Here is a 72,089-nt window from a genome sequence, read left to right as displayed (position 1 = left end):
TCTGCATTAATTGCTCGTTAATTAAATAAATGCTTTTAAAATAAATTTGCATTAACACGTTATTTTGACAGCCCTGAAATATTATATTATATACATATTTATATTCTCTGTGTTTCTCCCAAAATTATGACACCATGAGGCGGATTAGCTACATTTAATTGCCGCTGTGCAAAAGTGTAGGAATGATCCCATTCCAGAGTTTTTTTGGAATAGCCTCCGGATCTTCCGCTTTAACAAAAGAAGAAAAAATAATGAATATTACAGTGACCTTATCATCAAGTTGAGTAAAACATGGACTATCGCTGTCCCTCAGTCTCTGACTTTCTGTGACAAATTCTGCTGCGAAAGCTCCAGTGGGTTCCTTTCCCAAGATAATCCTCAATTTCTCATCTTGCTTTAATTTAATTGCAGACATCTGATATTTCGTTATAGTATTAATGAAAAGTGCCTTAGAATAGTTCCGAATGACGTAAAAAAGTGTACGTCTATTTTAAAGTTGTCCTTGTCTTAAAGTTAAGTTCTGCAAAGCTGCTTTGATATAATTTCCATTGTGAAAAGAGCTATAAATATAAACTTAAACTTGAATCTCTTTTTTTGTAATGGTGAGACATTGGACACTGAGCATGTACTCGCCAAGGATCTGTCTTGTTGTCGCTTTGTGACTCTGTGCAGTGACACGTTGCCAATTCACAAATTCTGTTTAGGGCTTGATAACTCTGTAATCTGGTCTAGTATTGGCTTTTTGGGTCTCAGTGTTTTAGATAAGCTTTAATGGATCTGTGTAATTATTCAGGTTTTACTTTTTGGTTCGCTGTGAGAATATGCAGGTATCACAGTCAAGTGCCAAGATGGCCGTATGCCAGAGTAGAGAAATGAATTGTGGTTCAGATCACAAATGCATGTCAGCCTAAATATTTGATTTGTTTGTGTATGGCACTAGATGAATATGGATTGACATTTAATGTACTGAATAAATGTAAAAAAAAAAAAAAAAAAACCTGATTAACAACCCTATAGTTGAACGACTGCAGTTTCATGAACATTATATATCGTAGGATCTTGTGATAGAAGAGTATCTGTGAGAGTGAAGGGGAAAGTTTATAGGACTGTGGTGAGACCTGAGATGTTGTATGGTTTAGAAACAGTGGCATTGAGTAAAAGACAGGAGGTGGAGCTGGAGGTTGCAGAGCTGAAGATGTTCGTTGGGAGTGACGACGATGGACAGGATTAGAAATGAGTTTATTAGAGGGACAGCGCATGTAGGACGTTTTGGAGACACGGTGAGGGAGGTGAGATTGAGATGGTTTGAACATGTGCAGAGGAGGGACATGGGGTATATCAGTAGGAGAATGCTGAACATGGAGCCGCCAGGATGGAGGAAAAGAGGAAGTATAAAAAGGGAGGTTTATAGATGTGGTAAAGGAAGACATGCAGGTAGTTGGTTTGAAAGAGGCAGATGTACAGGACAGAGTAGTATGATCCACAGTGGCGACCCCCAATTGGAGCAGCAAGAAAAAGATATCTCGTAGGATCTGTAGCAGAGCCTCTGCCACGGCCTATAAGAGGTATTTATATAGCTGAAGGTAGCTCAATTGAAAAATGGAAGATTTTCGGCTTATATTAATTAATAATCTTTTAACAATACTATTTAATACTATTTAATCAGGAATGTAAATGACAACAAGCAGAAAATGATTTAAATACCTCTCCATGACAGTAAGCCACAGGGTTGAAAACGATCCTTAGAAATTCTTGCAGTTTCATTAACCCTGATTGGAATTTAAATGTAAAGCAGACCCCAAAAGGCTTAGGGTCACATGTGTGCAATGAAATTAAACCAGAAAATAATAAATTAATTACTGAACAGAACTTCAAACAGAATCAGAACTGTTCTAAAAGAGTTATTTAAATTATAATAATATATTTTCATTTATATTTATGTCTAGTTAACAGACTTTTTTTAAAATACATAACTCCTGTAAAATCCTTGTAATATTGAGTTGTATTAAAGTTTTGTTATGTTGAATAAACCAATAATAAGATAAAAGAAAAATAAATGCAAATATGTAAAAGAATAGACACATACTATAGTATACAGTATATAAACAACACAATGTATAAATACAAATAAGGGGAAAAAATTTAAAAAATGAATATTATTATAATAATACTTATTTTACGCTGATTAAGCTGTTTGTACTTTTCTCACTCATTAAAAAGTTTGCTAATTATGTTTCTTTTTCCTGAAAGAAAAAAACAATAGACTATTATAATCTAAAATTACAAATATTTAGAAACAATAACAATTTAGAAACCTAATTATGTTTCACTGCATCAAAAAAGATTTGATAATAAAATAATTGGATTTATTTTCTTATTAGTTCCTCAAGTGAGAAATAACTGTAATGTTTCGACTAAACCTGAGGAGTGAAAACTGAAGGTGTTACAGTGTATTATGGGATGACTTCTGATCATTCGTAAATTTTGATTGGCGTTGTCTCAAAGCTTGGAATACTGTTCAATTCATCTGCTATCACAGAGAAGAGCTTTTGTATCTGTAAAAGACGAAGAGCTTTGATAACTGAGCATTATTGAAGTCGAAGAAGGAGAGCTGACATTTTGTTAGAATGATGCCTGGATGTAATAGTGTGCGTGTGGGAAAAGACTGCGGGGTCTCTCCGATAACGGCATGCTGGAATTTAATTGTGCAGAACAAGCTTTTGGGCAAGCTGCCCAGGAGAGCCAGTAGACCCAGAGAGGAGGAAAAGCTACAGCATAATGGGGATCTGAGATCATTTTTTTTTTGTTTCTTAAAACCTACGATTTTTCTTGAGCTGTGTCTTTTTATAGTTTTTTTTTTTTAAATATCTATATGAATTGATTTCATGCATCATTAATGCTTGTTAATTATCATTGAGGCGATACGTGACTAATCTTTTTTTTTTTTTTTTTTTTTTATATACTGTATATTACTCACTTAAAAATTTTTTGAATTTTACAAAAAATCCAAATCATATCAAACACTTAAACAGAGATGTGATGAATTTACTTTTTATTTTTATCTAAAAACCTAAAATGAAGCTACAGGAATTGTACTATTTGTGTGACACAAGTAACACACAAGTGTGCAGCATACACAATCTACATCCTCTCCATTCATATGCCTTCCAGTCTCTGTGTTCAAGTCTAGAATAAAAAGTTTATTCAGTCAAACCTTTTGTGAACAGGTTTTTCTCAGATAAAGGAGGAGATCTAGAGGCATCATGATTTTGGTGAACTGGATGTTCTTATTCTCATTCTCACACAATCATACAGGTTTGTTGATGGTCTTGTAGCAGGATGTCTATTATCCCAGAACTCCCTCATGTCTGTCAAACGTTCTGCAGATGTACAAGTCATCCTGCTCCTTTCCCCTTTTTGACCTACCTGATTCATAATGATGTTCTACTGGATCTGGATAGAGCTCTCTCAAACTGGAGACCACTGAAAACAGCATAAAGATCCATGAAGTTACCATGAAGGGTTAAACTCCAGAACCATGAAGTTGGATTTGGACTGCAATTAATATAAACAGTTTGATTCAATGAATTGGGCTGTAATTGCAATGAACTAATTGACATTCAGGTGTTCATCAGTAATAACCTCAGCAATGATGGAACTGTAAAATGGTAGCTCCAGTGGTAGTTCCAGTGGTTAAGGCGCTGGATTACTGATTGGAATGTCGGGGGTTCAAGCTCCGGTATTGCCAAGCTGCCACTCTTGGGCCCTTGAGCAAGGCCCTTAACCCTTTGTGCTCCAGGGGCGCCGTATCATGACTGACCCTGTGCTCTGACCCCAGCTTCCAAGCAAGCTGGGATATGCGAAGAACAAAATTTCATTGTGCTGTAATGTATATGTGACAAATAAAGGCTATTCTATTCTATGCCACCTAGATGAGAATGGGTTCCTCTCAAGGTTTCGCATACCATCTCAGGGGGCTTTTCCTTGTCACAGTCACCATTGGTTCGCTTATCAGGTATAAACCCTATATATAGGGACTGATTTATAAATGTAAAATCAATATTTGTAATTGATTTATTTCCATTAACAAAAGCTGCTTTGGAAAATGTACATTGTTAAAAGCACTAAAAATAAACCTGAACTGAACTGATCATGGAACTGATTTATTCAGATAGTCACTCATCTTTCAATCAGAAGCATTCATAAAGGACACACACATTTATACAAACACTCAGAGAGTGAGACAGGGAGAAAAAAAAACAGCTCTGTGTGAAGACCAGGGCAGAGACTTGAGGAGAGTGAAACAGTGATCCCCCTTTGACAGATGATCGACAGCTGAGGCAAAATTTTGTCACATATATGACACACAATAAATTTTTTCCACTGATGTCAGGAAACATTTCTTGGAACTAACATTATTTCTCTGTGTAAAGTTCACGCTTCTTTAAAAGCACGCCTTATTCCCTTGAGAATGGAATGAACGATCATATGGAGCGTCGTGCTGAAAGTCTGGAACATCTGGAGCGTGTCCACCGTACGTTCTCTCAAAATAACCCTATTCAGTGTCTGCACTTTTTACCCTAAACATAAAATCAAAACCAGATTCATTCCTTAACCATTTGCCAAAGGTTTTTAGCCCACCTAACCATTGATCTCATGTTGAACATCCCATTCTAGATTCAATCCCCCTTTGCTCTTATAACAATCTCCACTCTTCCCTGGGAAGGATTTGCTCCAATTTTAGAGTGGGCTTGTGGAGATTAGTGCTCATTCAGCCACAAGCACATTAAAGAGGTCAGGCACTGGGATTTCTGGGTTCTGGTTTATCCCAAAGGTGTTCATTGGGGTTGAGGTCAGAGCTCTTTGTAAGGCCACACTTGTTCTTGCCAAACCATGTCTTCTTAGACCTTTTTTTTGTGGACAGGGGTATTGTCATTCTGAAACATGTTGGAGCATCTAAGTTCCAGTAAAGTAAATAAGGAATGGAATTAAGCCTAAATCATGGTTCCTAAAGTGGTTAAAAGTGCTACCACCTACTTGAACGAATTTCCGACAAGTACCGAGGTATTACTGTTCATGGAAACATTATATATGAAGGTGGGGATGAGTGATCAGTGAAATCGCTAGTTGTCCAGGATGTAAATGGGTTGTAGGATGAGAGACAGTAAATTGTACATACGAATTGTGAGTAAGGATTGGTAATTGTCTAGAGTCGAGGGGGATTGTGGAATGCTGTAATTCTTTTCTTAATATCCTATGTTACAACTGTAGCTGAAAAGAAGCTGTAGTGAAGACGTGCCATGTGAGTGATGATGCTTAGGTAGGAGCGTACTGTATTTTGTAGGGTCTAAATCCATGTTGATGAGGGAACTCAGTGGCCAGGCTGGTTTCAGCATACAGAAACATTATGGTGAAGAGAAAAGCATCTCAAAATGCACAACACATTGAACCTTGAAGGGCGCATGAGCTACAAACAGCAGAACAGCATCTTGGGTTTAATTGACACGGGTCCAATTGGGTTCAACTGGTTTGTCTGACTTTCAACTGTCCATCCTTTTATGCATTCAGCTGCTGCCACTTGATTTGCTGAATAAGTTGTAGGTATTCCTGTTAAAATGGCTGGAGAGTGTAATTTTAAAGATTGCATATATATATATATTAGGGATGTATACAGTATATTGCCCTATTCATTTAGCAATGCTTACCTGGAAGTTCTATTTTCTCCCCCAATTTTCCATTAGTGACTCCAGCAGAGCTTGAGTGCCATATTAATTCCGCTATGCCATGCTAATAAAATCGTAGCAGCTAATGCACTCTGAAATTGAAAACAACAGCAAGACTCTCAGGTTGCCATAACAATAATGACCTTTGGCTGAAAAAAATGTCTCTCCCATGTGGGGCCACCCCTTCTAATTGACATCTAAACTCCAGACGTGGAGGTGCTGTGGCTCAGCCTGAAATCTGAAAGTGTGGGAGCATTTGGTATCTGATTAATGTGACTGCGGATCCCAGCAGGCTGACATGCCTGAGTTGCTGCTCTGTGCAACACCGCTTCATTTTAATTGCTGACACTTCCATCCAATGCACTTTGGCATTGCTTTTTTCTTTTTTTTGTTTCAAACTTGTAGTAGATATTTCGACCATGTGCTGGTGTTAAACATAGTATGGGACTTATGTGACCGGAAAACCAAAAGGCATTAATTAAAATACACCTTTAATCGGATTTGACTGGATTTTACAGACAGTAACTTATCTTGAAACTTATCTTAATTCTTTCACAAGTCAGTCAAGTTAATCAGCCCGGTCCAAACATTATTAAATATCTCTGCCTCAGTCGCTTTCTCAAGGACATGTTCTACTGTAGCACTCTAAAACAAGTCAAATTACATTTTAGTGTGTTCAACGGGAAAAAATTAAACAAGAAGGATGCATGTCTATATATGGGCATTTCTATGCAAATCACTAATGGTGAGTTTTGTTCGAAGTGGGCTGCTCGAGTTGAGTGGCTGATATATGGGCCATGGAGAATGGAGGTCCTTAAGGAGGGCATTTGCAATCAGCAAAGTAGCAGAATAAAGAGATTGGCCTGTAGCATGAATCCCATGCTGCTGAAAGAAGGAAGCAAACAGAAAGAAGGAGTCTGAAAAGATTGATGCTGGCTTTTTGTTTCACCGTTGTGTCCTGCCTTGCCTGAAGATAGCCCAGCTGCTAGCGCTGATGCGTCAAGAAAACATTTAATTGTATTTTTTTTTTTTTTCCTCTGTATTGAAGTGTAAGGTGATGCTTCAGGGAAACTAGTGGAAACAACTTTGCTGTCTCTGGAACTGTTTTGGATTCTTATAGAGAGGTTTTTCTTGAACCTGGCTTTAGTTCTTCATGCACATGGATTTCTCTGGTATGAAGTCCACAGTTATCAGTCATGCATTCATAGCATGTTGCTATAAAGCTGAGGTATGCCTGTGCTACCACGTCATAACTCACACACTCTGTGGGTATTTTCAGGCCATGACAATAATCCATTCCGCTGTACATGGACACTTTTACAGTAACTCAGAGGCTTTTAAGCAAATTGCTTTTGCAAAGCTTGGAAAGGGTTGGAGATGTTAACCAGACATTTCCAGAGCATGTTCGTTAAATTGTTGCTGATTAATTAGATGATCAATTTCTCATAATGTAATAATTAGCATTATTAAACAGAAATACCAGAAAACACAAGTATGTGAAGGAGACAGGTTTTTTTTGGTTTTTGTGCCTCAAACAACAGAAGAACCAGCTGTAAGCTGCTGGTGTTGCTGCTGATTAATCCTCAGATTTGCCTCTTTTTTATAGATCAATGAATCCACAATCTTCTTGATTTTTGGTGCTCACTGAGATCAAGAGTCATAGATGAAAGTATACACCAAAAAAATCAGCAGTATTCACTTCATCCTCTTTTTTCATACCTGTTAATGCTTATAATGAAAATTCTGTTCAGAATAAATCTGTTAGCCCACAACAGATATCAGACATGGGTGGAGCTAGTTTACATTTATGACAGTTGGCAGACACCTTATAAAGAGCGACTTATAGTTATATCAGTTATACAGCTGATCAATTGAGGGTCAAGACCCTTGCTTAAGCCCCCAGCAGTGGCAGGTTGGTGGTGATGGGATTGAAACCCATGGCCTTCAGATAAGAAGTCCAACAGCATATCCACTGAGCTTCCACTTCCACCAAATTATGCTTGTTTTTCCATACGCAAATATGAGGTGGTGTCAAAAAGTTGAGAGACTCCCACTGTTTACAAGAAAGTACTTTATTTATCTATGTTACCACATTAACAACTTCAAAATAGTCCCCTTTTACAGCAGTACAGCGATCCCAGTGTTTCTGTGACTTCTGACCTTTTTGAAGCGTGTCATGCACCTTCTGTGATTCGCAATGTGTCAATACGCCGAGCTGTGAGCCGGATCTTCATCTTCAGGAAGAGGGCACAGTCTGCAGAAGCCAAATCTGCCGAGCAGGGTGGGTGTGGAAGTGAGATGGTGTGGATTGTTCTCCGGCGATGATCATGCACAAGTTGCTGAATGGTTTTGCCATTTCCGCGGGTTGAGCTCATCAAAAGGTCTTCCTGCTCTCTCATCATCTTCCAGTGATGTTTTTCCGCTCTTGAAGCTCGTGTACCACTCAAAACGCCTCGAACGGCTCGTTGCAGCATCGGGGTGTCAAATGTATGCCATGTCAAATGTCTACGTTTCACAGTTTTTCACGTTTTGCTCTTTGTTCTACTGTAACTTGGTGTCCATGATAAAATCGCAGACGTGGTAAAGCACGTGGTCAGAAAAGCATCGGTTACACCATTAGTCTCGAAACATTTTATATCGCCCTGTACTTGTACGTTGTACTTGTACATTATTATCCACATCGTCATTCAGGTTTATTGTATATTTCATAAATCATCTATCATATTAGAAATCCACCGGATTGTGGCAGAACGTCAATACACTCAACCCGGAGCAGAACGTGTGGCATTTTACGTTTAGTCACCTTTCAAATAAATCTCTTATGTTTTAAATGTATTTTTTTTTTCAAGGACACTGAAAGCCACCCATTAACCCCAGTCAGGACGTTGAATTATTTACAATCCGTAGTAAGCTGGTTTTCCTCGCTACCACGCACACCAGGTTCTGCTGAATGTTAAAGAAGCTTTTGTGCTAATATTTATGACCATCTATTCGATCTGATGGTGGAAGAGGTCCTATTGACAGAAGCTCAGCAGGGATAAATGTAGAAACCCCTCTGTAAATGAGTGCAATTATGCTTTATAGTATTTCAATTTGCTAAAGGAAAAGAACTGATTTCCCCACTGATTTAACATTTTCATGTGATCAGCAATACCTCAGGTAGAAAAGTGGAGAAATTAAAAATTCTACAGCCACAGAATTGCTGCATCATCTCATTTCCTAAGTATGTGGTTTGGGGATTGTTTCTTTTTCATTGTAATGAGATTTTATAATAAAGTAAATGCTATATTAAATATTCAGTTGTGTAAATTAAAGACTTATAAATTCAAGTGGGTGCCACTTCAAATGTCTACATATGAAGACTGTATTCATTCATTCATTCATTCATTCATTCATTCATTCATTCATTCATTCATTCATCTTTAGTATCTGCCTGGTCAGGGTCACAGTGGCTTAAATTAACCCTTCTGTTTTTTTATATTTCGGAATGTAGAACTAATCAAATTCATACGAAAAAATAATGGACAGGCACAAATAATTCCTCACACATCTGTAATTGAGAGCGATCATGAATTCAAGTGGTGTTGCTGTGATTAAAAAACCGTCAGTGCGAGAATGTTGCCAGTGCTGGCATTTCTACCTCCACTCCACTGCTTTCCATTGGCATATTGGAAGGATACATTTTTAAGATAAAATACAAAATATTCTGTTTTATGCCACACCCACTCTGAGTAACAGATACAACTAAAGATACCTACTATAAACACACACACACCTTTGCTCATTTTCACACTGTAATTGCTGAATAATTTCTAGTTTCACTGTGGTTTCAAATCCCACCCCAGACCCCAGGATTTAGGAAAGCGTAAACGATCTCTCCGTCCCTGCTGATGCTAAATGCTCTGATTACTAAAGCACTAATGAATTTTCCTGTTGCTACCAGTATTACACAAGGGAAATGAATATATGTTCTTCTACTTACTCATGCTCTTGGAGTATATTGATATTTTTTATAATCTACTTCTAGAAGTAGAGTATTAGTAGAGTAGAGTTTTTGACTTTATAAAATTAAAAAAAGATCATTATTTTATAGATATGATATAATTAGTAGTTTGTGTTTATTTTTTCTAGACAGCATCCAGTTCTGCATCTACTTTTATCTAGTGGATTCATCTACAGTATATACACGTTATAAAATGCTATTTCATGGCTTTTATTATCCCACATGGATGTACTAGTTCGTCGTGTCCTTCGGCAATGAAACCATCATTCAAGCCATAACACATTCGACAAATGTTTTTTTTCTATCCGGTTTAACATTTATGAATGATGAATGATGAGCTGTTGGAATGCGTTTGCACCGAGAGGATGTTCTTGAGATCGACAGACTCTTAGTCGGATTTTACCATTTATTTTTATATATATATATATATATATATATATATATATATATATATATATATATATATATATATATATATATATATATATATAAATATATTTATATTTATCTATAAATTATGGAACCAGTGCATGCAGCAAAGCTTCAGTTTACAAACAACTGCTGAAAAAATATCCTAAAGGTTTGTGTTTTTTTTTTTTTTTTTATATAATTTGCAAATGTAATCAATATATGAAAATTGTCTTTATTTCTAAATTTCTGTGGATGAAAATTAAGCAGCTTGTAATAATTTTCAAACTGGAAACTCAGATTTATGGCTACATTTCACCATCTGGAACTTTTGGTTTACTTATTTAATAGGCTGTAGAAGCTAAAGAAGCTCCTTAATAATTAAATAATAGGACTTTAGGTGATGTTGTTAAAGCTTCAGTGTGCCAAGGTTAAATGGAACTCCCACATAGGCAGATTAATGATACAGGAAGATCAGACTTAATCCCCAAGTGCAATATTTACATATATATAAGTGATCTACTCTACAGAGTGATCTATCATGAAAATGAAACAACAAACACAATATATATGTCCAGTGGCAGCGATCAGGGCCAGCAAGGCCTTCAGTGCTAGACTAAACTCTATTAGAACCACTGACTTACCTTTTTATACATTTTTTGTCCATTAATATGTATTAAATTATTCCCAATATTCTATTCTCCTTATTTCATAGCGTTTCTTTTGGTTGCGTTGCTCTAAGGAGTGAAAACAAACGTTACGTTTACGTTAGAGTTTTAATCCAATCAGATTTCAGCCATCACATCACATGTTGAGTATAAAATAAAGTGAACACTGCAGGAATCCTGTAGCATACAATCCATGTTGCACGAAGCTGTTGCTTTAACCAACCAGATTTTGAGTTGGCACATGGAATAAAAATATACAAACTGGCAACTCTACACCAAAGAATCTGGAATTTTGTTTTATGAATTGGTGAATTTTGAACTGTCATTTTTTCAATATATACACATCCATCCATCTCTCTCTCTCTCTCTCTCTCTCTCTCTCTCTCTCTCTCTCTCTCTGAACCACTCTTTCACAATTTGAGCCCAATGAATCCTGGTATTGTCATCTTGGAATATGGCGGTGCCATCAGGGAAGAAAAAATCCATTGATTAAATATTCTGGTCATTCAGTATATTCAGGAAGTCAGTTGACCTCATTCTTTGGGCACATAATGTTGCTGAACCGAGACCTGACCGACTGCAGCGACCCCAGATCATAGCACTGCCCCCACAGGCTTGTAGGCACTAGGCATCTGCCTCTCTTCTTATCCTGATGCACCCATCACTCTGGAACAGGATAAATATGAACTCATCAGACCCCATGACAGTCTCCCATTGCTCCAGAATCCAAACTTTATGCTTCCTAGCAAATTGAAGCCTTTTTTCAGATTAGCTTCACTGATAAGTGGCTTTCTTAATGCTACACAGCTGTTTAGTCCAAATCCCTCGAGTTCCCTTCGCAGTGTACGTGTGGAAATGCTCTTTATTTCATTATTAAACATAGTCGTGAATTTGACTGTTGTTTTTTTTTATTACGATTTGATTTCACCCAACGTTCAATGAATCGCGATCACGATCATTCAAGATTTATTTCCGAACCACATTTCTTTCTCGAAGATGATGGTTCCCCACAATCCTTCCAGTTTTTAATAATGCTTTGGACAGTTCTTAACCCAATTTTAGTAGTTTCAGCGAATGTTGCTTGATGCATGCATAATTTGACCCTTCTGAAAAAGATTAACATCTTTTCCATGACTACAGGATGCATCTTCTGACATGGTTGTTTAAGGAATGAGAAGCTACTCACTGCATCAGTCAGGGTTAAATAACTTGTTGCCAGCTGAAACATAATCACCCATGCAGTAATTATCCAATGGGAGGTTCAATACAGGTGATGATTAGTTCAATACAGGTGATGATCAATACAGGTGATGATTTCCTTTTTTTTTTTTTTTTTACTAAGATAGAGTAACATCCTAATCCACCTCAAATCCAAGAGCCACCACAAACCCACTCCATACATTATTTTATTCTACTGTGCCCAGTATTGCTTTGTTTACTTGATATTCATCCTATCACAAGTTTTTCATATCAGAGTACAACAATAGATATTTCATGAAGCATTACATTCATTGTGTCATCTTATTTTCACAGAGATGGGGACATTATTATTGCCGTGCATTATTAAAGCCTGTAGAGTGTTTTGAAGAAATGAACAGATGAAGACATTTACTGAGTAGCATGATTTTTTAAAAGGTGTGGGATAAAAAGCATAGGTATGACAGGTAATTTGAAGACAGCTATATTATCGTTTTAGTTTTTCTATGTAATATTCTACAAACCACATTTGTTTTATTTGTAAAAACTTTCCGATTGTTTTGGCTTCCTTTTAAATGAGTAAATGATGTAGAAAATTGGAAAAATTCTCTGATTCCTCTTTATGCAGAGAGTGCCATGTGTTCTCTGTAGCTCGACCCAGCAGGCAGTAAAAAGCAGGGGGTGCCAATACTTTTCCCAGCCCAAGATACATGTTCGTTTCTTTTTTCTTTTAAAGCCTGAAGATTCACTGTGTAATCTGTTTGATTGATCAGAAGAATATAAAACTTTCCTACATGTGCACATGCAACAAATTCGCACAGGTTTTCTCCCTGATGGATTCATGGTGGAACATCTACATTTGCTGGCTCAGTGCTGATTAGATAGGCCTTTATATTACTGCAGTGCAAAGGGGTAAAGTCTGGTGTAGATTTATTTCCCTCAGGGCAAAATAAAAAGCTAGGGTACTTATCGTGAAGGGTCGGGGGTTTCGTAATGCCTTAACACCATCACATCTACTGTGTATATGCAGAGGCTGTCAAAAGTGTGGAGACATCTAGTCTTTTATGGATTTTGATACACATGCTTGTTTTATTTTGTTTCTATTAGGGGTGTAAATGTACACAAAATCACAGTTCGGTTCGTACCTCAATTTTCAAGTCACGGTTTATTTCAATTTCGGTACGGTTAGAAAATTGCTTGTTGCATTTTATTAACGCAGTTTAATTATTAACATTTGTGATCAACATTTGAACAGTTTTTAAAACAATTTTAAATAATCCTGTTTGGATAATAATGTCTAAAATAATATTTAATAAAAATAAAATAGCATAAATCAAATAAAGGCAATACACTTTTTTTACTATATTGATTAAAATGCGTAATCGATTAAATTGGCACAAATTCATTGGAATAAATAAAATGAAATAAATGAAAAGATTGAATTAAATAATTTGTTAGACTAATACAGATGCTAATACAGATGTGTGTGTTTTACATGCAATATAAAATTTTCCAAAAGATTTGGTCTACTTACTGGTTCTACTTATTTCAGCATACTTTAACAAGTGTATTAATTGCTTTTATTCGATCAATCGAGGGAGTAATCTTCTTATAAGGGAAATTCTTGAAACTGGACATATAACACTAGAACCATATTCCACTTCCTGGTTAGCGGCTAATGCTAGTGCTATGGATTCTTTAGTGTTTTCATGCAGGTGCAAAACAAATCTTATTTTCAGTACAGAGTGTGTAGCCACAGTGACACTGCGCTAACTCTAGTTAATTTTTTTATATCCTGCCATTGTTGTGGTCCGGCACTTAATACGTTCCTAAGGGAACTCGGATTTGAATTATGTTCTGCACGTAAAAAGGATTGCATTTGCGCTAGCCTTGTGCCAAAGAATTTCGTTACGAATACGCGTACCTTTACACACCCAGTTTCTATACAACAAGACAAAAAACACAAATGACAGTTTTATGGATAGATGAGTCCAAATTTGACATTTTTGTCTCTAACAGAAGAACCTGTATAAGATGGAGAACGGGAGAGAAGATGTGATCAGCTTACCTCACCCCCACAGTTAGATATGCAGTTGGAAACTTAATGGTTTGGGGTTGTTTTGAAGCAGGAAATGTTGGAGACTTATTCCAGAAAATGAAAAGAAAATCAACATGGCTCCCATTCCATACTTCAACACCATGCAATTCCGCCTGGACTGCGGTTCATCTGAATTGACGTAATCATACAACAAGACGATGAGCGAATCGTACATCTCAGCACTGTAAGAGATATTTAGAGAGCAAACAGTCGTCTGGATTTTATCTATCATGCAATGACCTGCCCAGTCACTGCATCTAAATCCTATTGACCTGCTCTGGGATGAACCGAATCACAAGAAATCTTCAACTAGTGAAGAACAACTTGTCAACTTTTATAAGAGGCACAGCAAAGTATTTAGCCTGAATGTTTGGAGACAGTAACTGTCCAGATTTGAAGAGTGTGGAAAGCTGTTACACCTGTACACCCAGACATTCATGCAATTATCAGTTCATTTGGCAGCAGTGCAATGCAGATGATTATGCAGATGCAGATCAGCAACTTTAATTCATTTACACATCAACAATCACAATGGAGAAAAATGTGATAGAAGTGATTTTGACTGAGGCCTGATTGCTGGTGCCAGACAGCCAGGTGATCTCCTGGGATGTTCCCCTCGTTCCCAGTCACCGGATCTAAATTAAATGACAAAGACCATGATGTCAACGTGGACCAGTAGCACACAATGAATGTGACCAACTTTTAATAGAATCCATGCCATGATGACCCGAAGGCAAAGGGAGCAAAGGATAAGACGTTTTTTGGTCTTTAAAAAGTTAATAGAAGATTTAAATGCAAATCATCTGAGATAAAGTATATTTAGCCACGCGTATAGAACATGACAGCATTACAGCATTGGATCCATAATCCTATTTGCTTTAAATCTTCCTTTTAATTAATTTTTTGTTCAGTATGACTTTTAAAAATGTGTCCGCAAGATCATTAGAAATGTAGAGTTTATTTATGCTTTATTAATTTTATATTTTATTCGGTTTAATACTCAGGTGATCAGGTTATATATACAGGTTGCTGCCAACATCCACATTATTCAACATAGGAGTTTATGTGAAATGTTCTGTATAACCTCATACCCTTATTTATCACACTGCTACTTGTAAATTAGCTATCTCTGCACTTCTGGTTAGATGCTAACTGCATTTCATTGGCTCTGTACATGTACAATGCACAATGACCATAAAGTGGAATCTAATCGAAATCTAATCTAATCTAATCTAAGATTTTGTGATTAAATGAGCACAGAGCTTATTATTATTATTATTATTATTATTATTATTATTATTATTATCGATATTATTATTATTATTATTATATATTACAACCCTAATTCCAAAAGTTTGGGATACTGTGCAAAATGTAAATAAAAACAGAATGCAATGATTTGAAAATCTCATAAATTCATTTACTCTTCACAATAAAACAAACAAACAAAAAATTACCATATCAAATGTTTAAACTGAGAATATATGCTATTTTAAGGAAAAAATCTAAATTCATTTTGAATTTAATGGCTGGAATAGGGTTTAAAAAAGGTTGGCCACAGGGCCAGGTTTAGCATCTGATCACGATTATGTTTAGCAGAACTGTGTAGCATCTGTATGTCTTCTGTCTGTACACATCTGGAAACTGAGGAGACCAGTTGCTCAATTTTTTGGGAGACAAATGTCCTTCCATATGTGTCTAGTGATGACATCTGGATGATCCTTCTGCCATCAAATTCGAAATTCTTTCCTTAAACTAAGACATTTTTCGCAGTTTAAACAAAAATTGTGAATAAAATATGTGTTTATATTCATTTGCATTTTACCCAGTGTCCCAACTTTTTTAGAATTTGGTTTGTATTATTATTATTATTATTATTATTATTATTATTATTATTATTATTATTATTATTATTATAGTTTTTAACTCTTCCACAAGCTCTGAATCAGGAAAATGTAAATATATCTTCCTATGTAATCCTCCACCCCACCCCCCCTTCTCAATATTTAATCGAAACAGCTTTGACAATGGCTTGAAATCCAATTACAGCTGAACGGTATCTCAGGAGAAGCGAGAGCACAGGTGAAAGTGTAGATTTTCCTGTGACAAAAAAAAAAAAATATATATATATAAGACATCAAAATAGCATTAAAGTGAGGTAGCAATTAACGTATCGTCTGAACAGTAAATACAATTTTAATAAGAAAAAAAAAAAAGCTACCATATTAAAGAAAGCAGGCAAAAAACCTCATCAAAATCATTCACAATGAAAAGAGGAATGACTGCATATGTGCAATCATGAGACGTATACAACACTGTGCATATCTTATAACTAGAGTCTGTCCATCGGAACACAACCGGCTGTGGCAGAATGAATCGAACACCCCGAGCCGCAACGGCATTCGAGCTACAGGAATAATGGCATGTTCAAATGTTCTCAGTGTGGCATCCATCCTTATCACAAATTGCTAGAGGCCAGTGTGTGCATCAAGCCACCCTGGTTTGGAAGTACACCAGGGAGGAAACATCAAGTCTGTTTACTTGTGGAGATGTAAGAGGTGTATGAGCTGCAATGGCCAAATATTGAGAAATAATGCTAATTCATTTTCCTCCTCACAGATTGCCTGTGCCCTCCAGACTGCTGTTGTTTCTCCAGCTACCCAAGCATGGTGCAAGCACACAGACACACACACACACACACACACACACACACACACACACACACACACACACACACACACACACACACATACATACACATAATAATAGTAAGCATACTATACTTCACAGCATCCCTGCATATCAACAAATGCACTCATATTTCCTTTCCTTTTCATTTCTTCTGCAATAGTAATTGAAAAAGCTCTTCAGGGCCCCAGTGTCCATTACTGCCAGTGTGTTTTGTTTTCGCATTATGCCCTTTGGGTGTATACAATGTCACACCGGGACAGAGTGCACAACAACACTGCCAGAGAAGAAGATAAATGTGTGCTTAATGTATCTTCATCTCGTCTTCTGTGTCCCAGTATTGCAGGAATTAAAAAACAAAACAGTTACCAAAAATATCTATATGCAAACAATCATTCCAGATCTTGATGTTTCTCACAGAGGACATGATGAAGACTAGGTGTAAAGACATCCACACTTTCCCAGATGATGGCTGGTGATAATGTGGAAGCCTTGGCCTGCATCTCACTGAGCACATAATAGGATACGCATGGCTAGACTGGAACTGCTGCTCTCTATTTCACTATTGGCAGATCTTCTCTAAAGTGTTAGATGTGGATACAGCTTTCTACAACTCTAACCTAGGTTAAGTTGTTGTACCATTTGCCATCATTCTGCATCATAAGTGCAAGCAACCTGCCATGGCAACAAATGTCCATGTCCTTAGAAAGAGAAATTGCATCTTGTAGACACTTTTTTCCAGAAGCTTCTGGTCTACAAGAAAATCAAACCACTTCTGGGGTCATTCTACATTATTGATCGTATCACTGCTGAGTTTGGACTGGGGACATGGGAATATTTCATGGTAAATTACACGATAACTCACCTGCAGTAAAGACTACCAGGAAAATCTCCGCAATCCTTAATCATGACCGTCCGCCTTCCCGAACAATTTCACAAATTCAACAAATTGTGCTGACTAATGGCAAATTTTGGTCCCATGCATATTGCTATTGGGAAACAAGAGTGTGAATCTGCCAGGCAGCTTGTCAGGAAAAAAAAAGAGAGCCGTGTTGCCAGAGATGAAAAGCGAAAGCTTCACCGACATGTCAAGCCATATTTACAGGGCAGCAGATGCACCAAGGCAACAAAGCATTCCCATTATTTTATACAAATTTTTTTACATGGAGCACAAAGGGTGCATTTGCACCCCCTACTGTTGGGATAAAGAAAGTGCCCCCCCCCCATTATTTTGGGTCTAGCATTTGATGTATGCATTGAATGACAAATAAATTAAGAACCAAACAACTGAGCCAAAACTTTGATTTCATTTCCAAATGTAGATGTTTATACCGAATCATTAAGTATGCACGTTTGATTGAACATTTTTGTAGTTCAGATTACAGTAAAATAAATCCTTTTTTCTATCGCAATGCATCTCAAACAAATTCAATTAATATAAATACCCCTTTTCATCCATTTAATAGACAACAATTAATTATGAAAATGTATTTCCTTGTGTTTTTTTCTTGTTTAATAAATTGTGATGAAATTTAGTAGAAGCCACATTATAACCTGGTATGTATGCTAATATTCTCCTTTTTCAATTATGACAGATTGCACAGTATCTTCTGAATGAACAGGATGCAGGTAGGACGTTTTGCAGAAAAGCTGAGAGAGATGTGCAGAGAAGGGGCATGGGGTAAAACAAAGTTGAGGATGGAGCCGAGAAGGCAGGAGGAAAAGAAGAAGGCTAAGCAGGAGGTTTATGGATGTGGTGAGAAAAGTCATGCAGGTGGTTGGTTTAAAAGAGACAGATGTTGAGGACATATTGGGTGATATGGAGACGGAGTATCTTTTGTGGCGATCCATAACGGAAGCAGCTGAAAGTAGAAGAAAAAGATAAAGCCGAAGTGGATTTTCTTGGAATTACTTAATTTTTTTGCCTTTAAATTTGGTATTAATTAATGTAAATAATGTAAATCTTTGTCTTTGCTATTATAAAAAAAATATTGTCTCAACAGAGTTTTAGGATGATGGTATCTCAAGTTTGTAATGAAGTGAACCAGTGCTGATTTATTCATTGATAGAGATTTAAAGCATTTCCGTACATCGCTCTGAATAAGGGCATCTGCTAAATGGCTTACATGACAATGGAAATCATTCTTGAAAATGATATGTAGATATATGGTGCCTGAATGGTATCCTATTTAATTTGACAATTATATAATGTGCTGCTACTTTTGATACTTTTATATAAGTATCTAAAGCACCAGCAGTACAATGTGCATAAATTGTATTGTGAAGCTTATTGGCAGTTTGGTAATTCTGGGCTCTGATCTCAAAATCTTTTGATCAGTAGCCCAAAGTCTCAATCACTGAGCCATGACATTGTCTCCTCCAGCCCATATTTGAAGAAAAAAAAAAAAACAGTGAAATCTTCTTTACTCTACTCCAATGGATAAAATCCAAACCCCTCCAGAGCACCAGAGCACCACTGCATGCATTGTGCTTACAGTCTGCCATTGAGTTTGTACACCTTTCACAATTATTACTGCACCACTGAACCTGTTGATCCGTCTGTACTTTTCCTCAGGTGCAAGCACATGTTAGGTTTTGCCTGGGTGGTGACTTGCATCTCAAACAATGATCACCGGGGTATAACGAAAACATTGCAGGAATTTAAGGAACAGATGCTGGATTTAGGTTTCAAATTAAAACTGAATTTTTCTTTCTGTTTTGATGTTATGTAAATAACCGTTTCTCTTAATTGCTCATGGTAGACACGGTTTCATGATTGCATTCTTACTATACTTTATAACTGTAAATGAATTACTGTACTTTGAATGCATGTAATAAATGCAATAATCTTTTTCAGTGCTTTCTCAATTGTATTTCTATTAAACAACGCTGGAATCTGATTGGTCCTCCAGTGAAAGGTGTTGATTAATTTTCTGTACCAGCTGCCAGCCTTATTTGGTTGTGCTATTATTTCAATAGCGACAACGTACACAAAGGATTTGATGAACGATGCAGATGCGGATTAAAAAAACGCGTGTAATCATTGCTCGCTGATTCACAGGAGATGTTTATTTTGCAGTTTTGGAAGGGAGCCTTCAAAAACGGAGCTTTGTGAGAGTCAAAAGGTGAAGCTAAAACTTAAAGGTTTTCCAACACATGAATATTGAATGATTATACATTATTATTATGCTCAATAATAATTGATATAGAGGATTGAATGCATATTAAATAGTAGTGACTGCAAGACAAAACAACAATACATTTGAACGTTCCAGGAAACTGTTCTTCATTTAAAATGCATGTGGTGCTTTTTGATTTTTTTTTTTTGATGACACGTTTCATACTGAATGTCGATAGCCATTAAGGCGTATGATGCATAATGGACGTTTGATTTTATATTAATATTGCTTGCAAGAATCGATACAGCCATACAGTATGGGCCAATTGGCACTTGGTTTTTAATCACTTTCAAAGCTACATTTCTTCTTACAAGTTTCCCAGTGGGCTTCTGTCATGTGAGTGGGTGAGTGAGTGAGTGAGTGAGTGAGTGGGTGGGTGAGTGAGTGGGTAAGTGGGTGAGTGAGTGGGTAAGTGAGTGGGTGAGTTAGTGGGTAAGTGGGTAAGTGAGTGGGTGAGTGAGTGGGTAAGTGAGTGAGTGAGTGAGTGGGTGAGTAAGTGGGTGAGTGAGTGAGTGGGTGAGTGAGTGGGTAAGTGGGTAAGTGGATGAGTGAGTCGGTAAGTGAGTGGGTGAGTGAGTGGGTGAGTGAGTGGGTAAGTGGGTGAGTGAGTAAGTGAGTGGGTGAGTGAGTGAGTGAGTGAGTGGGTGAGTGAGTGGGTAAGTGGGTGAATGAATGGGTGGGTGAGTGAGTGGGTCAGTGAGTGAGTGAGTAAGTGAGTGGGTGAGTGAGTGGGTAAGTGGGTGGGTGAATGGGTGGGTGAGTGAGTGGGTAAGTGGGTGAGTGAGTAAGTGAGTGGGTGAGTGAATGGGTGGGTGAGTGAGTGGGTCAGTGAGTGAGTGAGTAAGTGAGTGGGTGAGTGAGTGGGTAAGTGGGTGAGTGAATGGGTAGGTGGGTCAGTGAGTGTGTGGGTGAGTGAGTGAGTGAGTGGGTGAGTGAGTGAGTGAGTGAGTGAGTGGGTGAGTGAGTGTGTGAGTGAGTGGGTAAGTGGGTGAATGAATGGGTGGGTGAGTGAGTGGGTCAGTGAGTGAGTGAGTAAGTGAGTGGGTGAGTGAGTGGGTAAGTGGGTGGGTGAATGGGTGGGTGAGTGAGTGGGTAAGTGGGTGAGTGAATGGGTGGGTGAGTGAGTGGGTAAGTGGGTGAGTGAGTAAGTGAGTGGGTGAGTGAATGGGTGGGTGAGTGAGTGGGTCAGTGAGTGAGTGAGTAAGTGAGTGGGTGAGTGAGTGGGTAAGTGGGTGAGTGAATGGGTAGGTGGGTCAGTGAGTGTGTGGGTGAGTGAGTGAGTGGGTGAGATTAGAGATGTGCATCTCCATAATAGAGGCATCTCGATGCATAACCAACGGTACGATACACTAAAGATACATAATGTAAACGATACATTAAAGATACAACGCCATACGATTAACTCCATTATGATGAAGTAGTGATCCGATTTCTATTCAATTTAACACGATACGATTCAATGTAATACGATGCAGTGGAAAAAAATATGATGTTATGCAATTCAATGTGGTACGGATAATTCACTTTTATTTCTTCAGTTCAGACTGACAGCAAATCATTAATTTTTTTACGAGCCCTCTGACTCTAGCGCATGGCCTTTTCAAAAACAGGTCAAGAAAAGAAAAAATAAATACAAAACCAGATGTTCTTTTCCTGTTCTGTGTGCAGAAAGTTACAGCTCTACCTCTGCCATGTTAATCTGTATTCTATGTGACTCTCAGGACACACCTCGGTCTCTGAAGTGTTGTAATACGCCATATTCACGAAGCAGCAGCGTTGCTGAGAGAACGCGCTCGAGAAACAGTTTAGCGAGGAGAAATCAATCTACATATCAAATGTTGGTTATAAAATCATGGTGCATCAACTAATAATAAATAAATAAATATTTATTTTAATCAATGCAACACATTGTTAACTTTTATGTGAATGTGAATCGGTGAATACTACAATCTCTACCGAAAATGGATGGATGGATGGATGGATGGATGGATGGATGGATGGATGGATGGATGGATGGAGTGGCAGAATAATTGGCAGAATTCTCTTCTAATGCTTTCGGAGGCTCCTGTTGTGTCTCTTTATTCTGAGGCAAATAACTGAATGTGAAGGCATCTGATAAAGGCAGTGGTAGGTCTTACCTGCAGAGCATCCTAGCATCCGGCACTTTTTTGTCAAATTTCAGGCCAGATTGTCTTCTGTTCTTCTGTTCCTTTAGACTGCAGTGTTGATCTCTGTGAATCATTCCCGCTGGAAAAATGATTGTGTCTGGAAATACAGATAAACATACTTGCATGCTTAAACATGCTTCTTTTTTTCCTGGCGAAATTTTGCATACTGCGGCATTCGTCTAATTAATTTTAGCACCTTTTTTCTTTTTTTTATAACGTTTTAGTTTCACCAGCACATTGGTTGACGGTGATAATGAGCCAGGGCAGGATGATGTCTGTTTTATTCATAGCCAAGATTCCTGGTAAATTTTCTGAATAGTAAATGGCAATTAAAGGCCTCTTAATGACAAATCATTCACACCAATCACATTTGTGTTTTTGTAATTAGATATACCTCTAGTACATAAACAAGATTCACTTCATGTACAAAGAATGTCACTGTGCTTATCAATATACATAAAAAAAAGCATTCATGAACTTTAATAAATATTTATTTAATATAAAGATATTAATGCTGAGAAATGTTCCAGAGCGAATTCATGAAACAGGAAGCATTAATGGTGAAAGCAAAGGAGCTTCCTTCTCAGAAACAACATTTGAATATGGTCATAAGATCACTGTAAGAACAATTAGTTCAATAATATGTAAGTTAAAACATGCTCTCAGGCTAAAAACGAGGAAAGTAACAAAAAGAAACCAGCAGCACTACTTGAAAAGAGTTGCAGGATCACCTGAAAGCAGCAGCAGCAGCAGCAGCAGCAGCAGCAGCAGCAACATTAGTTACACAGAAAACAGTACGCAATAATAAGCTTAGCAACACAAGAAGGATTTGCATGGTCTTGCCAATATCCTGACTTCAATTCCACAGAAAATCTAGAAAGGATTTTGAAATTGCAAGTCCACCAGATGGAACCTCATAATTTTGGGGAACTGAAGATGATTTGCTAAGAAAAATCAACATATTAAACAGCATCAATTTGTCTTGGGAAATAATAGATACAAGTCTTGCACAGTGGCCAGAGGGAGTTTGAGCAGTTCTCTATTGTAGAACATTGGCCAGGTTCTGATTCCTGAGTGGCTCCTTTAAAACTCCCCATTGCAGCCCAATCATATTGAGATCTGGTGACTGTGAAAATCCTAGGAGATGTTTAACTTCACTTTGATGTTCATCAACCCCCTTATTTACCAGTCCTAACGTGTATATTGGTGCATTATCTTCCCTATATATGGCACCACCTTTATAGCACAATGTTGGAAGCTTTGGGGGCACATGGTCTTCCAGTATGGTTTGGAACTCCCTGGCAGTGACCCACCTATCTAACACAAGTAGTTGGCCTAAGGATATTTGTTATATTGCAGCCCAAAATCATCATCCGTACTTCACTTTGGACACAAAGAAGTCCAAGTAGGAAACTTCTTTGGGGGTCCACAGCACAGCTTTTCCAGATGTGGGAAGGACAAGAAGGTGGTCCTATCAGAGTTCAAGACAAGTTTCACATTGTCCACAGATCACGATTTTCACTGAAACTGACATTTACCACATGTTTGACACTGTGGAGCTCCTGATGAACAGTTCTGCTGGAAATAGGAGAGTCAAGATGCACATTTCATGTGGCGTTGGATGGAGTTGATGGCCATGGTTTTATATGTTTTGAATCTGGGTGTGTTAGAACCTGGACATTCCTTTCAGAAAGCTTCTTTTTGTGCTACACCTTTTAGATGTGGTACAACTCACATGGTGGGATGCTGACATTACCTCGGATCCATGGCTCTCAGTAAACCACATCGACTTGCTGTCCTGGTCACAGATATCCCAGTGAGACACACACCATTAGTTTGTCCTCTTTTGAACTCTCATATGTCTCTCATTATGTTGTGTGGATCGCAATATTTTATGTACAGCTGTGCTATTGCTCTGCTAGTTCAACCTTCAGACTCTGCTCTTTAAAAGTGTAAAACCTCTGAAACTGTATTAACCAGTGTTTCAGATTTATTGTCCTTCCGACTGTACAAACCAAAGTATGGCATGGAGGGTTTTTCTCTTTCACTGGGTGTTGAACTGCTGGTGACCGCTAACCAGTGACCCTATTTGTCGGTCAGACAACTATGAATAAAAATTAATAACCCAGACACGTAATATTCCTGTCCTTGTCACAGCGACTACTGATTTATCCGCAACTGTTTAGTCATAATACCCTGAACTGGCAAGCTGAGGTCAAACACTAAAAACATGGTGAGCATAGCAAATATGTAGAGCCAAAAAACAGGAAGAAAAGAGATTTTTTTTCAGAGGATAAGAAAAATCGGAATGTAAAGAATTCCACTCCAAATGTTCCGATATATTGAGGTTCATGTTCATTTAAAATTTTATTGAACTCAGTAGCAGACATTTAATGTGTGTCAGGAAATTTAGGATATTTAAATCGTTAAAAAATATATGAGTCCCTGCTGTTATTATTTAGAATCCAAAATCAGAATCAGAATACTTTATTGATCATATTGGGTTGCGGTTTATCAGAGTAAAATTAAAATAAGGATTAAAGTGAAATAAAAAAATAGAAAAATGTAAATAAATATACATATTAAGTTATATATTGAGTGAAATAAAGCAGAAATGAAACAGATATTATTATTATTATTATTATTATTATTATTATTATTATTATTATTATTTACAGTGATATTTATATGTCACCTGTCGGCTAGAAGGAAGAATACATTAAACCAACTAATGACCAGCACCAAATAGACCAAAAAGAAGTGTAAAAACTATATATTTCATGTTTCTACACTGGATGTGTGAATGTGATCATTTTTTCCCTGAACCGCCAAGGAAAAGAAAATTGCACTGGAAAAAGAATGATTTACTTGCTTTAGTTTTTGCTTCAGTTTCTACACAATTCCACTGATTTTACATGAAGGGTTGAATTTTATAGTAAGTGCTCACAAAACTACAACCCTGATGCCTCTCTAACATACACTATTTATACGCGACCATATTAATGACCTGCTGTCAATGAAACTCATTTACGGCAAAATGTTTCACCAAATTAATAATTTAAATAAAATGCACTTTTTCCAGATTTTTCCTTCATGGTACCATTTTCAATTTAAACATTTAAAATGTATTCTATTTTCCATTGTGAATAAAATATGGATTTATGAGATTTGCAAATCATTGCATTCTGTTTTTTATTTACATTTTACGCAGTGTCCCAACTTTATTGGGATTTGGGTTTTAGAATAAAGAATAAATTTTTGATTGAAAACTGTCATTGTTCTGTAATTAAAATCACTGCACGGGTTCGGAAACACCTCCAGAAATGATTGTCTATGAACACAGTTCTTTCTATCATCCACAAACCAGGTTAAAGCCAAGATCATGCAAAGATGCGGCCATACCGTACGTGTATGTGTCCAGAAAACGCTTCTCATGGCCAAAGCTCATTCAGAATGGTTCAAGCAACATATGTTTCCATCTGTATGATGTCTTTATTTCATGGGGGGGCCTTTCATATTTCAGCAAGACAGTGCTAAACTGCATTCTGCATCTATAACAACAGCAGGGCTGAATAGTAGAAGATGTTCGATGTTCTACTGTGAGTAAACTATGGGTATCGCAGGTTTTCAAACCATTGCATTTTGTTTTTATTCAGATTTTACAAAGCTTCACAAATTGGTGTTGAATTTATTTGTTATTCCCAACTTTTTTTTGGAATTGCGGTTGTAGAATAAAAAGAATTGTTTTCCCCCTGTGGATGACAGGATTAACCTTCCTCTGGCATCGAGTGGCGAAGCTCCTCACCTGGCTGTACCCTGCAAGACATTTTGCACTCGGATGGTTTATATTCCTTCATGTCACTAATTCTTTTTCTTCTTTTTTGTTTGTTTATAGTGTACCACCCTGTATTACCCGATTCGAGAATCATCCTCTGCTTGAACATCTGCAGTGGCTGTTTTCTACTCGGGGTTTAGGATCTTATCTGTATGATCATTGTTAAATGTCTCTCTGTATAGGGAAGGCAGTTTGATTCATTCAATATTAATCTAAACTGGGACAGACACTATTGGGAACAACATTTATGTCATCAAAGAATGTTGGAGTCGGTGCAGAGGGATTATGGTAGACCTGGTCTGTCTCATTTGATGAAGTTATTTAAGGAGAACAGATATAAAAGATGTTATAGACGTTTTTTGTTGAATATATTTCGATGTTTTGGCTCAGTGAGGAAGAAATAGACAAGTGTGTGTCCTGCCAGTTAAGTGTCTATGAAGGCAGGTGTAAATAAGGGATGTTCATCTCCATATCTGAGGCTGCTGCAATTCACATCTCGATGCGTATCAAACGATACATTAAAGATACATATGAAGCAGCTACGATGCGATGCGACGCAATTCACATCATTATGATGCAGTGCGATTCGATTTCAGTTCAATCCATCACAATGCGATACGATTGGAAAAAATTATGATAAACTGCATTTCAACATATATTTATACAGATACTTCACTTTAATTTTTTTGGTTCCGACAGACAACAAATCATCAATTTACTTAAGTATCTTCTGACTCCTTTGTAGTGCAAAAAGAAAGAACGAAGATATTCCAGATGTTCTGTTCCTGTTTTGTCTCCAGGAAGATGCAGCTCTACCTCTGCCATGTTAATCTGTATTCTGTCTCTCAGGCCACGCCTCTGTCTCCGTAGTGTTGCGATACGTCATGTTCACGTAGCAGCAGCGGCGCTGGAAAAAAAATCAATCTACATATCAAATAATTGGTCACAAATTATTGGTCACTTTCTAAATAATAAAAGTACAGGGCATTCACTAATAATTCAATAGAAATCCATGTTTTTTTAACGATGCAAACTCGTACAAACGATTTTACACTTTTTTAAATCGATGCATCACGTCGTTAATTTTTATGCCGACGCACCAATGCAGATCGATGAATCTTACCATCACTACTGTAAATACATGCTGGAGTGTTTCTTCTGTTTAGACCCATGTCTGTAATTACTGTGTTGAGATAAACAGTGTGCAGGTTGTTTGAGTTCTTTCGAAGTAGGTAAGTCAATTTAACCTGACAAAGTATAAGTAATGTCTATTTTATCCTATAAATACGCACAGGCATGATTGTGATATGTGTGTGTCATAAGCAAATGTTGCTTCAGATCGGGTTTGAAACAGGCCAGGCATTTGTACATGATGGAATTTCAATTTGACACAGACTGCAATTCATTTAATAATAGAAAAACCTCAGAGCACTTACCCTCCGTGTAACACGAGCCAAGAGCTGGCTGCGATTGAGTTGCTTATCGATTCCTCGTCTTGAGGAACGAGAAATTCTCCCAGCGTACATTGAGAAAAAAAAATGCAAAATGGATCATTTAAGCTTGACAGATTGCTAAATATTTTTCCTTATTTTGGGTAAAATTAATCTTCCATATCCTGATAAAAAAAGAAGTCTAAATATTTTTGCATGGATACATTTGCCAAGATGATCAAATTGAGTTTAAATAAAGTAAAAATGTGTCTGTATATATATTGTGGGCTGTTTTGTTCTCACAAGTAAATGATTATCTGATTTCAGGCTTTAGAATACTCTAGCCGTCCTTCATGCATTGTTCTGTCGATTTTTCCTGAGCAGCTTAAAAACAGTGAATGGTAACTTGAAACTAAAGACTTTCAGAAAGCATTTAAAGTTTATGTCTGATGAAAAAAAAAAAAAAAGAGGACAAGTGCATGAGTGCCACTCTAAAAAAAGATTTAAAAGAGGATTTCTGCATGAATTGGGAGCTTGAACAGAATAGAGTGTTACAGAGCGATTTAATATTATAGTATTGAGGAAATGTACCATTTTAAGGAAGGTATGAGGTGATTATGAATGTGATGGCAGCATCATTTTAGTGTGTTACTAAAAAGAGACAGTTGGAAAAACATTTGGAGAAAAACTGCATCTGCAATTTTTTTTTACAATTTCAGAAGAATGTTCCCCAACATCAAATTGCATACTTTGAATATCTCATCATCTACAGCACATAATATCATCAAAAGTTTCGGAGACATCTCTGTGCACAAGGGACAAAAATGTAAAAGACGCTATTGCTTGCCTGTGATCTTCAGGCCGTCAGGAGGCATGCGTGAACGTGATCCACAAATGCTGTGATCTTCTCTGGGCTTAAGCTCATTCAAAATTGAATGAGGAAAAATGGAAAACTGTTCTGTGGTCAGGCGAATTAAAATTAAAATTTATTTTTGGAAACTATGGTCTTCTGGACTAAAGAGGAGAGGGACCATGTGTTATCTTATCAATGCTAATATTAAAATCCTGATGGTATTGGAGTTGATTAGTGCCAATGGAATGTGCAGCTTGCACATTTGGAAAGGCAACGTCAATGCAATGCAAGAGTCTAGGTGCTTCTACCAACTAAAACTATCCGGTGCATCAAGAAATGTGACATACAACAAAGAAGACCCAGGACTGTTGAGCAGCGAGAATCAGACATGAATGGGACAACATTCCTCTCCCACAACTCCAGCAACTGGTCTCCTCAGTTCCCAAATGTATAAGGTCTGTTGTTAAAAGCAGAGGTGATGCTACACCCTGGTTAACATGGCCCCATCCGAACCTTTTCTGAGACTTTGTTGCAGACAACAAATTAAATATTAATTCATTAAAATGGTACATTTCTCAGCTTAAACATTTAATGATTTGATTTCATGTTTTTCTATGTTCTAGTGTGAGCAAAATATGTTTTTTCTTTTTTCCGATTTTTAAATCATTGCATTCTGTTTTTATTTTACATTTTACACCGTGTACAATTTTTTTTGAATTAGTGTTTTATTATAGGGAATTCACTACAGTTCAACTAATATTATGACCACATTACCATCTAGTGGTGACAGTAAGAAGTGTCTTGGTACTTAAAAGGGCTTTTTTGTTTGCGTTTTTGCAAATCCAAAGTCAAACCGGGAAACAGTGGGCATGAGGCAGGAATACATCCTGGATAGGACAATATTTTATCATATGTCACCATAAACACACACACATGCATAGGGGTAATTAAGCATTGCTTTTGTAAGTACTGACATTTTATGGAAATGATGAGAAAACCAGAAAACCCGGAGGAAACCTACATGCGCATGAAGGAAATATTCAAAACCCCACACAGACCCAAACCCGACTCAGGATCGAATCTGTTGGACCATGCCAGTGTTTAATATTTATTCCTAATTGTTTCATGTTCATTTGTTTGATTGGTTCATGTGTTTGTAATAATTTCTCTATTGCTTACATCTATCTATCTATCTATCTATCTATCTATCTATCTATCTATCTATCTATCTATCTATCTATCTATCTATCTATCTATCTATCTATCTATCTATCTATCATGGTCATAAACTACATTACCCATCAGCCCCTGCATGTCACATGTCACTGATCACTCACACCTGTTCCTTGTAACCCCTTAAACAGCAGACGTCTCACCTCCTATCTTTGTGCAAATTTGTCCCACATTTGTGTCTCTATGGATGATGTTCCGCTTTCCCAATCCTGAACTAATGCTGAATGTCAAAAAACTGAAAGTGAACCTTCAAAGCTGTTTTAACTCATTTGACTTGTCTATAAAAGATTATTGACACTTTATTTCCTGTCTCCTGTAATAATCCATGTTACAGAGGCATATGTATTTATTTACATAGTCACATGCTTGCTGTCGTGTCGAAAGCTGACTCCCAGGAACTTGTGTCTGAAACCTGCTCTCTATCTCCTATACAGTATAGTGCATCATATTTCCATTAAGATTTTGGTTATTCTGGTGTGTTGCCTGAACTTCATTCCCCTACATTCAATCGCTCGTTTGTACCCGCAATGCACACTGATTTTACTCACCGATTATTTCCTCATCCTGTGATTTTAGACGCAGCAAAAAATTACATTGTGGATTTGATTCATGATTGATCATTAGTGCCTATGGAATGGGCAGCTTGCACATCTGTTGAAGCACCATAAATGCACCATATAGACAATTGGGACCCCTGACGTTCTCAGCCAGATGTGGTTCTTTCCTAAACTGTTATCGCAAAGCAAAAACACAATTGCATACAATCGCAGTGGCATAAAATTTTCCCTTTACTTGGAAACCCAAACCCGTTCCAGCATGACGATACCCCTGTGCACAAAGCAAACTTCATGATGAGATCCTTTACATGGGTTGGATTGGACGATCTCCTGCTATAGCGCTCCAACCATACTGGACACCTTTGGGATAAATGTGAATACTGACTGTACCTATCACAACCGCATGTTTCCATAATAAAAGAGTCCGGGTGCTGAAGTGGCCTTCACTATTTGAAAACATTTGGCCTATTATTAAACAAAAAACACAACAAAGAAGACCCAGGACTTTTGAGCAGCTAGAATCCTGTATTAGACTGCATACTACATTCTTTCTGTATATTGTAGTAAATGTGAGCGATTTCAGACGTGGCGTATAATAACATTGTGGGTTTGACTGATGATTGATTATCAACAAGTATATAAAAGTGTTTTGGGGGGGGGGGGGGTGTTCAGGGAATAATTTGTTTTTTTATCTACAAAGCCATTAAATAGCAAATAAAATGTGGCCATTTATAATTCTTCTAATATTCCCTTTTGAAAACGTCCATCAATCATCTGCGACTGTTAAATGAGCTCCATTTCAGATGCAATTATGTATCACTGCAGCTCATTTAATGATTTCAGGCTTTCTGGACGTCCACGCCAACGTATTCTCACGCCAAGTTCATCTGAATGCAACACATGTGCCTGGCTTTGTTGTGTCATTAAAATCTGCCAGTACCATGGACAGTGCTCATGCAGGTGCAGAGTAGACGAAGTATATCATGGTCAGTCATTTTTCAGGATCTGGGCTCTGTCTCTGTATCCTCTAAGGGAAAGTATTTAATGTTGAAGTACGAAATATAGATAAGTTAAAGTACCAATTGTAGTAATAATTCACTATGACTGATACAAACATTGGCGTCTTCAGCGGTTTTAACAAATGAATCGTTTTTATTTGTAGTGGTATAAATTAATAAATAGATAAATAAATTGAATTTCATTACTACTGAAAAAAGTGCTGTTACAGAGAACCACATACACAAATACAGCACTGGGTTCAGCACTGAGATCTCCTCTCACTATACAGGAGAAAAAAGTGTTGGTGAAGGCTATTTTCCATTTGCTCATAATACAAAATGTAAAATCTGTCTCCTTTTTCTCAAACTGAAATGTGTACAGAACTGACCTGAAAGCAGTTCTGCTTTACTACAGGAAGATGGAGACACAATCACATGAATCACGTTTAATTGCACCCCATTGTTTCTAAATAATTATGTCTTCCTTCATGGATTAACACAGACAGCATGCTAAAACATATACCGCGGCCCAGCAAGCTGCTAAAAAGAACAGATTTTTGGTATTTTTTGTGAAATCCCAGTTTTCAGTTGACATCTTTTTTTCCCCCAGAATAAAAATAAAAAAGAAATTGAGTCTGCAGTGAGTCTGCCAGCCCCAGTTGGGTATGTTTTTGGCATGTGTCTAATGTTGAGGAAGGCTCTATGTGTTTTGAAGTAGCGTGACGTGCTGTGCGGAGCTGCTCAGGAGCATGTTCCACCTGTGGAGACAGCTGGATGAGGAGGGCTAAATTTAGGTGAGCGTCTGCAGTGCGGGGTCTCGGAGTCCCAGTCTCTCTCTCCTGCCTGTCACACTGTCTCTCTTCATTAGACCGAGGGGAGCTTGGGGACCATGGGAAAGTCAAACAATCATTTAAGCACGAGCGTGGCTCTATTTCCACCGCCTTCCGCTGCTCTTTCTGTCTGCCGAGGGGGAGCCTGTGCACAATGGCACAATCCCATCCTTATTCAGACACTGTCAGGCACTGATTCACGTATTCTTTTCACGTCACTCAGGCAATAATGACAAAAATGTCCTCCTTTTTGAGGAGCCGGTTGGCTCCCCACCAGGCTAGGCTTTAGTTAGGCCAAGCTGGACTGACATTTTGGCTCCACTTTCAGTATTTGGCTTTTGGGTTCATTGTGTGTTCATTTGAAACGGCTTGTTTTGTGCATTTAACCTTAGGCCTGGGAGAGAATTCACACCGTAAATATTGCATTTGCATAAACAAAAGAGGGAAAGGCATACATATTTTTTTAAAGTGAAGTTAAGACAGAGCTGTTTAACTTGGCAGGATGTGTGCAGCCCTACAGTGAATGAAAGGGTTTAGGACGGAGCTGTTGCGAGAACGTTGGGGTTGAATGGCACGCTGAAGTGAAACCTCGATCTTCTGTGGAATCAGGATTACACACGTTAGTGCCGAGATATATCTGACGCAAAGAAAACTTTATTACAAGGTGGTTGCCAACATCATTTAATTTAAGAATATGAGCACTAACATGCACATTTCTGAACTGATGAACTGATCGGAGTAAAAAAATGTGATCCCTTTTCCGGTTTTGTACCTACAACTGTCTCTAGATTTCACCAGGAATGCTGTAAAACCAAAAAAAACATAGAGATCTCTATGGCAGTTCTATGGGTGAAAACATCTCGTTGATCGGCGAGGTCAGAGATCAGACAGGTTTGAGCTGACAGGACGTCTATGGTAACTCTTTAAAACCAAGGTGAGCAGAAAAGCATGTCATGAAGCACAGCGCATCAAACTTTGAAAGGTCAGCTACAACAAGACTCGAAGACCACATTAAACTCCACTCCTGTCAACCAGGAACAGGGATCTGTGACTACAGTGTCGACAAATTCATCAAATCTGGAGTGTAACAGGCTGTAACCTGGTATCTTCAACTGTCCACTTTGATGATCAGTTACGCACTGAATCCTCAGATTGTAGATTACAGTCATGTCATGATATAAAACATTGTAAAATGTAAAATAAAACACAATTGGGATCTGTTTCTTCATTTAAAAAAAGGAAGGCCACAACTTGCTCTAAGTACATGGCAACACATTGGAAACTTCCACAAAATGGAAACATTCCGGCCGCAGCGTTAACAATGTGGCTGGAAAATCCTTAAGGACGGACTTAATTAATGGAAGTAATTAAGTGTCCTTTATCTTAAAGAAGGACAAATGGTGTTTCTATAGTCTCTCAGTAAAATGGCCAATTGAAATAATTGAATAAAGTCTGTGCGGGGAATTTCAAGCGATAATACATCCTAATTCGGTAAACAAGTCAACGGCACTAGATGTCTTTATTACTTCCTGCTGCAAGTTCTTAGCCCGTCTGCTCCTCGGGTGGATCTGTAGAACGCTTTTCAAGCTTTCAGCTGTCTGAAAGTGCCAAACCCTCAGGATCAAACAGCTTAGGTTTGTGCCAGAACGAGATTTCAGGTGCTGTCATGAGGAACTCAGAGATTAAATTGTACACCTGAATCTGAGTCAAATGTAAAACAGTTTTTCAAAACAGTTGTTCATGTTTTGTTGAGTTGAAGTGTTTTCCATGGCTGATTTCACAGCTCTGTGGGCTGCATTTTAGGGTTTCATTAAATGTACATTATGATCATTAAGTGTATATATATAAAGGGGTTTGCATCTTAATAACTGAGGGTGATGTGATTCACGTCTCGAAGCATAGCCAGCGATACTAGAGTAGAAAGCGGGTTGAGAAAAGCCTTGAGAGGTGGAGCTACATGCTGGAGAGAAGAGGAATGAAAGCCAGTAGGAGTAAGGCAGAGTACATGTGTGAAGAATTGAGAAAAATGTGCAGGCAGGGTGGAGTGGGTGGAAAAGAGTGATAGCAGGAGTGATTTGTGATAGAAGAGTATCTGTGAGAGTGAAAGGGAAGGTTTATAGGTCCGTGGTGAGACCTGAGATGTTGTATGGATTAGAGACAGTGGCATTGAGTAAAAGACAGGAGGTGCAGCTGGAGGTAGCAGAGCTGAAGATGTTGAGGTTTTCGTTGGGAGTGACGATGAGGGATAGGATTAGAAACGAGTTTATTAGAGGGACAGCACATGTAGGGCGTTTTGGAGACAAAGTGAGGAAGGCTCACCTATATATTGGTAGGAGAATGCTGAGGATGGAGCCACCAGGAAAGAAAGCCAAGGAGGAGGTTTATGGATGTGGTGAGGGAAGACATGCTGGTAGTTGTTTTGAAAGAGGCAGATGTAGAGGACAGGGGGGTATGGAGACGGATGATCAGCTGTGGCGCCCCCTAATGGAAGAAGACGAAAAAAATTTTATTTATTTTTTTTTTTTTTTTTTTTTTTAATATCATGATTTTATATGTAGAACATCCAAAGTGAAAAAAAAAAAAAACCTGTAGTATATTGATGAATATGGATTGGCCATTGCTTCCTATGTTGCATTAAATCTGTGATGCTTGATGGGGTTCATCCTGAATGATGCTCTGTGAGTTTTATAATAGTAGTAGTAGTAGTAATAATAATATTTAATAATTTAATAATAATATTTAATAATTATATTTAATAATTATAAGTAGTAACTACTTATTTTAATAAAAATAAGTAGTAATAATAATTATTAACAGTAAGAAGAAGAAGAAGAAGAAGAAGAAGAAGAAGAAGAAATATCATACATTATCATTTAAAAATGAATAAATGAATGAAATACGTTTATAAAGAGCACTCAGCTGAATAAAATATCACCCCAGTGTTTATAATTTTGCAGCTCATATATAGTTAAATAAAACTGTCCTGTTCCTACAATAAAACTTCAACTGCATCGGTATGTTGACCGACCCACACTTCCAAATCTGTTGTTTCTTGAGATGAACATGGAAATACACGTTCTTCAAATCTCGCAAATGAAAGACTACTTATGCCTGGTTTATTCTGTGAGTCAGTGTGATAGCAGTAGTGTTTTTATGTCCGAATTTTGCACTCGCTCTGTTTCTCCGTTTCTGACGAGACAGCTCTGAAAGGGCACGTGCCAAGGTGTCATTAGTAGCTTCAACACACGCTGACACAGGCCTCAGTGCCAACAGCGAAGTCTTTAAGAGCATGTCAACACCACATAATGAACTAAGTGCTGAAGGCTGTTCCCATGGTGTTGTTTAAAATCATGGCCCACACGCTGGTGTTCTGACGATGCGTTAACAAAGGAGTAAAGGCATCCGTCCATATACAACAAAACACTGGGAGAACATGTCGCAACCTACAAACTTGACCTTGACAGGTACGAATAATCCTTATTCTCTCTCTCTCTCTCTCTCTCTCTCTCTCTCTCTCTCTCTCTCTCTCTCTCTCTCTCTCTCTCTCTCTCTCACCTCCTTTTCTTCATTTACTCTCTTTTTCTCTCTCCATGTTGAGCTACATATGCTACTGAGAGACCAATGATCCTGTCCCTTTCTGCTCTCTGGACCTGCCTGATCCAGCCTGATGCCCTAATTCCTGATGGAGATCTCTTTATTCGCCACTCACTGCAGGAGAAAATGCCTCCACATGAACAGCCAAAGGATCCAGGAAGTTACTGTGGAGCGTTAATCTCAAGAACCATGAAGATGGATTTGGACTGTGTGGGTGTAGGTTTGCTACAATGGCTCAGGGCTACAGTTGCCATGAATAGTTTTGCAGCCAGTCAAGTCAAGTCAAGTTTATTTCTATAGCGCCTTTCACAACAGACATTGTCTCAAAGTCTGAATGGTGTGTATTTATCCCTGATGAGTAAAAAAACTCCCTTGCCAAGTGTCCTTCAGTGAACAGATAATAACCTTAACAAGGTACTACAATGGATGGATATTTGGTGTCACCCAGATGAGGATGTGTCTCCTATTGAGTCTGGATACTCTCAAAGGTTCTTCCTTGTATCATATCAGGAAGTTTTCTATTTCCACTGTTGCCGCTGTCACCATTAGGGAAAGACATATAGTAACTTAGTGTATTTATAAAATGTATTATTTAATGTATTTAAAAATTTATATTTTTTATCTATTTATTTCTGTAACGCACCTTTTAAATAAAATTATATTAATTTAAGGCAATCAAGAATAGCTTTTATATTAAACGTGAGTATAAGTAATGCAACCAGTTTCTCCACCTCAATCTTACATGTACAGTATGTCAATCATTTCTAATATAATATTTATTCATTTAACTATACAGATGGTAAGATTCAGTGATTCACGTTGGTGCTTCGGCATAAAAGGTAACGATGTGATGCATCGATTTTAAAAAGTCTGCATCGGATACAAGTTGGCATTTGTTTCACGATGCATTTTTTTTTACATCATTGCATCGGTAAAATAACGAATTATTGATATTAATAGCTGCACTTTAGTTTTATTATTTAGAAAGTGACCAATATTTGAAATGTATATTGATTTCAAATCGCTAAACTGTTTCTGCTGCTGCTACGTGAACACACCAACACTACGGAGGCCGAGGCGTATCCTGAGAGTCACATAGAATACAGATTAACATGGCAGAGGTAGAGCTGTAACTTCCTGGAGAAAGAACAAGAAAAGAACATCTGGTTTTATTTAATATTTTCTTTGGGGTTTTTTTGCCCTTCAGAGGTCTGACTCTTCAAACCAAAAAAAATTACAAGTGAACTGTCTGTACCATATTAAATTGCTTAACATCATATTTATTTTTACATTTTATCATATTCCATGTGTTGAATCGAATTGAAAAGGGATCGCACTGCATCGTAATAGGGTTGAAATGTATCGCATCGGTAGCTGCTTCATATGTATCTTTAATGTATCGTATCACATTGAGATGTGAATCGCATCAGGCTCAGTTATGAAGATGCACATCCCTAGTGTTAAGTCACGCTGACAGACAGCTTAGTCAGAAAGATGCTGGCAATGCTAATAGTGTTTCATGTGAATGAATTTGTACTGAATAGTTATATACATTTAAACAGAGTTCTAATCTTCAACGCAACTGTTGCTAAATGCACTTGCAACCTAGCTAGATAGCTAAACAATTGTAAATGTATCCTGCTAAGCAGCCATCCGTTTTATGTGGTGTGGTGTGGAAAGCCAAAAGTATCAACACATCAGTTTCACATCTTCAAATTTCCGATGAGCAAATGGAAGACAATGGCCATGGAGACTCATTTCTCACCCCTCTGGTAGCCTTTTTTGGGGCATAGGATACTGCTGCATAGAGAACTTAAATAGCTTTAAGCATTTTAAATGTGAAAAAAAGGAAAGAAAAGAAAAGAAAGTTTAAGCCTATGTAAGCAATGGTGTCGGGTGACATTTAAAAGGGAAAGCCATCTGCAGGAGCAGATATATGACCCAGTGGCTAAGTAATGGACTTCTGTGGGAACAGTCCCCATAGACCACCCTAATGCCTTGTTAAGAATCTGTTGATCCTATTTCGTGCCACTTTATTGCCACTAACATGACGATATTGCATTACGGACAAGAACAAATAGCCGTATGGCGACAGAATAGGGTGGCTTCATGTGTTATACACCAGTCTCCATTTCCTTTAGATGAAGGAAGGGATTTAAGCGTGAGGAGGTATTTACAGCACATCAACTGAGCTTCATGCATAGCTAGATGCCATTGAGATGCATAGCTGGAGGACATTGAGATGCATAGCTGGAGGACATTGAGATGCATAGCTGGAGGACATTGAGATACATAGCTAGAGGACATTGTGTTTGACAGATTGAGCATTGCATCATCTACTCAGGTGGATATAGTTGCCGAAAAAAATCCTTTTAAATTGTAATATGAAAACTAGCAACTGATAAGCACTGAAAAATAGGCACTCAACCACTTAGGCTTTTGTGTTTGCCAGCTTACGAGCTCAGTACATCCCACTCAATGTAGAAATTTTTTAATGGACGTAAAATGAGATTTGATCGTGTGTATTGTCCTGATGTAGCCTTTCAGCCAGATTTCCTTTATCATGTGTTGCGATATTGATAGCAAATGCAAACAATATAATTTCATTACTATACACAATCTACGATATAATTACGCATTACTGTTATAATCACCTTAAATATTAATAGGAATATAATATTACTATTTCTAAAGACTGATTATCTGATTATACACATACTGGGGTTCTCTATTCAGTTTCAATAAAAATACAGTGCCACTGTTTTTCACTGGGTTTTTTTTCTCAAGAACATGTTGTACGAATGTTTGTTTGTTCTTTTATTCAGTTTAATATCAATATCGTGTGGTCAGTTTTGTACAAACTGTGTGCAGTCTACACCTCTGATGTTAAAGCAAAAAAGAGATCTTTACCAAACACTAGGAAGCAATGAAATTCAGGTAATACAACTCAAAAATGTTCACTTTTCAATTGGGTTAGTGCTTAAAAACTGAATTATTATTAGAAACAGTTTTTGCTGGTAGACTTTTGGACCTGGTTGTATCTACAGTTCAGTGTGTGTGAGATCCATTCCAATGCTAAATCATGTTATACACTGTATAAATCATTCTCCACTTTGCCTTTTCTTCTATTTTGTATTGTTAGTATTACGATTGGAGTCACACTATAGGATCTTTACAATGCGAGTACGTCAGGTAAACGGAATGTCTTTCTTTGGACTCCCACGTCTCCGGTTACCACGTCTTCTTACCCAACGAGGAAAGGATTTAGCTTTAGAGTTTTCCCAGTGTTTATACTGTATATACTTGTCTGTTATCTATGCGCCATTCTGTGTGCTGTGTGAATCTTCCCTGATCACAAAAGACGCCATGAGCATCGTGGATCGCATGGGAAATCTTTCAAAGAATGAGCGTTTTGCAATACAGTCAATTTTAATCTAATCTAATGTACTGTTTAAACCAATTCTAGAGGTTTTTTCATCTGCAATAAATGTTCAGAAAATTTTCCTTCACCTTTGTTTCAATCCAATACTGGTAAAATTTCCAAAAGCAATGTGTTGGTGCTTAAACATGTGAAAAAATGAATCCAGTAACAAAAACATACCTATGAATAAATCTAGCTTAGGAAATGAGGTATACTGAGATCACACACAGAACATGCACTGCCCGTTCCTGGGCTGACCAGAGACAAGAACCTGTCACTTCCCGCATGTCCTACACACCAAGGTTCAAGGAGACGCATCAATCTGCTCAATGGATGCAGTAGAAGGAATTAATTAGGGAATCGTAGGGATTAAATGACCTAAATCAGGTAGGAGAAAGGACGACTTTTGTGTGCTCAATGTCTTTTCTCTTTCCCTAGACCACATCCTCTGTCTGAGCTGACATTGATGGGGGAATTAGCAAAGCTTTTCAGGAGCTGTTTGGACAAATCTTTGCAACTAGAGCCTCAGTTTGAAACCCGATGGCACACGTGTGGCCTCATGGGACGGGCGTTTAAAATGTGTAATGGAGCCTGACAGGCATTCAGTGATTCCGAGCAGCAATCTGTGAACGTGTGCTCTGACAAACAATCTGCCATTTTTAAAAATACACTTTACAACAGATTTAGCAGATTTTTAGCAGAGGGAGATGATTGCTCACAGCACGCACCGAGTATACTGTATATGAAACCGATTAACGGTTTGGACACACAAGATTGTACGTTTTATTTATTTAAAGCTTTATTGTCTATAAAGCATTCAGAAAAAACAGTTTAGGAATAAATTCTTTTAAATCTTAAACCTAAAATTTAATGTGGATGAAGAGTATGTATAAATGTGAAAATCGAAAGTAAATATTTGAAAATTATTGTATAAAAATATTACAATGTTTTTTAAATATGAGGAATACGCTGAAGAGTGTACAAAGTGATTTGATAATGATGTCAAAATTTTACGCTCTGGTTTTTTTTTTTATTTTGAAATTATGAAATAGTAAAAGTGAAGAAAACACTTCTGTTTACATTTTCTGTGAAAATTAATTTAATTTTGTAGATTACAGAAAAAAATGTCACACGATATATTTTGTATTTATATTGTAATAAAAAATATATGGAACCTCTTAATTCCATAATAGTTCGAAAATGAATGCAATCCATATAGGTGTAGTTTGAGCAGTGGAGACGGATGTGCGTCTGGAATATCGAACATTAAGTAGCTGTAATTGCTGTGAGACAGGTGCACTGGTGCAGCAGACAGGTACGGAAATGTATGTTCGAAACATGAGGCTTGATTTCCTCTCATTTGCACTTCTCGCCTGAAACCATTGAACTGAATTATTAGTGGATCTTCACCATCCTTCATCAGCAGGCATGGGTGGGGGGGGGGGGGGGGGAGGAAAGCAAAGAATTATTAGCCTTTCGATCATAAAACGATCTCCGCTATTAGTATGGAGAGCGTAATTGCGTGCGAGCGTGGTGCGGGGATATGACCACGACCGAAATGCTTCTTAAGCTTTTGGACATCAGTCATCATTAACCCCAGCAGTCGGAGCACAAGGCTGCATGTGACCTTATCACATCTGGCTCTCGGTGAGAAACAGGCAGCGGGGGTGTCGCCTGAATTCTGACCGCCGTCTCTGGGGTTTTAAAATGAATTGGTCACATCCATCTAGATGACTGAGCACACAAACAGGCGTTGAACAGCATCATCAAACAAACGGGATCAATCCAGCGGGGTAGCAGTTATAACCGAAAAACAATTAATGGATCGGCGAGCTAAATTGGTGCGCTTCTATTTCATGGACAATTTTCACTCATACATCACTTATATCAGGTTAAACAGACTCCATTAACAGATATGTCATGCTAGTGCTGCTAAATGGTCCTACATTTTCAGCTGTTCTATAACCACGCACACTCCTGCAGAAGTTAGAAAGGCCCTGATGCTAAAGGGGGCGTTTATTGCAAATATTTAGACTACAGAAGTGTCTTATAGCACATGCCGCTTGTGTTTAAAAAAATTGCATTGATTGAGAATCGCGATGGAAACTTGCTGTATTGCGCTTAAATCTCACTTTTATATATATATATTATAATTATTATGTCGTAGGTCCTTTAAACCTGTGCTTCAATGGAATCCGTCAATCAATATGTCAATTAACAAGTTATTAATTAATGAGTTTTTAAATCATCCTGCAAATTGATTTTTAATGAATATTCACATTTTTTGCCACATCAAGCGAATATGTACCATTAATCCGTTTACTGGACCCGTTCAGTTTCTAGTTATTTCTAGTCCACTTGTACTTTTCAAAAAATACCGTAGGATTCAAGTCGATTAGGTCTACTGGGTTATGAGAGCTTATATATGAACCCATCCAATGGAACTGACAATAAGACTCAGAATTCTTTTACACTCACCAACTGGTTTATTAGGAACACCTGCTCAGTCATGCAATTATCCTGAAATTCCATTAAATAACCTCTGTTGTGCAGAAAAACATCTCAGACTTAAGTAAATGGGCTGAAACAGCACAAGATCACATCAGGTTCTATTTTAGGTTCTTTCAGGAACAGGGATCTCAGGGTACAGACCCATTTTCAATACGATTATAATTATAATAAGATCTGCGTCTGAATTTCACACAGCACCTCACATTGTCATTGTCGCATTCTTTACTGTACTTCGATTTTGCACGTCTAAATATATTTGCGCTACGTTTTTATATACCGTTTTGAATCGAATATATTTTCTTTTTTCTTTACATTTAAAGTCTCTTTTATCTAATGCACAAATTTCTGATCAGGTTTCCTGCAAGTTGTATTCTGCATTTGTGTTCGTGACAAATAAAAGTCTCGAATCTCGTGAATCTTGAAGAGTTGTTGATGCCTGAATTGATAATTGAGTGAGTAAACAGGGCAAGTTTTTCGGCGTTCCTAATAAAGTGGAAGGCTGCACCGTGGTCGCGAGTGCGGTAAAGTGCTGTACTGTGGTTAACTGAATTTCATTCCATTTTCAGGACTGAGGATTTTTTTTCGGCTCCCATGTCTCCTCTTTGAATACAGATACAGAACCGAACCATTTTTTTTTTTTTTTTTTTGCAGGACGGGAGCTTAGTGGTTAAGGCATTGGACTTTGGCTCTAAAGAGTCAAGAGTTCAAATCGCAGCTGCACCAGGCTGTCATTCCTGGGCCCCTGCGCAAGGCCCTTAACCCCATAGCTGCTCAGATGTATAAATGAGATAAGGGCATCTGCCAAATGCTGTAAATGTAAACCATTTAATGTGATTTCTTCTTTTTTTCAAAACAGACTTTTAATTAACACAGTTGTTAACAGTACATCTATTGTCACTTAGTCATATATATAAATCAATTATACACCAAAGTATGCACCAGTTTGGCAGTTCACACGCCTCGGCATACCGCACAACTGCTAAATAAACATGAAGACTTTCAATCATTTCCCCAAAAGTCTTTACTCTTTACTCGTTGCTCCTTTTCATAATTTTTTTTTTAATCCTTTTATATGTATTTATATATTTTATGTTGCTCCTTTTATTTTTTTTTACCCCCCCCCCCCCCCCCCTTATTTTTTAACAGCCACAGAAACCTTATTCTTGTTGTCTACAATTTGAAAGTGAAACAAATGGCTTTAATTGAAAATAAAGCACAACCATTAAGGTAATTAACCTGATTCATTAGCGACGCTGGAGTAGCCGAGCCTTTCGAATTGGCTCACGCTTTCAGTTCGCTGCAATCACGCGCAGTGTAACTTATCATTCTCAGTGCTGCATCATTTATTCCTGCACTCCAAAGCGATGGATCAAAGTCACTTGGCGAGGTTTTCTTCCAGACTCTCTGTGGATGGTGATGTTGTTGTTGTTGGTTTTTTTTTTTTTTTTTCTTAGCTTCAAGGAATATTTGGAACAGCTTAACGAAATGTGTGTACAAGAAACAGAGAGGAAAAGAGAAAGAAAGAGAGAATGGCAAAGGACAAAGGAGCAAAGGGAAAATCCCAGATGGCTCAACAGACGCTTTTGTGCACTGCAGACAAAACAAGAGAACGGATACGGAGAGTACGGAGTTAAAAACCGAAAGCCATGCTGATGCTGGACTTCCACAGAGGGAAAAAAAAGGTGATTCTCATGGGAGTTATGGGAAATGATATGAACACATACATCATCTGGTATTGGAAACTATGACCCAGATGAATACGCATCATTCTCGGGCATGTACAGGTGCCGTATCTCAACACATGCCTCAATTCCCAAAGGATCTGGTACAGAAGAGAAATAGGTTCTTGCTTAGTGGACACTGGGCTGCACTGCTGCATTGCCCAGATTACACGCCTTTTTATCAGTTTGCATTCTGTTGTTTTGTAGACATTGTGTTATGGACAATTGCTTTTGTAGGCTAAAGTGGTATGTATTTAGTGTGACCTCCCTTTACACTTCACCAGGTTTGTGCAAGACATACACGTTACATGATTTATTGGAATTATGCTAACAAGATCAACTTCCAATCACATCATTTCATTCAAAATGGCAAAGATCACAGAATTTGACAGATATGAAATCATACGTTTGCATAGATTTTATATATATATATATATATATATATATATATTATATAAAACTTCCTGCGATTGTGTGTTCTTTTTTTCAACTGTAAGTAAAGTACACTATAATTTTCTGTTTAAAAATTATATATATGGTGGTACAATAAATGTAATTAATTAATTAAAATTTAAGAGTTGTTGATGGTAAATAAAAATAATTTTTTATGTCGTATTTACCGTCTGTCCTCAATGCACCTTTCTAAATCCAGTCCTGAAGTATTGTCTGCTCTTCCAAGAGAACTGGATGTGCATTCCGAAATAACATACCTGTTTTTATACACTGCATCTCCAGGAATCCTGAGGTGTTGCTTATTTATTTTGCTGAAAGGGTTTGAGAAATACTTTCTTATAGAAGCACTATACTACAATACTACAATTCCCAATTCTCAATTTCTCAACGTTGGGTTTGTTAGGGATCAGGCAATATCGGTGTGTTGTCAATGTTGATACCAATTCCATTTTTTTGTTATATTTATGCAAAAACGATGACCATCATTTTCCAAGAAAACTTTAACGAAAAAATCAATTAATATGTAAACCGTCATATATTGACTTAACTTTTTTTTTTTTGTGTAAAAACAACAAAAACAAGTGAATTCATCCATTTGACCTGTTTCTCCTTTAACTACGCAACTCTCCTGCTTTTGAAAAAGAAATTCTCACAGCACATCGCAAGAAAGAATCGTTCCTATTTACGTTGAGTCGATAATTAATGCATTAAAAAATGATGTTGGATCAGTATTTTAATTGTGTGAATTGATCCCTTCCATACAACGTTAGTATTAAAAAGTGTTGATACTTTAGGACCGATTTGCCTGTGCATTTTTAAACATTGGAATATCAGAGCATCTGCAACAGCTCAGAGATTCATCACTGAGCTTAACATGGAAGTCTCTGAGGTTCTGAGGTTCCAGTGACCACTGTTCCTTTCCCTCTCCCCTCCGTGAATCTTCCCACTTAGTCCAGGTCTGTCTCTGGATAGTGTTCTCTTCGTTTGAAAGCCACTCTGTGCAGAAGGTTTCTCATCAACGCCTTGGGTGGTTCCATGAAATTTCGGAGTAAGAACGGGGGCTTTGAGGATGGATTTGGACTGTAGTTGATGTCAACAGTCTGCTACATTGACTCAGGACTACTTTTCACTTCTGATCATCATCACTGCACCACGCAACATCGTTTATCTGCTATAAATGGACATTCGGTGCAACCCAGATGAGGATAAGTTCCCTCTTGAGTCTGGTTCCTCATAAGGTTTCTTCCTTATGCCGTCTCAGGGAGTTTTTCCTTCACCACAGTCGCCACCGGCTCGCTCATCAGGGACAAACTTACACTTATAGATATATAAGAACATATTCACTTTGAATCAACACATTATCTGTGTAAAGCTGCTTCGAGACCATGTTCATTGTTAAAAGCGCAATACAAATAAAATTGAATTAAAATTAATTGAATTGAATTGAATTGACCCCCAAAATGACTCAGTGAAAGAAATAAACTGAACTAAATAGTGTTTATTGTACAGTAAACATGACAAAATCAGTACCTTTATCGGCTACATTTCGGTGCCTATTATTGTTCTACATTCATAAATATATCATGTTCTGGGTATTAGTAATGTTATTTCAAGATGGATCAGTCTAAAATCACATCCTGAGAATCTGAAGACCAGTTGCTTTTAAAGTCTGCGTCCAACATGTTCAAGTGTTGATTTCTGTTTCATTAAAAATGGGGGTTGTGAAACAAATATGATCCAATGCTTCTCTCGGGAGCAGTTACTCTCCGACACTCAGGGTGACATTTGGCAAACTTGTCGATCTGGTAAGAAAATCCTAACCCCGATTCCATACTAACTGAACAGTGGTAAATAAAAAATTTATTGAGCTCTCAGTCTGCTTTTAAAGTGCGCACTTAAGGTGTGAGAATCTGATCTCCGGATCTTCTTTGACGTGGTTTAGCTAAGTGCATTCCTAAGAGGTCAATCTGTGTCACAAGATCACCGAACAATCTGTAGTCAATGCAAAATCCAATAATCGACCTCAATACAAAGAGGGTTGAGGTTTTCTTTTCCTTTTTTTTTGGAGATGTATGTATTCTTATTTTAAATATGGTATAATAAATTGTTGAAATGATAAAAGAAAAAAGATCAAAGAAAGTGATTATTAAGATCATCTGTAATAAATGGACATTTGGTGCCACCCAGATGAGGATGGGTTTCCTCTTGAGTCTGGTTTCTCTCAAGGTTTCTTCCTTTTGCCATCTCAGGGAGTTTTTCCTTCACCACAGTCGCCACCGGCTAAAGAACATCGTTTTCATTCTTTATCACCACACTATCTGTGTAAAGCTGCTTTTAGACAATGTTCATCGTTAAAAGCGTTACACACTAACCCCCCGCTTTACAGCCACTCGAATCTCGTGCCCCAGTTTGTTTGTCTGATTTTCCCGGTCTCTCACGGATGACACGACCAAAAAACTTACAGGGAATTGTTTCTATGTTGAAATAATGAAATTTATTACTAAAAATCAAATTATGAATCATAAAATGAAGTCAAATGTTAATACAGTACAGTACTGTATACATAAAATAGCATTATTGCGGTGGCGTCCGTTTATCGCAGTTTGTCGTTTATCGCGGGAGGTCTTGGAACATAACCGTCACGATAAACAGGGAATTACTGTATAAATAAAAGTTTATTGAATTGAATAAGATAAGAAAAGAAGATACGCCTTTATTTGTTCCACAGTGGGGAAATTGTTACAGCAGCAAAAATAAAAAAATAATCTGCAAATATAAAGCAAAGACAAATATATACAGCACAGTGTATAAATACAACAGAAGAGAAACAAACAATACAGTGGTTACACTTTCAAACAAATTGCTGCTGCGACAGGCTGCCACTTGGGCGGCGCCATAACTTTATTATTACTATTATTATTATCAAAATACATTTCTCCATCATTGTTGAGGTCTTCTGATTAGTGATAGGTGCTTAAATGCAGAACTGTTCATGCAAACTGTGGTCCTGGGCCAATGTTCCCAGTAACTTTATGGATCCCCAGGCTGCTGAGGTAGAACCATCTACAGCTGCACAGAGCGATCCCCATCCGACAAGAACTCGTCGTATCTACTGGTTTTATTGTCATGTCATTTGGATCAATTCGAGTGAAACGTTTGTTCAGGACTATGCAGTGACATAAAATGCAATGTTGGGGTACATCAGGACTACATATAATGCCCCATTTTTTTCAAAATTTGGTCATTTGCCAGTTCCCACCCACAAACTTGCTCACCCCATCAAATGAAAGTCACCAACTGGGGAGGACAAAGGCTTAGAAATACTTCCTCCAAAACAAGCCAGCTATTGCAGCTTTTCAAAATGATGCCCATGCTGCGTCACAGCTGAACACACTCAGAGGAAAACTTCAACTGCCCTTTTCTACGTATACAATTAGGTGGCGTTGTACTGATTGACAGGAGAGACAGGAACTCCATTTCTCCCACCCAGAGCGCACAGCCAGTTTAGCTCTCTTGGACTTCCAGGCACAGATGGCTGGATCACTGGGATTCAAACTTGTGATCTGGCAGCTTTTCTGTTGCACCACTCAGGAGCTGTTAGTCGACTGTTTGTGAAGTTTCTAAAGAATTAGCATTATTAGTATTAGTATGCAAACTGTATGCACTTTCTTTTAGGGGTTCGTTTGGTGGAATAGTTTGCATGGTGAAATTATTTGAACTGATGTTTGTAAGATTCTGGTAACCAGTTCAACATGTAGGCAAAAAGTCTCTGCAACTCTGAAGACTTATCGAAGGCAACATTTGTTGTTTGTGAACAAATTCCTGGCTAACTTGTTAGAAAGAAACTGGAGATGTAGCAGTCTGTAGACTGACTTCCCAGATAGCAAGCTGACATCGGTTCTCTGTTGATTCAGTGTTCGTCTGCAATCTGGGGTGTTGCTTGGTACTATTGTTTATTAATATAGTCTTTTATTATTTATTATATGTTTGGGCAGGACACTAGGTAGCAATGTTCTGTCCAAACAGTAAAACTTTAGAGAAACGCATATCAATAAGTTTGTTCTTTGTTACAAGGACATTCACTATAATGCATAAAACAGAACCTTTAAAATGTTATAATGTATCTGAAATCAACCTTCCCTAATGCCCCCTAACAGTTTTGTATGTTCCATATACAATATAATGTACTGTAGTGTGTTGCAGCATTTTGTTGTTTGTATTTATTTATGGTGTATATTACATTATCTACTAAACGCTTTCATATTTTTGCTAATGTCCACCAGGACTTACAATCTATTACATCGAAAGGGTGCAAAAAAATGTGATTTAGTCACTGACCCTAACATTCGCGTTCCAATGTCTACACCAGAACTCATTTGTTGCCGTTCCGGTGTAGTGGCTTTGCAAAACCGAGCTCGTTTCTGACATGGAGAATCGCTGCCGGCATGAAAATTAATGGGCTTCACAGTTCATGACCCCTGACTGGTCACTGTTTAACAATGGAGAGTTTTGCTTCAGATGATGGCTCTTCCTCCAGTCTGCCTGTGTTCGAGTCTAATGCATGTGTTACGCCTTAAAAAAACAGAGATAAACACAGGACCAGGTTGCTCTTTATTTTACAGGTAGGCAGTAAATACTAGTCAATTTCTCACATCATGATCTTATAGAATCCCATAATTATTCATTCCCCTGAAACTAACTGTTATCTTCAATGGCATGGGTTCCCAGGATTTATAAAACAATAATACTTTAAAAGGTATTTTATATTTTGCCAATGATTTCCCATCTATTTTTTTAAGCCTTTTTTGTCATTTCTGTCTCTTTTTGTATATTTAAGTTCTCATCCTAAAATATAAGTGGCACAATTTTCTCTTTAGTAAACCGTAGTCTCAGTAGCAGTGAACAGTTTGTGTGTTTCGAGTGCTGCAGACTCTGTAGATGTCTTCATGGCTGCGTCCAAACAAATCGCCTGACCTTCATCATGTTTGATTTCTTTCCTTGTGACTGATGAACTTGATGATCTTGTCATTGACCTTGAACTTTTTTTTTGTGCAGTAAGTTAATAAAGTGTATATATGTGTTTAATCTTGCAATCGAATCGTGAAGATGCTATGAGGGACAACGGTGCAGTTATACATTTGTTTGTGATTTTTGCCCTTGCCTTTGTTTTGTGGGAAAATATGTTTAAGTTGTGGCTCCTCTGTGCTAGAATGAGCTTTTTCCTTTTACCTTAATACATTTTTTATTTTATATATATATATATAATTAAGGCAGGCCATAAGGGTGTAAGCTTAAGGTTTTCTTTACTATGGCAAATATGAACATCATGGACAGAGTTTATGGTGTGGGTCAAAGCAAAGCCTGAAATCATAATTAAAAAATAATTATATAAATGAGAAAACAAATGGGAGTCAAATTAAACAATCATAGTGGACTTGTTGTGTGATATTTCTACTTAATATCAACGTTTTTTTTATTGATTATTAATAAGTCCTATTAATAACCTATTCATTACTTGTTACTGGACAACTTGTGCACAATGAGCTCTCAAATTAAAGTCCAAAAAAACCAAAGGGTATAATCTAATTATATAAGCACAGAACAGGTGAACACATTAAGGTAATCAGCCAATGACAGCACAAGGAGGTGAAAACAATTGAATCTGCTAAATGCAACAAATAAATTCTGGTGTAGACACTGGAACGCGAACGTTAGGGTGAGTGTTCAGTGTGAGGGGTGAGGGGTCAGTGACTGAATCACATTTTTTTGCGCCCTTTCGATGTAATAGATCGTAAGTACTGGTGGACATTAGCAAAAAATATGAAAGCGTTTAGTAGATAATGCAATATACACCATAAATAAATACAAAATGCTGCAACACAGTACAGTACATTATATTGTATATAGAACATTAGGGAAGGTTGATTTTAGATACATTACATTATAACATTTTAAATGCCCCTAAATTTATAAATCTGCTTTTAAAACTTTGTTTTTCATGAGAGCTTTTGATTGAGGTGTCAGGTTTATTGGATTTGGTTCCAGCTTTTGGTGACTCTTAAAAGTGCAGACATAAATAACAACACAATACAAGACAATGGCGATGAAATAAGACCAAAGTGTACATATGTATATTCAGATCAGTAATATTTCATATTTTTATGTTTGGAAAGCGCTTTGATATGTAACTTTTAAAGGCACCATATAAAATAAAGATTATTATAAATGACTTTGCTAAATATAAATATATTATTTGTCATATATTACACCATATACTATCGAAGCTACCCTGCATATGACCATATATATATATATATATACTGTATGTAATGACTTTTCAACCAATGTGCTAAAAATGATGAAGTAACTAACGACACAATCCAAACTAATTTGGAAAGTGTTCAAAGAATCAAACTCTGAGTGTGTGTGTGTGTGTGTGTGTGTGTGTGTGTGTGTGTGTGTGTGTGTGTGTGTGTGTGTGTGTTTATGTAGAGTGGGGGAAGTTGCAGAGAAGCCGGATGGTTTGCCTGCATCCAAGCGCCTCTCTGCTCTGAATAACGAGGTGTCAGGCCTTTTTCTTTACAGAGGGCTTCGGCTTCACGCCTCATCCATTCGTTTCACGGCGTCAAGCAATCAGGACAGACAATGCCGAGCCATCACTGATTAATATCCTTCGAGGAAGCTATCTAGAATCAGGGGGGTTCACAAAACAACCCCTCTGGGTCTAAATAAGTATACAATTGAGAATAATGACTGCCACCGTTTTGGTGGAAATCATGGCCCCTTTTGGTTTTATGGAAGAGGGCGGTTTGCCGTTTTGCCGTTCCTCCCCCATTCCTGCTCTTCATCCCCCTACTCCAATCCCCCTCACCACCACAACCCCCAAAAACTGTTTCCCTCACTACCTTGTTTTGCCAGCTGCTGGCACGTCCTGGCAAAAAAAGTCATTAGCAGGGAGGTCCATCGGTCAAGATTTATGACAGCAGCGTATAATGAGAATCACTCCAGGAGCTGCCTGGAGAATGTGATTGGGTAACCTTTTTGTAATGGCTGCTCGGATGCTTAGTAGTTTGAGATTGACGGTGAGGGGGACTAGATAGGGAGCATGGATTTATGAGTGGAAATCGCCCAAATGGGAATTCAGAATTGGCTGGCTGCGATGGCAGGACATAAAATGAGAAGTGGAAGGATGGGGAGAGAGCCCAGGTGTAAAAAAGCTTCCCGCACATAGTGTCAAATGAGCACTATAACATTTCAACATTCTCGGTTTCTCCCGCTTCCATCACCTTTTTTGGCCGAACGTGGTTTACGGATAACCCGAGCCTTTTGCAAATTGGTTTGTCTTTTTTGTTCTGTGTTATTCAGCTAATGCATTACAGTCTGTGTCAACATGCTTCTGTCCTTCAATTAATCCAACATGTTGTCTGAGGTAATTATCTTAGTATTGATAAATTCCACCAGGAAAGCCTCTCGTGGACACGAGTTCCAGCCGACGTCAGCTCTTTTTTCAGGAGTGCTGAGAGAAGCACATCGCCCCGTATTTATCAGTAAAATTGCATCGGAGAACATCGACGCGTGCAGGATCCATTCAAGAACATGTTTCAATTATGATCCTTGATCTAGAATCCACAGTTGAACATTCTGAGCACTATTTATCTTGGGCACAATTAATGCAGCCACATTGCAGTAAATCAGGGCACAATTATCAATACTGTTTGACTAAATGATTGTTTACTATTAAGTTCAATTGAATAAAATGTTTCGACATCATTTTTTAACAATACACACTGATCAGGTAACCATTATAACATTATAAGCAGTGAAGTGAAGAACACTGATGATCTTTTCATCATGGTACCTGTTAGTGGGTGGATTTATTTATTAGGCATCAAGTGAAAATTTTGTCCTCAAAGTTTGACAAATTGTGACGTCTAGACGTCTAGACGACGAAGTCAGATCGTCTCCAAAACTGCAGCTCTTGTGGGGATGTTCCTGGTCTACAGTGGTCAGAATCTATCAGAAGTGCTCCAAGGAAGGAACAGTTGTGAACTGTGGTGACAGGGTCGTGGGGGACGAGGCTCATTGATGCACATGAAGAGCGAAGGCTGGTCCATGTGGTTCTGATCCAACAGACAAACATGATGCTCGACGGGTCAGAACTGTTTTGGCAGCAAAAATGGGGAACAACACAATATTTGGCAGGTGCTCATAATGTTATGCCTGATCAGTATATATTATCATTAATGGGAGCGACAGTAAAAATAGGAAAAACTATATATATATATATATATATATATATATATATATATATATATATATATATATATATATATATATATATATATATATATATATATATATATATTGGTCTCTGTTTGCATGCATTGCAGTCCATCTACATTCAAGTAATTGTACTGCACTGGCACGTGGACTCTGTGAGTGAGTGTGTGTGTGTGTGTGTGTGTGTGTGTGTGTGTGTGTGTGTGTGTGTTCTGCATGTAGGAGGAGACTGACCTCCTCAGCCCCGGAGAAGACTTCAGGGCTCATCTCTATTAGCTTATTTTGATGTTTTTATCCTTCTGTGATTGGGAGCCATTCGTGACAACCAAAACAGACAGGCTCTGCGAAGGCGTCGAGTGCTCTTTTGGGTCCTCTCCAAGGAGCACGCTTCAATAAAACATTACACCTCAGCCCCCTCTGACTGGCTGCAGTGCTGTGTGCTTTCCCCTTTACACTCGTGTGCACTCATCGGCCTTGCTGCTCACTCGAGCTCTAAGTGAAGGTTTGCACGCAAACATGGCTCCCGCTGAAGGTACCTCGGGCGAAAGCAGCACCATCACAGCAAATATTAAACATTACGCGCATCCCTGGCGATCCAGGCCGGATCCGATTCGAGTGGGGGGCATGTTTTTTTAATGAGGTGCGATTGTCCTTTTCTAGCTCGGCTCCCTTGGTAGGGTGGACCTGTCACATCTGCTGAAGGAGGGATGGGCAGAAGAATGGAGCTCGATGGATTTGTTGGTACAGCTCTAGATTTTTGTTGGGGAAGCAGAGCAATGAAAACATACTTTGAACACTGACATTGCACGAGAGAGAGAGAGAGAGAGAGAGAGAGAAAAAGAGAGAGAGAGAGAGAGAGAGAGAGAGAGAGAGAGAGAGAGAGAGAGAGAGAGAGAGAGAGAGAGAGAGAGAGAGAAAATTCCATTACTCTTTTTTTCAAGTCAAGATTTTTTTTGTCATTTTAACCACATATATCTGACGCAGTACACAGTGAAATGAGACAATATTTCTCCAGAATCCTGGTGCTACAAAAAACAACATAGAGCTTCATAAAAGAACACAAAGATCAGGACTAAAGTACGTTGTTCTTTTGTACATAAAGTTCAGTGCAGACAAAAAACAGTGCAGACAAAAAACACTGCAAACGGTTCCGTTCTGTTCTGTTGTGTGTTAAAGAGCCTGATGGCTTGAGGGGAAAAACTGTTTCTCAGAAACTCTAACTTATGCACGACTTATCCATCTAATAATAAACAAATAACTGAAATTACATACATTATATACAGTTTACCAATATTCAAACTAACATTTATTGTCATTATTACCATCCAAACACCCATGTGACAACAGATTATTTATTTATTTATTTGTATTATTATTAGGAAGAAAAAGGAGTTGTAGTAATAACTCCTATAAAACAGTATATATAACAAGTAAAAAAAATAATTATTCATTATTATTACAATTATTTAAATTTTTCTCCTTCTTCTATTTCTTATCATTATTATTATTATAAAATATTAATTATTTTATTAATATTATTATTATGGTTACTATTATCATTTATTTATTAAACAGAGGTTGTAGTAAAAAAGGATTTTCAGCATTTGTGCATGTGTAATAATAATAATAATAATAATAATAATAATAATAATAATAATAATAATAATAATAATAATAATACATGCTTACCATTTTTCTTCATGTTCTTCCTCTTCTGTGTTTGTGGACGGACGGACGGACGGACGGACGGACGGACGGACGGACGGACGGACGGACGGACGGACGGACGGACGGACGGACGGACGGACGGACAGACAGACAGACAGACAGACAGACAGACAGACAGACAGACAGACAGACAGACAGATAGATAGATAGATAGATAGATGGCTCATCTGCTGGCCACAGGTTCCTCACCTTACATATAGCAGAGGTTAATTTTACTTCTCCATCTCCTGAGGATGATTAGAGATGACTGCGACAGTTGTCACTAGAACAGATCGGAACAAAAATGCTGACAGAACACCAGCATCTCATTTTGTTTCTGCTGTCTTCGCTTGATTATTATCACAGACTGCAGTCCCGACAGACAAACATCATCCGATTCTCTCCATCCCATTCTTTCTGTTAACTGTGGGTCAAGCAGCATGTACGAGCACGAGAGGACTTTTTGTCAAATTTAGTGATGTGAAATTGTATGGAAATATTTGCAGTAGTTTTTTTTCTGTTTGAAGAAATACTACACATTCATATATTTATATTATATATAAGCTCATAAGATACTGAAAATATGAGTGTATTTATTAATATTATAACTTATTACTACTAATACTAATATTTATTATTATACTATAGGTAATTATAAGTAATAATATAAGTAAACAATAGTTTATTGTTAGTTGTATTACATATAACAGATTTTCATTCAGTGTAATAATGTTTTTATCAGGGCGGTCAAAATCACGCGCAAATTTATTTTAACTGCATTTCTGTTTGACCATTTTCACTGAAAATATTAACAAAAAAATATAAAAGAGATGAAATTAACAGCGAAAATTGTTTTCAAATCTTTTCTCGTTTCTCAAATTTTTCAAAATTTGCTGATTCGCCAACTCTCAAATCGAGACCAAAATCCGCCACAGTGCGCGCATCCGGCAATTAATACCGTCCGTGTGGAAACATAGCAAAAGTTCCGTTTGGTGTCCTGATGATTTACTTCATTTTAAACACCATCATTACTTCAAAGCATTTACAAGAATATTTTGTCTTCATGCTCTATCTTGAGTTCAGCTTCACTAACAATAAACGTGCATTTGCATAAAGCATCCGTATTTGTATTAAAAACTTAAATTGAAGTATTTATTCATGGTACGTTTAGAAGAGATAAAAATGTGAGCTTAGGTTATGATTAATCGCAATTTAGTATTTTAATCACGTTGACGGCCCGAGTTTTCACACATGTATGTGCTCATGAAGCCGAATCTCCTGAAATGATCAAGCACATTCACAACACAGCAGATTTCTGTCAAAGGCAACGCTTACAGTGAGCTGAAAACAATCAAATGACAACTAAACACTTTATATTTTCCAGCAATGCAGCTCAGCCACTGCAGCGCATTAAACACTGGAAAAACAGAATGTGGTCCATCATATTCAATAGAAAATGATGTATAGTTTATATAGTTTCATATGGAAACCTGATTTCATTGCTTATACTCAATTTAATTTGGACAAAAATCCAATCTACTATAAAAAATGATGTAGATCACTTAACATTTAATTCATGTGGTCTAATTACAAGGATGGAGCTACTGGACAGGAAGACGACTGGTGGTTTAATAACTGTAGTAGTATAACGTGGTCATCTTCGGATCGATCCTGAGTTTGAGCACATTTTCTGGGGTTTAAAAATACGTACACAAATCATTCTGGCTGTACAAATAAAGAGCTTGTGTTAATGCAACTTAAATCATTGAGCTGGAAAAGATGCGAATGTTTGTATCATGTACATTTTTCAGTGATTTTCAGAAAATATATATTAAATCCATGAGTGCAACTGAAAAAGTTTGGGTTTGTTAAATAGGAGTTTTCGAAAACACACTGGATGATCATGAATAATACGACTTGTGTATTATTATATATCTCCTGCGAATCAAATTCATATCCAGCTTTATAAACCACACCGATTGCCTTTATTCAACTTGATTTATTTCCTATATTTAACCTGCTTCATTGCTTTTATTTAACAGGGTGATAAACATTTCAATGCAATGAATGTTTTGTTGCACTGTTTTATTACTCTTCTATACACCATTATGACTTCTTTATGATTTTCCAGCAAACAGCAGCCTGTACGGCATGTTTCACTATTTTCTTTTTTCTGATTTGGTCTCGTTATCATGCTTGAGGGTCGTTCACGTCATTCATCGCTTTTTTAGACGTGCACACACCTACTTTTTGATGAAAGGGAGGGTTAACGCTTCAATCATTTTCTGTCTACTGGGTTTTCCTTAATTGGGGCTAAAGAAAGTAAAACACAGAGAGGAATTATAGTTTTTTTTTTTACTATTTCATTTTTATACATACAGCAGTCACGATTCTCACAGTTTACACCCAGATATTATTCCTCCAGCATCCAATCAGTGGCCAATCAGCAGCTGTAGTCATGGACTGTTTAATAGTCTAAAGGTTAGAGATGTTTTGTGTTCTAGTTCATTCCTGTTATATTTATAGGAAATATCTCTTGTGATTTGTATAGTTGGAGCGAACGCTATCCGCTCTCCATTGTGTCTCAGTTTTGCAGTCGTTGTATTCCGTATAAGTAAAACACCATTAAAAATTCACTGTGAGCTTATTGCTAAAAAGGGTATGAAATTTTTAAGATGGTTGTCAGATCGAGGTTGGGGGGAAAAAAAAGCAGCCTTATTGAAGGAAGAGCTCTCTTTATATAGAGGTTCTACTCCAGCAGCAGCGTTAGACAGGCAGGGAGAAATTATAAAGCCACTTCAAGCCAGTTCGGGGAAAACTGCTCGATTATTCTTTTAGAGATTTAAAAAAGATAAAATTGATAGAAATGGATTAAAAAGATAGTTAAAAATAGCTAAAAGAAATTAAAATTAAGTGCAAATTCTGATTTGTGATGTCATACTATTGCACGTTCAGCATTATGCAGATTAAAATGTTAATTTTATTGGTGGGAGTTGAATGAAATTGTAGTTGAGTTGTGATTCAGGCTGACAGCCAGACGGGGCCTCAAGCAAGCTGTGGGCTGGTGTGTGTGTGTGTGTGTGTGTGTGTGTGTGTGTGTGTGTGTGTGTGTGTGTGTATGTGTGTGTTTGTGCACTGTATAACATCGAGATTGCTGCTTAATGTAACGTTTTGGATTTCATGCAATAGAAATCATATGAATCATATGAATGAAATGAAACACTGAATATGGATTCACTTCATGTGTGTGTGTGTGTGTGTGTGTGTTGGGGGGGGGGGGGAATTGGTATTGGTGTGTGAGATGTATCAGGTGCAATGGTCCTCTAAATCATGCTATCTTACATAAAACAGGGTTTAACACACTTTATTTTCGATTCTTTGCACCTGCTATGTTATTGCCTTAACTGAACATTTGCTGTCAACTCAATACAATTCCTCTGCTGTATAAAATATGACGAAGTCGAAGCTTTCGGAGTCCCTGAAGATCTTTATTTACATAGCAAACATGATGATCTTCTTCAGCAAAAGTCGCATTTCTAGTGGGAGCAAAAACTGACTATGATCCGTCAATATAAAGATTCTGCAGGAAAATTAGCAGGTTAATTAACAGGTTCTCCTACAGCGTAGATAGATTTTATTTTTATTTTGTATTTTATTTTATTCATTTTTTCTACTGCCCATTTCTGGAAAATAAATAAATAAAGACCATGAAAAAAAAAAATATTATAAAGAAATAAAACCAGACCTTCTTCTTGTTCTGTCTCCAGGAACATGCAGCTCTACCTCTGCCATGTTAATCTATCTTATTCAATCTAATCTCTCTATTCCAGCCCAGGCTTTCAATCATAGACAGAAATCACACTTTGAAAAATAAAATACTTTTTAAGTACTTCATTATTACATTGAAAACTTTTCCTTCAATATATTGTATTATGTCACTTTTTAGTCCACTGCATGTCAGAAAAATCATTTTGTTCTTCATTACTTCGAAGTGAATACATAAACTGGGTTAAATAAGAACCTGCCATAAGAGAACGAGCGTAACCTATTTCCATTTACATTTATGGCATTTGGCAGACGCTTCCTTATCCAGAGTGACTGACAAAGTGCTTTGAAGTCCACATCAATAAATATACTCTAATACTTGTTAGGACACAGACAAGAAAAATAGTTCAGCAAGTTCCAGCTGGGGCGGTGGTAGCTCAGTGGTTACGACTTTGGACTCTGGATCGGGAGGTCATTAGTTTCAATTCCAGCACCACCAAGCTGCTACTGCTGGATCCTTTAATTGGTTGTAAGTCACTCAGGATACAGACGTCTACCAAACGCCGTAAATGTAAACCGAGTAAGTGAAATGTTATACAAAATTCAGAGTCCAACTTTACCATTGGAAAAGACAGGAGTACATTATAAAGCACACAAGCATAACCCCTCGATTTTGCAAAGGTTGTGTGTGTGTGTGTGTGTGTGTGTGTGTGTGTGTGTGTGTGTGTGTGTGTGTGTGTGTGTGTGTGTGTGTTTAACTATAGAAATCTATCTATTAAAAAGGTCTTATGTGCAGGAGAACGGAACACTGAACTGCATCCATTATTCACGTACAGCTTTCACAGATCAGTACTTTCCCTTCTCATATGTGACTCCATTCAAAATCCAAAACTTTTTGTACTTTTTGTAATGTTTTTAGAAACATATAATGTGTACTTTTACCTTCACTCTAATCAGATTTAAGCTTTAGTTCTTTTACTCAAAAACTGCAAATACACCACTTTCTAATACAACCACGAATCTAAAAGCTACCAATAGAACGTCTACTTTGCAGGACACCAGGATCTTTTGGTGGTTCTGGATTGGTACTGTGTTCTTGTGTTCTATTGTTGTCTCTTCCTTTTTTTTTTCGCATTCATACCTCTGGATGGAGTTCTCTTCAAAAGAAGACCACTCTGGTGGTGCTGAGGAGGCTTCCACATAAACAGCCTAAAGATCCATAAAGTTCCTGAGCAACTCAAGAACTATGAGGATGGATTTGGACTGTAATTAATATCAACAGTCTGCTACAATGACTCAGGACCACAGTTTGCATGAACAGTTCTGTATTTACGCACCAATCACTGAACAGTATGAGGATGTTTTTTTTTTTTTTTGGTTCTTCTCAAGGTTTCTTCCCTACGCCATCTCAGGGAGTTTTTCCTTCACCACAGTCGCCACTAGGTCGTCGATTAAGGATAAATTATAAGGAACAAACTTATACATTCTGTTGTCCATTGTTAAAAGTGCTATACAAATCAAATTGTATCGAATTGTTGCATTAAATGTTTCCGATGTTCCACTTTGTGTAATGTACTATACATAGATCTGTTTGCTTTAATCGGATTTTTGTTATTTTCTGTTAAATTGTGTCGTTTCATGTAGCACCTTGGTCCTGGAGCAACTCTGCATCATTTCACTGTGATCTATACTGCATATGGATAAACTGATTATAAAACCACTTGATTTACTTCTATACTCAAGTCCACTTTGACAGTTGTCTTTCTTTAAAGAATTAAGCCACCACCCACTTATTTCCATTTATCGAATGTCCTTCCTGTGTCCCACTCAAGCACCTTTCCTGTATAATTGTGTTTTAGCGTCCATGGGAGGAGATCGGAGCTCGTTTTTGGCTCGGCTGCTACACTTAGTGCCCGATTTCTCTCCCAGCACAGCAGTGTGTATAATAGGTGGCATTTAGGAGCCCGAGGCTTATTTGCTTGATCGTCACGTCCAGTTTGCTCGCTGTCAAGTGTCTCCCCTCCCTCGGCCTTCAGTCGCCGGCACAATTGGATCTCCCTGGCTAGCGCTGTCAGTCAAGTGCTTTGGGCAGATGGTGAGGATGGACCCGATAGAGAATGAGAGAGAGAGAGGGAGCAGGCAGTCTGTCCTCTATTCAGACTGGTGTGGCTAAACTTATAGCCTCACTGACCCGGACACTGGCATGCGGAGCGCCAGACGGCGCCACACACACACACACACACACACACACACACACACACACACACACACACACACACACACACAGACAGACACACACACAAAACGATGTGGGAAGAAAATAAAGAGACCAGCTTTTACTGACATTTCAAAGTTGTACTTTGACGGCAAATCAAACAATCTTCAGCAAAATAAATAAATAAATAAAATACCAAGGTTAAATTCGGATTCAGGCAGTTTGGAACAATAGAATCGCACGTGCGATTAATACACGTTTAAAGAGCTTCATTTCTTTCCGAAAAGCTTCGTTTTAATTGCAATTCAACTGCACTTTTCTTTTTCAGCTTGGTCTTTTTTCAGTCTCTTGGTTCTTTTTTATTTTCCTTCTTATAAATTACAATATATTGATTTATTTACATTTTGTTTTTTCCCCCACAGACATGATAAATTTTTAGCTGTTATTCAAATGATGTCCCACAGAGCTCACCTTCAATTCAACTCGAGTTTATTTCTGTAGCACTTTTCACAAAGCAGCTTTACAGGATGGAAGAATTATAGAACAAACATTTCTATATAAGTAAACCATGTGTATTTATCCCCAGTGTGAAGCCTGGGGGGCCTTGGGAGGGAAGAACTCCCATAGATGGTGTGAGGAAACCTTGAGAGGAACCAGACTCAAAAGGGAAACCCATCTTCATTTGGATGACACCAAGTTTTTGATAAAAACAATCGTAAAAACCACAATACACCTGAGAGTGAGAAATATCACAAGCACTGGAGTGTGTGATTATGAGTAATATCCTTTCTACAGTTTAATACACTCAGTTGAAGTTGTGAAGCTCCTGAGCAATAAATTGGCTTAAAATCTGAGCTCACATGTGCATGGCATGTCAATAATATGTTGGTAGCATGTTCATATGTTGAAATGGCCATTCACCCTCATGTAATTATCAACAATCATTATTGCCAAGTGGTTGATTTCATGTGAAATGCATGTGAATGTCTTTTTTTTTATATATATATATTTATAAATGTATTATATTAAAAAACTGTCACTTATTTGAGTCTTTTTTGTCTCCTTGCAGCCGGGAAAGTTTTTCTTGAACCTTCTGTTCCTTCGTTCGAGAAACGTCCGTCTGGCCCGCACCTGTCAGAATTAACGTAATCCAGACCTCATTAAATGATAAAGAATTTACTTCATAAAGTCCTTACTGTCCCGCTTTATTCTGATGAAGTGCACTTTGAGCTGACTGACTTACCAGGAAATGAGCGAGCAAATATTCAAAGAAAGATTTTAATAAGTATTTATTAAAGTCTTTGTTAACAATAAGGTCTGCTAAGTATATATATATATATATATATATATATATATATATATATATATATATATATATATATATATATATATATATATATATATATATATATATATATATATTAAAGCCTTTCCTCATAAAGAAATCGTATTTTGATTGCAGGACGATCTTTTGTACAAACAGAAATCTAGTTCATATTAATCATTCCTCATTTTCATTCATTTCATACTGGCATTTAATAGAAGGGAACTTCAGTCAGAATACGTTATTGATCCTACAGGAAAATTGTTTGGTTGCAGTTGCTCACAAGTACAAAATGTAAGTAAAAATTAAAAATGAAAAAATAAATATACACATACATGTATCTAATTATTATTATTGCACTGAGTTTATTTCACATAACTGGCCAAGATATAAACATTATATAAGTGTGGCATGTCTATAGCAAATCTTTAAATATATTATCTATAATCGTCAACTTCTATATCGTGAAGCAGCTGTTTAACACTCAGAGGGAGTAGGTATATAGTTTGATGGACTAAAATGCAATGAATGAAATGCAGCTATTGGAAAAGTTGCGTTACAGCGGACGCTCGATTTTTGCTGGGTAGAGATGTATTGTATTTTATCTTTAAAGATGACGATTTGGAAGCTGATCTGTTCGAGCATTTACATGATATAAAGCTTTTCCGGCATTTGGCAGACGCCCTCATCCACAGCGACCTACATCTGAGCTGTTGAGGGTTAAGGGCCTTGTTCAAGGGCCCAGGAGTGGCAGCTTGCTGTTGCATATAGAGGTGCTGGAGTTTGAACATCTTTGTGACCTTCCAATCCAGAGTCCAATGCCTTAACCTCTAAATTACCCCCTTCCCTGTAATAAATTATATAAAAATAATTAGTCAATCATTAATTAATTAAATAATTGTAATAATTCATTAGCAGAACATGAGCAGAACTCAGGAGTTCTGAGAAAATGGGAAAGCTAAATAAAAAAAAGAGTACAGCACCACCGCAACTCTCGCTACGCAAGGTCAAAGCTGGAAAATGGTCAAATGTGTAACATTTCTGCTTCACAGCTTGTTTGTTCTGTCGTGTTCATGCGCGTTTCATGTCGCTCAATGGATTTTCGAGAATAAATGTGTGAACGCATGTGTATGGTGATCCGCAATGGACTGGCAAATTGAATTCTCTCACCTTGCACCTATTGTTCCTGGAATATTCTTCAGATCCACTACAACACAGCTAAACACAATGAGCGTTAATAAATCCCAAACATCCCTAATTGCTCTGCTTGTACACAACAACTATCATTTGCATAATAAATCAACTCTAAATTGCCATATATGGTGAACACGTTCCAGGGACTGCTTGTTAACTAGGGCAAAAGGTCAAACTTTTGGAATGATTTTTATAATAATTAAATTATTAAAAACATTTTTTTACAATTATAACATGACATTGAGAAGACCTACAGTTGGGTGTAAATTGCTTTTGTACTTGTGTCTCGATATTTGGAAATGTACTGCCACGTGATCAATAAAAATGCATATGACGTGTCAGTATTCGTCTCATAGTTGCCTAAAAAATTTGATTTGTCATCAGTGTCTTTTTTGTCTGTCAGTTATTCTGGTTTGATTGACAGTAAGTGTGATGAGAGCGCATCGTGATCAGTTTATCCACAATGACACATTTCTGTAACAGTTCCTGCATGTACTGTACGTGGGCAGGAATGTGCATCCTAGTGTGTAGGTGTAAAACTCTGTATTCGCATGGATAAATGCGATCAAAGGATGAGATAATTAATGAAGAGTGAATAAATGGATGAATGAATGAGGCCAAGACTAAATCAGACTTGCATATCAAGTAGTCAGGCAGTCAAATGGCATTGTGGATAATGTAGAAAACCAATATATATATATATATTTATATTATTATAAAAATTTTTTACATTTACTGTATTTTGCAGATCCCCTCATCCACTGTGAAGCACAAATACAATTGCTTTGATCACAAACCACAATTTTCTCGTTTATGTCATTAATCTCATTCATACTCCTGAGCAGCTATGTAGTTAAGGGCCTCTTTCAGGGGCCCATTTAGGGCAGTTTGGTATGGCTGGGACATGAACTCAGGACCTTTGGATTCAAGTCCAATGTCTTAAACACTAAGCTATGGATGAATTCTTTCTTCACATGAACCAGCATTGTTAGAAAGTTGAGATCAGAGCAGAGGGTCAACCATGATAGGGTGCCCCCAGGGTTAAGGGCCTTGTTCAGGGGTGAATGACAACTTGGACATACTGGGGCTTGAATCCACAACTTTCTAATCAGTAACCTAGAGCTTTGACCATGGCGCTAACTCCCCGATGCAATTTATATTAGCTGATATATATAGAATGTGTAAAATTTTGTGTATATACTGTACATTAAAATATCAAACTCATTTGTCTATTTATTTAAAATGTTTTTGTATTTTCTTGCTTTTCTTTTTCTTAATTTCCCAAAGCATTCTGCACACACTGATTCGAGTTCCGGTGCACTGGCAAGACTGAATCATATAATTTGTCGCCAGGCGTTGCTACTGATTTAGTCATAACATCCTGCAGAAGATTGAACGAGTTTAACAAAGACAAGAAAGGAAAGAGGAAAAACAACAAATGTCGGCAAGATTATAAAGATATAAGTGGCCACAGTCGATGCTTCCCCAAACCCTTTCTTTCCAATGAATACAATAAAAAAAATGTTTTAAAGGAATGTTATCTCCGAGCGCTCCACTTCTGCCTGCTGTAGTTATTTGCATAGCATTTGCAATTGAAGCCGTTAGCTTTATTAAGATGCCTCTTGCAAAGATAAAAATCTACTCATTGACCAGCTCAGCACTTATTTTTCCCTCATTATCCTTTTGACAATCCCACAGATTTTCCATGCCTTAGATCTATAATTATCTCCAGACCCTGAGAAGGCTGAGAATGTAGGCGCAGTGTATTATGTTCAATTCATTGTCAACAATTGCAAACTGTTAATATCAAGACTGGGCTTTTTTCTATCTTTATATGTGCTCAGAATGGAAGGGAAAAGGGGGTTGGGATCCATCAGCTTAGTCCTAATGGGAGAGAGAATATTATGAGCACTTAGTAAATTAGCATCGGTGAGAGCTAGCGCAAGTGTGAAATGTTTATTTTTCCTCTAAATGCAAGCAAGCGAATGTGAAGTTACTGTGTGCATACACAAGTACATCACTCTGTTCTCTCTGCAGAAGAAAATCATGCTCTAGGTATAAATGCTGCTGCAAAAAACGATAAAAAACTGTCATCACTGATTTCAGGCAAAGTTTGTGGTGAAGGTTAGTTTTAAAGCTTTTAGGAACAACATTATTAAGCTACACAACTACTTATCATCCTTGGAAATGGATGCCATGGATGATATCACAACACAAACTTGGGCTACTTATAGTTAGTAAAGAGAAAACAGCAGCATTTGAAAAGAGTTGCAAGATGACCTGAAAACAGCAGGAATTGGAGGTCATGAAATGAACATGTTTGGAGCAATTTGCTGGAACATTTTAGAGGGGACTTTTTTACCAGAAAAACTGGAATCTGGGTAGAAGATCAACAAAACACTGACCCCAAATATACAACCAAATTAACTGAAGAAGTTTGCTTGGTTTAGCTAATATATTGAATCTCATTAAATATTTAGGAAGGATTTCTCTGAATTACAGGGACATTTATCACATTAACCAGTGCTAAATTACAGGGATATTTACCACTTTAACCAGTGCTGAATTACAGGGACATTTACCACTTTAACCAGTGCTAAATTACAGGGACATTTACCACTTTAACCAGCCCTGAATTACAGGGACATTTACCACTTTAACCAGTGCTAAATTACAGGGACATTTACCACTTTAACCAGTGCTGAATTACAGGGACATTTACCACTTTAACCAGTGCTGAATTACAGGGACATTTACCACTTTAACCAGTGCTGAATTACAGGGACATTTACCACATTAACCAACGCTGAATTACAGGGACATTTACCACTTTAACCAGTGCTGATTCACAGGGACATTTACCACATTAACCAACGCTGAATTACAGGGACATTTACCACAATAACCAGAGCTGAATTACAGGGACATTTACCACAATAACCAACGCTGAATTACAGGGACATTTACCACAATAACCAGAGCTGAATTACAGGGACATTTACCACATTAACCTGCATTTGCCAAGAGAAAACAACCACGATGCTACAAAAACCTAATCATCTGAATCATACTAATCATCCATCCAATTAATTTATGGGATCAGTTTAGTATTTATACATTTAACTTCATCATTTACTCATTTGAGCATCTGGTCATCAATATGGGAAAGAAAACTGTTATAATATCATACAAATTCCCGTGACCTTCTTATGATATACAATACAGGTAACGCTGTCAATGTGTGTCTGAACGTGGATCAGCCACCAGACAAAAACTTGTATAAAATGGTGGCAACTTTTTGCAAGAAAATTTCACAATATTCTTTTATAATTGCCTGAGTTTATGAACGAATACTTCTATGCAATGTGATAACATTTTTGCCCATTCTCTATGCTCCCACTTAAACTTGTTACGCAAAAAATCTACAGTAATTACGTCATATTGCTACATGCATATAAATCGCACAAATCCACACCATTCCAGTTCCAGTTGGCGGCGATTAATGCGGAAGAGCGATTAGCTCTGTGTGTATAAACACACTTTGTAACCAGCGCTTACAGTTCCCTGACGGATCAATAATTCATCGGCGGTGATGATTCTTTCATGAGACTCATCCCACATTATTCATGCTGCACCGTGAAAACTAGGACACGTGCTGTACGTAAAAAGAGCTCGTGCAGCTAGCATCCGAGTTCGCGACTGGCCAGAAATTGACAACATTAACATACGAATCTGACGTGTGAATTAGTTTGGAACTTTCTGGTTGACACGGAGAAAGAGAGGGATCTTACTGGTTTCAGAGTGGCCTAAATGCTTGATATGTAGGATGAGTCTTTCTGCAGGGGAATGAAGACATGTCCGAAGCTAAAGAAGTATTCAGCCAAGCTCCCCTTTTTTTTCTCGCTCTGCCTTTAGCTCAAGGGCAGAGTGTGTTCTAGAAGGTAACAGCTCGCACAATGTGCTGTGCGAAGCGAATCTTAGGAGAGTTTATCAGCATGTGTGTGTGAGGGAGAGCGAGAGAGAGAGAAAGTGAGGATGATGCCTTCAGACTTTAACAAGTGTCAGAAACCATCTGCTTGTGCAGTTCAGGGTGAGCCCATGAAAATGTGCACCCTGGAAAGGTTCTTAATTAAAAACACAGACCAGAGAAGACCAGGCAGGGGCAAACATTGTTATGTCCTCTCTGGGTGAGACATAGGGTGAGATTCTGGAAAAGAAAGGGAAAAAAAGGAAAATCACATTGACATTCCATGAGCGTTATTTCCTAGCACTTACAAGAAGCATGTAAATGCAGCAGCGAAGCTCGGACTGAATCACAATGACCAATCCGGCGTAGCAGTGTTCAGGAATATGAACAAAAAAACGTAAAAAGAAATTCTTGTCAGAATGAGCATCTGAGGGGAAACCGGCTAAAATAATTCCTCGGCCCGGGTTTTGACAGAGACATACTACAGTAGCCCGTTGTTGCGTATGATCAACAGCTAGCTGTGTGACACGCCGCAGAATCTGTGGGCAGGAATTAATGGAGAGCGTGATTGTTTGTGCTACCGGGCTAGTCCACAAGGCACGATCCAGTCCTCCATCCTGGTCCTGCTCTGCTTGCTGAGCTACACTTTTACTCATATATTGCTTTTATTTGTATGGGGAATACAACCATCCAGAACAAGATTTATTATATATATATATGTATATATATATATATATATATATATATATATATATATATATATATATATATATATATATAATATAGAAGGTCTCTGTGTTTAATTCAACTGTGGGATTAAAGGGTAGCAACAAATAACATTTTCATATATATAACCATTTATAAACATAAAATAAATCAATTTCGGATCTTTAAAGAGATTTTAACGTAACATGTGCTCACCAGAATTTCCTCAAATTACTCGTTTTTAGCATACAGTATACAGTACACTGATAGACATTTAGCATACATAAATTCAAGTTATACAAACATTTTTGTTAATATTTTTTTCAATTTTTTAGAATTCACATTTTTTTTTTATAGCTATTTCATAATATTGTGGTGTTTTGAATATCGAGCTGCATTAAAAGGTTTTGTACGCGCTATACATATATATATATATATATATATATATATATATATATATATATATATATATATATATATATATATATATATAAATGTGATAATGCAATAATGGAGAAAGTTGAGCAATTTAAGTCAAAAATATGTCAGGCCAGTATGAGCCATTATAACCCTTATTTTTTCTCTATGTCACCCCTCTTCTCTCCTTCTCTCAAACATCTCAAACCTGCTCCTGAGGTTCTAGTGACCAGTGTTTCTGACTCTTCTTCTCTTAGGATTTGCTCGATTCATCTCACCGCCCTACCTCTGGTTGAAGTTCTCGACAAATGGAGACCACTGAACATGGTGCCACACAACCAGCTTAAAGATCCATTAAGTTCCTAATCAAGAACTTTAAGTATGGATTTGGATTTAGTATTTAGTATTAACATTTTGCTACAGTGGCTCAGGAACTCATTCTGCATGAACAATTTAAGCCCTGATTCACTGAACATCTCAACAATGTTGAAACTAGAATGAATAGACATTTGGTGATGACTATGAGGATTCATAATGAGTCTGGTTCCTTGCAAGGTTTCTTATTCATACCATCAAATTCTTCTTTTGGTTTTGATTCGGCAAATCTATGGGGCTTTCCTGAAGGGTTGAAGAAGATTCTTTCCAAAGAATAAATATAAAAAAAAAATTTTAAATGTGACTTTTTGTAAAATATGACCCTTTGTTTTTTTTTTTGTTTTTGTGAAGAACTGTATCTTAAACCACAGTATACCTGTTATTGTGATATTTGTAATGTTCCATTTTTTCAGATATCGCAATATAATTTGTCATAATCACAGCACACATTAACAGCTCGAGACGGTTGAGTGTTCCAGTAAATTCTATTTGTTCATTTGTTTACTTCTCCCATTAAAGCATTTCTCTGTTCCACATAATTTGCACGTCCAATCAGATTCCTGGTGCCGATCATCTGCACGGTGAAACCGTAGCACCTGAGCATTTATAAAGAAATGTGTGTGTGTGTGTGTGTGTGTGTGTGTGTGTGTGTGTGTGTGTGTGTGTGTGTGTGTGTGTGTGTGTGAAATCGATGTATTACCTTCAAATCAGCATAGAGGTCAACAAAAAGGTGAGAAACAAAAAATAAATCAGCCATCATGCAGCAGTTGAAAATAAATCGCTTGACAGAAGTCCATGTGGGCTGAACGATCAAAAGGACATCATGACCTTCTTCATGCACAGCAGCAGAACAGAGTAACATCTCTCTCTCTCTGAACACACACACTCACACACACACATGAAATGCATGGACGGCTTCCACGGCAGCAGTGCATGTGCTCCCAGGAGGTCTGAGCCCAAAGGAGGTGGCAACAGAAACATCAGCTCCTGCTGGAGTAGAGGCATGTTCACAGGTGGAAAACACAAAATATTCATTTGTTTGCATGTTGGGAATAAACACAAGTGCGCACATTTCCCCACAGCGGCTCACGGTGTGGTTTATTCGTAGTCGTTTTCAACACCTTTTACGGTCCTGTTGGTCTTCAGTATGCACAACAGTTCATTCTCAATATCTACAATATGGTATAATGGCCGTAATTCCTAATTTATATTGAATATGCTTGAATTATAAGAAAATATTGGACAGGAGCAAAACTAAGTGTCTGCCTCACCTCTTATTATATAACTAAACCAGACTCATCATGTAGGTAAAAAATTCCAGACCACTCTGTGCCTGGGCTGGTTAAACATCAACAGTCTAAAGATCCATGAAATTACTCAAGAACTTTAAAGATGAATTTGAACTGTGTTTAATATAAAAGCTCTGCTACAATGGCTCAGGAACACAGAAACGGTTCTGGATTTAAGAACATATATCACTGAAAAGTAAACTGTAAGGAATGGACCTTCGGTGATGAGGATGAGTTCGGTTCCTCTTAAGGTTTCTTAAGATACAAATAGAAATAAATTGAATTGAATTTAATGCTGATGATTTAATGCTGTCAGACCAAATGCACACACAGTCTGAAAAACAAGCCCTTCACATCTTTATATTTAAATATAATATGAGACTGAATAATCATGAACAAAAATTTGTTGAATTTTAGGTCTAAAAAGATGTCAGAAGTAATTTTGTCTGAATTCTGATTTTTTTGCCGTTTAAACAAATACTGTGTTTTTCTTCAACAATATGAGTACATTGAACCAAAATGATGTGGAAATGTTGCAGGGTAGCTTGGTGCTTAAAGCGTTGGACTTTGGATCTGATGGTTGTGAGATCAAATCCCCGCCACAACAAGTTACCACTCCTGGGCCCCTGAGCAAGGCCCTTAACCCCATAGATGCTCAATTGTATGAATGAGATAAAAGCTCTGTATGAGGGCGTCTGCTAAATGGCCTAAATGTGTATAGAGCAGTGCTAAATGCAGTCAAGCTGCCAGAAGATGCTAGAAAAAGCTAGCGGAGTATAATTTGATCACAGTTTGTTAGACAGCTTTATGCCATAGTGAAATAAAAACAGAAGGCTAATGAGTTCAGTTTGTAATCAGATCGCGGCTGCTAAAAATGTCTGTGATGCTCATCATCATCATCAAAACAGATGTTTGAAAGGGACCTAATAAATATTTATCCATAACCTGGATTTTAACAGACAAAATAAAAATGAAATAAAACACACACAGCTGAACAGAGATCAGAGGAATGAAGATAAAACAATGACGCTCCTGTTAAAGGAAAGCTCTTTATATCACATTGACAACGTGAAGGGTTTTCCCACTCGTCTACTCGACCTTCCATTATCTTCAACCATTAGTGCAATTACAGCCGTCTTGTTTATGAAACACTTACCATAGTCGTAGCGCAATAACTGAGCGTAGCATAATGACACGTATAAGCACTTACTACGTCCAATACGGCGCGGACTGAGGAAACGCATTGGTTTACTATGATCAAGTTACCGTTAGCGATGATGCGCGTTGATAGTAATCGTCTCTGTATCGGCCCGCACTCAGACAGTCTGATGGCTCCGGCGCGTGTTGATGCGATGAAGCAGTAGACAACAATTTCCCTTGTATATGTTTGTAAACTAATTATAAGCTCGAAATGGATGGGGGCACATCCATGACGGAGAGAGCGTCTCCTCCAAAACTGTGTCCCATTACAGTACGATCACCTGATCACCCACTTAACTGGGTGATACAGTAGGCAGGAAGTTCATATGACAATATTCTGTAGTTGTGCTATTTTCTAACCGTTTGTTCTGCGGTACACCGAAGTCAGCTATAATGTTTTCGTCCCAGTCTATGGTTCCGGTTTCCCACTAAAGCGCCATTTATCATGACATATGCCAGTGATGGAAACCTGAGAGGTCTGGAGTCTTTTGAACAAAGCGTGCTCTTGCTTTTTTAAGCTGATACGTGCTGAGGTAATATGTGGCTGAGGCCTAAAGGTAAACTCCATTCTTGGATTCATAGATCACAGTCTGGTCAGGAGCCCCCTAAGGCTATTAACACAAAAAACATAAGGAAATACAGAATCTACAGCAGCAAGACTTGAGGAAGCCAAATTTAACGTCTGTTTTTACTTAAACTAGAAATATTGAAATGCAATCAGCCAGAAAATTAATTTATGTTAAATAAGTAAAATGGTTATTGTTCAGGAGAATAATGTTTGTAAGGTTTATAGGAAGGAGTCTCCAATGGAACTTTGGAGAGATTTTTAAGACTTTGTGATTTGAAGTTTATTAACAATACAACCTGCTTTTTGTCTGTTTACAGCAGGTATAATGTGAGCAATTCAACCACAAATCACTAGTGGAGAGTTTTGAGGTGTGATATTGTTACTGTGTTTAAAGACATATTTGTGTGATATTTAAGTTTATACTCAACTACATTTCAGAAAAACATGCTTTTTACGTTCATTTGAATTGAACACTGAAATTGCGTTGAATGAGTGTGTGGTGTGAGACCACAAACCCACAGTATCTTGAATATCTTGAGAATCTGAATTGTATAAATTATTTAAAAATAGTTCTTACCATTTGATATCAGATACTTTTAATAATTCAGTGCATTCAAAAGCAAATATTTTTGTACTTTTATTTATTTATTTATTTATTTTTATATATTTTTTTAAGCATATTTACTCAAGTAATGGAATTTTTTTATTTTATCCAACACTGCTGAGGATAAAAGTAATAAAGTAAAATACAAATATTTAGTAAAGTATCCTTTACTGAGTAATGACCAAATATTGTTTCGATTCATTTTTTGCTCTGTTACAATTAAATTTTTTTTAAATTTTGTAATAGATCCATTTGATTCTATGATCTGAGTTTATTGAAGCAACTGAAGCTATTGTTCTGATCATAGAATATGTTTTGTTTATGGTGATTTGTTACCTGTTAGTAAATGGTGCATAGGTCAAAAAATGATTTGTTATAAATATTATTAATAATTAATATAATGTAAACATTTATTAAACATGGAAGAAAATGCTATACTTTGACACTTTGGCATGACTGATTGTGCCAAACAGTTCGATCTTATTGCTTTAGTCTGCCTTTCATTTTAGTTTTGAAATAAAATCAGTGTCATCTCAGCACCTGATCTTAGCACGGCGATATGACGAGCGATTCGAGGACTAAAATTAATACGCGCCATTTTTTCACGAATACTTTAGTATAAGATTCACCGAGGAGTCGTTGCACGGCAGCTGGTCTGAGACGCGATCAGAAAATCAGACTTTCACTCAAAAATCAAGTCTCCTGGAAAGTTATGTTCCTTAAGACGGATTTCAGAGCTCACTGATTGACTCCGATCGCAGAGAAATGAAAATTCATGCGTTTAATTGGTGTAAAATAGCACTTCAGGGAGGCAGATTTCAGGCAAAATATCAGAAGACATAATTAAGTGTTCTGAGCTTTTTTTCCCCCCATGCCATTTTCATACGGATCTCATTTTCATTTGTATAAAA

The sequence above is a fragment of the Silurus aristotelis genome (assembly GCF_946808225.1).
Source record: "Silurus aristotelis genome assembly, chromosome: 18".
In the NCBI taxonomy this organism is placed as follows: Eukaryota; Metazoa; Chordata; class Actinopteri; order Siluriformes; family Siluridae; genus Silurus; species Silurus aristotelis.
This window is presented reverse-complemented; position numbering follows the sequence as displayed.